General features: G+C 46.7%; 2 protein-coding genes across 3 annotated transcripts; one reads left to right on the forward strand and one right to left on the reverse strand.

Moving 5' to 3' along the window:
- Positions 1-27,859: 27,859 nt before the first annotated feature.
- On the reverse strand, positions 27,860-32,801 carry SPRING1 (SREBF pathway regulator in golgi 1). The gene is made up of 5 exons (XM_042828859.1): positions 32,656-32,801; positions 32,418-32,574; positions 31,120-31,271; positions 30,537-30,650; positions 27,860-30,186 (listed from the first exon to the last, which is right to left on the reverse strand). The coding sequence occupies exons 1-5, from the start codon at positions 32,764-32,766 to the stop codon at positions 30,103-30,105; spliced, it is 618 nt and encodes a 205-aa protein (XP_042684793.1). The 5' UTR covers positions 32,767-32,801; the 3' UTR covers positions 27,860-30,102.
- A 96-nt stretch (positions 32,802-32,897) lies between these two features.
- On the forward strand, positions 32,898-59,467 carry RNFT2 (ring finger protein, transmembrane 2). 2 transcript variants are annotated; one of them, XM_042828725.1, is made up of 10 exons: positions 32,898-32,933; positions 35,250-35,712; positions 38,113-38,591; positions 39,536-39,612; positions 41,089-41,189; positions 43,670-43,823; positions 53,464-53,613; positions 56,993-57,058; positions 58,077-58,178; positions 59,122-59,467. In XM_042828725.1, exons 2-10 carry the CDS (start codon positions 35,630-35,632, stop codon positions 59,278-59,280), a joined length of 1,371 nt encoding a protein of 456 aa, XP_042684659.1. In that variant the 5' UTR covers positions 32,898-32,933; positions 35,250-35,629; the 3' UTR covers positions 59,281-59,467. The 2 variants fall into 2 exon arrangements, with proteins under 2 accessions (XP_042684659.1, XP_042684660.1); XM_042828726.1 differs by having other exon boundaries at positions 59,081-59,296.
- The last annotated feature ends 11,361 nt before the right edge of the window (positions 59,468-70,828 follow it).

A 70,828-nucleotide genomic window follows, 5' to 3' on the forward strand; every position in this document is an offset into this window, starting at 1 on the left:
TTCCAAGTGGTTCTGATAACCATGGCCACATTTTCAAATGCTTACCTCTCAAGAGGAATCATTCAGAAAAACTGTTGGCCATGGAGAGCTCTGCAAGGAGGGTGTGCACTTTCCAACACCTGCATAAGAAAATAGGTCTCCTCCTAATTTTTCAAGAGATGAGAAGTATTCTATACTTCAGAAATGAGTGGTAAAGTGTTGAATGTTGCTGGCGATGAAAGGGCCAGAGAGATCCCAGCTGGGTCTCAGAGTCCCTTTTGAATCTGCAGAACTCAAGTCGGTATTTCTGTTTTGCCCGTAAATGAAGTAAAGCTGATCTGCAGCCACTGAGACAAACCTGGAATCTGAGAGCGCAGGTGAGGAAATGCAAACTGCTAATTCTCAAAAGAAAAGCACCCCCTAGGAAAAGCATGCAGGCATTCACTAAAACAAGAATGGCAGAAGTAGGACCTACAGAGTAAAACTGTCTGCAATGCCAGATGCCCTTCAGCAGAGAATTTCTGGTTCTACCTGATCAAATGGGAGCTGCCTTTTCTCACCTCCCAGCTCTCATGCAGATGTCCCATAGGCTACAAAGCTCTTTAATCACTCTGGAAACCCGGCTCAGGACTCAGAAAAGCTCTTTTCCCGTGACCTGAGTGGGGGTTACGCTGCTCAATAACGGCAGTGGGGGGATGTCCCAGGTGGCAATTCATAATCACAATATGCAAATATCTCAGAATGATGCCGTGAGACTGACTTCAAACTTCTTGACTCCAGCCATTGACCAAATGAAACTGTTTACATTCAGACCGAGTTATTTTTAAAGGCTCCAAGATAAAGGATGAGCAACAAGGCTGCAAACATAGCCAAGAAAACTGAGTAATTTCCCTGAGTAAAAGTTCAGTAACGCCATAGCTGTTGCAGAGAGACAAACTGCAGCCTTGATAAGCAAGGTGCTTACAATGCGGCTCCTATTGCCACGTAGCCCTGGCAATAAGTTCAGGGCAGTTCCGAGTGCCGGGAGGAGTTGCTGCCTCTGCCACTGATGTTAAGTGACCCTGAATAAAGCACTGAGCCTTCCAGCGTCAGCCCATCCGATGGGGATGACATGCATCCCAGCTTTGCTTAAGGAATGAACTCCCTGATGTTTGTAAAATGATTTGAGATCCCTCTGCAGAGGGTGCTGTAAAAAGGCACACTGATTATTGCAGCCATAGATTTGAACCGTGCGGAAGAAAGCTCCTGCAGGAATGCACTGCTAGGAAACTTAATGCAGCTGTTAATCCTGCAAGGCTCTGATTTGCAGAACTCAGTGCAGGAAGTGCAGAGAGTTGGGCTGTGAATAAAAACGACCCTTTACACACACACTGAAGCTTTTCCTACCATAAAACCATAGCGCATCACAAACATTTCCAGTACAAAAGGAGCGTTTTGCTCCCAGATGGCCAGCAGGCCACCCCACCAATCTGACAGGCTCAGAAGTGGGCAAACGAAGCTGTCGTCAAGGAAAAAGCCAGCTTACTGGTGGGCAAGGACCCAGAACTGGAAGTGCAGTGAGGTGGGGATGCCTCAGCAGAGGAGGCACGGGTAATAGCCAGCGGAAAGGACAGAGGCCTCCATTTTCAGAGGCAATAAATCTAATGAAGATCCACAGTGACAATCTGAATCTGCATCCATCTTTCCCTTTTTCCTTCCTGCCCGTGTCATTTCCTTGGGGAAGATTTCAGTTCTTGTTCACCTCTGCTGTGATTCCCTTGAAGTCTCAGCTGTTCCAGGGAAAGTAAATAGGGTTTAAAATTAATTATCAATTAAAATGAGGTTAATCAGCACCAGACTTGTCATCTATTATCCTTGTAAGTGAGACAATCCTGTCCCCCTGCAAAACCCCAACAGGGAACAAGGCCAATAAGACTCAGCAACAAAGCCTGTTCCCTCGTGACCTTTGCTATGTTTAGGAGGAACAGCTAAAATAAGCTCTAACACTCAGCCAGGCCAAACACTGTCGAGAATAACTATATTTAACCCTTTTAATGCACCACGGATGCAATGTATCTGGACAGCAGAATGTGTTTTTTGACCTATACTGCTCATACTGGTTACAAATGTTCAGTGAGGCGGACCATCACCTTAGCATGGAAGCAGTTAACTGCTCCAAAGCCCTTAGCGACTCCATCAGAGTATTTCATGCTCCACATTTTTTGATCCTAATGGGATATGCTGGTTTATACAGTCCTTTATACAGGCTCTTTGTTTCAAATGCCTTCTGCATTTACTGCTGTGATTCTCCCATTCACATAAACAGAACAGTGCAGGCAGCTTGTAGGAAACCAGGGTCTGCAGAACCTACCTGCTACTTTACATTGTTGGGGAAGCAAGAAATCTCACCTCTACACATGCAATGCATGAAATGTAACAGGCATATAGCAGATACAGAGCCTTCCCAAGCTCTGGCCTGTATAGGTGATTTATCTGCCTTAATACCCAAGAAATCTTTTAAGGAACTATTTAATTGTACAGAAATGTCAGTTGCCATACCTGTAATGTGGGAAAGTAGTTAGTGGAGCAAAAACAATTAGTGTCACTAAACAGAAGGTTTATTTATGCATTCTGGGGCTCAGATTTACACCCATTCACCTGAGGATAGGCACGAACACACGGCAGGATGCTTTGTGTTGTCCCAGGGCTCCTTGCGCACCAACCAGGCCTTATAATTTCCACAAGCACCCAAAGCTTTACTTAGAATTGTAATCCTTGAGACAAACACAGAGCGAGAGACTTCCAGAGGCACAAGTGGGTTAAGAAAACTGAGTTGAAATGACAACACGAGTGCTTGGCTCCCCTTCACATGTTAAAATCTCCCAGAATCAGACTTGAACCTTGGACCTTTGCCACAGGATTGGAAGGGAAAACTGATTTCTTAGAATCTGGCTGCAGCCTGCTCTTCCTTGCATCCGAAGCCATAGAACAGACAGATACACGTCCCTTCTCCAGCATCTCTTTGGCCTCTGTTTTCAACTGACGCCTTTTTTTGCTCCCATTATGAAGTAATTCAGCAGTGTGTGTGTGTGTGTGTGTCATGAACCAAACTTCACTCTCCAAATACTTCTTTTTAAAAGAGGAAAACAAACCACAAGAACAATTTGTTCCAATCTGCTTCTGCGAGTTGCTAAGAGGGAAGCTCAGATGTTGCTGCCCTAATGGGCTTTGTGCAAAGGGTTTCCTGCCAAGAACTGCCACAGAGCTCGAGCCTTCTCCTTTCCTAAGGCATGCTATGGGTCTTGAAATAAATGGAGTTGATCTATAGGATCTGGAGGGCAATCATAACAGAGGGTGCAAAAGCAGCAAACTCCAGGACTGGAAAATCATACTGCACAAGGTAGCCCTGGCCTCTTGTCATAAACTATATGGAAGACCAGAGAGGAGCCTAGTGCCAAGGCATGGAGTCAATTAATAGGATGAGAAAGCAACAGGTTCTCTGGAATCCTCCGGTGCAGTACTTCAACCCTGATATACAGATGGCAAAGGCAGCAAAGAAAGGAAATATCCCTCAGCTCTGGGGAGCAGGGGCTGGGAGGCAGATGTGCACTCTGGAAACCCCACTGTGCCTTGGGCTTCTGTCTCCAGTTACTGTCTCAACACAGACATCTGTAAAACAACACTGCCCTCGGCCTCCCCCTTCTCTCCCACTGCATTACATGGAAATATATTATATATATAAACAAACATTTTGTTTTTCTTAATCTTCCACTTAGAGCATTGCACTGCATCCTTTGCCACAGAGCTTGAGATCCTGGGATGCAAGCAGGATATTCCTCATAGAATACTGGGCATCTCTCATAGAATGCTGGGATGGAAAGATGTTCTCACTGGCTTACACACACTCAGTCTCATCACTCTTTCTAAATAGGATAAACCACTGTATTTTTTTTAGTCTAGTCAAACCAATTCCTACACACCTATGTGTGTGTACATGTATACAGATCTATTTCCACCGGTACAACGTGTAAGATCGATGCTAACAACTGATCCTGAGCAGAAGCAGGCTGTAACACTTCAGTATTGGCACACTAGCACTTACAGTACAAATTTTATACACACATCATTCTTTTGCAAAGAAAATTGCACCCTTCTTCCATCCGTTTTAGGTGCAAAAGAAAGCCCAGGGAGCAGGACGGAGCAGAGGGATGCCGTGTGCCTGCCCTACGGCCCCCTGGGACTCACTGCTGGCTGTGGCGAGGTGTGGGATGCCCTCTAGTGATGCTATGCTCATATATTTAAGACGTATTTTCACTTAACAATCAGCTTCTGAAGTCTCTGGGCAGAACAGCAGCTTGTGACTTAAGGAGAGCAAAGCAGATAAACACAGCAACAGTAACAGCAGCCTAAGTCCTGAGGAGGGAGAGGTGCTGGGGCTGCGTCATCTGGCTGCTTTTTGTGTGTGTTTTAGTGGGCAGGAAAGTAAGAGCAGAGAAAGTGTGTAAGGTAAGAAGCTGCAGAGAATATTACAAGGGGTGAGGAAGCAGTAACACGGTGCTTGGTGAGGCACAGGGCCTAACTCCACATCAGCCTTGGGGCAGTGTAATTTCTATTTGTTTACTCTCCTCTAACTGCCATTAGACAGGTGATGATTCACATGCAGTGATTGCTGCCAATCAAAGGACCTTATGTTGAAACCCATTTACGAAATCCAAATTTCTTCCTGGCTTTTACGAATCGCACGATAACACACGCCGAACTCAAAGCCTTCAGTCTGGTAGACCTAGTCAGAATTAGTTATCTGTCTCTATATGCAGCAGAACGTTTTCCTTTTCAAGAGGTTTTACAGCAGCTTCGAAGAGCCAGGACCGAGGGGACGGAGCGTGCCCTTGTACGACTGGATCGGTTCCATGGCAATTATTTGATTCCACCAGAGGTCACCACCAATCTGTGCCCCACGCTCCTGCCAGGACACAGCAGAGCAGCCACTGCCTCCTCCTTGACACCGGGAGAAGCATGGCAGTGCCAGACATGGAACAGGAGACAGAATCCTGAAAGGAGAGCTGCAGCCAAGCGTCCAGCTGCACAGCCTTCAAAATGCATGAAAAACACACAGCACTAGAAAAGCACTGTGCAAGACAGCTATTGAGGTTCATTTACACACAAACTGGGATTCAGCCAGTTCTGAGATACGACGGCCAGAAGAGGTACGAACACGCAGCTCTGCGCTGAAATAAATGCCCGAATCAATCAGAAGCGCTTTTTGTTGCTTTAGCTCAAGGTGTAAGTAGAGAAGTTCCTGGTTGTGGAACCACAGTACAGAAACAAATTAAGCTTTCCTCCACGCAAGATAAGCAGTAAAGATTTCCCACTAATCTATAAGATCTGAAATCCGTCCAGCAAACTCTCTTACCTCATACAAATAATGGCAAATAACTTGGTGGCATTCATCATTTCCTTTTAAAATGCCAAACAAGAGTGCAAGACTAATAGCCCAGCAAAGCTGCTGCTGCTGTCAGCAACTCATTTAATCAATGTAGATGTTAATTCTAATAATGTCCTGGACTCCATTTAATTTCAATTACATAATTGTTCTTCTCTCAGTAAAATTATTTGCAAACCCGAGCAGTGCCCAAGTGCTTTGCTTGTGCTGTTTTCTTCCTCCATCTTGAACCTTTTTCTCTGCTGCTTACGCTTTTGTTTAGCATATAGATTATTTGGCTGGGATCTAAAAAGCTCAAGCACCATCTGCTCTGATGCTGAGGATCTGACGGTACATTTAATGTCGAGTAGCCATTTGCCCCAGATTCTTGGTTAGGATTCTGCCCACGGATAACATTCACAGCACGTTTGTTGCATTGTCACCTTCTCTCCCTCTGACGCTGGTGTATTTCTGTGGCACTACAAAACACTGGAATATTGCTACTCTTGACACATCTTCTATTTTTGTTCTTTCAGGTCTTTCTGTTTCCTACCATTTAATTAGCTTCCTTACTTTAACAGCCCAAACTGTAGCGTCAGCCAGTAAGGGAAACTGTTCTAGACCATATATAATTAGAGAAAATATTTAGCTGGTATCTTAGCTGTTCTGCTGCTTATATGAAAGCAAATAAAACAATGTTCTCCATTATCTGAGGCGTAGCAGGCAATTCCTTTCAGAGACAAGTTGTAGGCTGTTGCTAGAGAAATGATGACTCTTCTGCAAGGGTCACTAGCTCCTTTAGGATTCTTCCACCCTCAATGAAATGGAATTTTAAAACAGAAAAATTCAATCATTTATCTTGCTTGCATCAGTAAAATCATCCGCCAACATAAAAGCACAGACATGCTAAGTGCAAGTTGAATGTGGTCAGAATGGATATAGAGCAAGGAAAGAATAAAATAAGCAAAGACAAATGGGGAACTAGCAAATAATACTTCTAAAATAGCTCCTGTGGTGATTGCTGGGCTTGAAAACTATTCACTAATAGCCAGAATGTATCTCAACTCCATATGATAGAAGCATAGAATGGTTCTATGGTTAGAAGGAACCTTAAGGATCACTGAGCTCCAGCTCTGTGCAATGGGCAGGGTTGCCAACCACCAGCTCAGGCTGCCCAGGATCTTACCCAACCTGGCCTTGAACTGCTCCATGGATGGGGCATCCACAGCCTCTCTGGGCAGTCTGTTCCAGCATCTCACCACCCTGTGGACAAAGAGTTTCTGCTTAACCTCTAATCTAAATCTCCCCTTATAGTTTAGAGCTGTTATCCCTTGTCCTAGTGACCTGCTAGTCAGGCTGCTGGATTTTTGTGGGTTTTTTAAAATATTGATTCAGTAATTACAAGTCCAGTTGTAGCAGAGTAAATGGGTTTCCACACTTGCTGCTTTGTTTCTAAAGCCAGAATGAGATCCCTGTCAAAAACACGTGTTATTGGAACAGTCATTCTAGATTTCACTTGGACTGGACAATTTATAGCTGTTTTAATGTTAATAATTTCTCTGTTTTGCTAAGGACCCATAAAATTCATATGTGATTCCCAACACACATGAGCCTGAAATTCTGTATAATTGCCCTCATGGCAGAGTTCATCCTTCTTACCCAGGAACTGTAACGAACTTATTATGTGAGTTTTATGTCTGAGCTTGTCAGCACTCAATTAATTATGTCTCAGAGAACTGGCTGCTCTGTCCTGACAAAACTGCTACTCTCTGCACTGCTATTCTTATTAAGACAGGGAGCACTTATAGCTTAACATTACAGAGCCAGTAATGCAATGGCACACCAGCTCAGGACGGTCTGCAGCCTTCCAGTAATTTGTGTTTGGCTGAAGCGTATCTTCCCACAAAGCCTTGTAGTTTACATTCATAGCAAGATTTGGGACCCCGAGAACAAATACGAGGCAACTTTCTTTGAATGATGTTACATTTTCAGGGGCTGTAACAGCACAGTTGAATGCATATACTCCATTCTGAAGAATGATCCTGGTTTGTTTCATTTAAACTTTTCAGTTGCACCTACTGTACTCCACCTTTAGCACAGTTTTGTATTATATGTAGAGATTGGATCAACCCATCCAGTGACCCATCCCTTCCAAATGGTTTGCCTTAAGCTAGACACTGTAAAGCACTCAGCTCAGGGCAGGGGTGTGTAAATTATTGAGCACTAAGCATATTTCTTTTTTTTTTTGTATATATATATATATATATATGTTTTGAATATTTAGTAATTTAGCTTCGAATAACATCATGCTGCTGCCACTCTGCCGCTTATGGGCTCCCTATTTTTCCATTTTGACTAGAAACAGACTGATTTTTTGCTCTCTGAGAGCTCTCCCTATAACATCACATTCTTCTGTACCCCTCTCTTCTGAGGAAGCACTGAGATTAGGATGGGTTTGGTTGCCGTGATTTACTGGGGAACAAAAAGGAAGGGGGTATTCCACCAATTCATCACAAACCCTACACATGCCACAGACACACAGAAGCAGATGCAAGAATACAGACTGTCACATAAACACAGAGCAGCACTGAAGCTCTGACTAGAACACACAGCCCGAAAGTGGCACAGAGAAAGCATTTCTGGATAGTTTAATATCTATGCCAGTAAAGCCGTTGGCTGAGTTGGTCTTTTTAGCGCTCTGTGTGCCTTGGAACACACTGTTACTACATGCCATAGTGTATCTTTGAAGGCAGCGAGGCTTTTGGATTGGCACAGTCATAGTGCTGGGTGAACTGTAACACCCTGGAAAATCCCTTCTAAATGCCAGAGTAGGACTTGGAGCTCATCCAAGCATTTGCAGCAGCCACAGCAAAACTGCTTTTGGAACTTAGCCTTCATACTATGCAGACACTTAAGATAGTATAGACACCTTCAGTAAAGCTAGGGGCACTTGAAATCAAACAGCATAGAGCAAGGCAGGATGCTGGATTAACTGCCGTGAGATTCTGTACGAGGAAACAGCGTGCTTGCCTGTTGGGGGAGCAGGAGAGGGAAGGCTGCTCAGCAAGCTCAGCCTTGGTTTCATTAGCAAAACATGGCAGTACGACCTCTTCCCCTGTGGCTGGATAGGGCTTGCTGGAGGAAGGCTTCTGATCCAGGAGAAGTTCCAGCTGTGTGCAGGGAGTAACGATCTGAGTGTCCCAAGTGCTAATTGATAATGGGAGCAGATCTCTATCCGCTCTGTGCTACTTCTGGTGCTGGTGAGAGCCCTCCCTTCTGGCTGCATCAGCTGGCTGCTGCACGCAGAGCTGCGGCAGTGTCAGGCTGCCAGCTGGTAGAAGCTCTTGGACGATCCCCAGCAGCCACTTGAGCAGGAAACCCTACAGCTACGGGTTCGTTTGGGACCTCCCCCAAAATCAGTAAGCCTGTAGCTATGGGTTTCTCCAGCTCCCCAAACCAGATCTGGCTGCCTGTAAGCAGCTCATTTTCTCTTAGGTGAGGAACAGTTATAAAACTTCGAGCCAAGTCCCTCTGTTACGTTTCCAAAATTGGCTTGTTTGCAGAAATTAAACTTAATCCTATTTCGACTATATGTCTGAGTGGTGCAAAGGACTGGTTGACAGGCTGCAGGCACAGCAAACAGGCTCAAGTTTTGTTCAGAGCAGCTACATGCTTCAAAGCAATCTTTGTCCAGGACTGCCTCACCCTTGCTGTTACATGCCATACGCCATTAGCTAACCCAGTGCTTTAAAGCAGCACTCTGTGGTGTGCTTGGGCAACTGCAGCAGCTTTAACCAGTGTCCCACATGTTACTTCTCACAGGTATTTCTCTGTCTCGCTGTTTGAAGAATCATGTCTGTAAGAGCTAAAGTTTGGGCTTACAACAAACAGTGAGCCTGAATTTAGAGGATTACCACTGCTGTGATTATTGCAAGGTGTATTTACATATAAAAACATGGGCTCTGGTTTCAGACTTCTCCTTTATCATCTGATTTCACTTCTATTTCATATTAACTTTGCAAGGAGAGCCAATATTAAAGCATCCTTTATTTTTTCCCTGCTATCTGATTTCTAGTGTAGACGCAACAGTATCTTTAGGTACAAGCCAATCACTTCCCAAGGGTTCATTTTTGTGACCTAGGGTAATCACTGCAGATTGCTTTCTGAGTTATCACAACAGCCTGCATTGCTTCTCTGCTGATGTGTGGGATTTCCATTAGACTGGAAATATTTCAGGGTTTGCTTCTCAGGATCAGGCATGTCCAGCCCAAGGGCCACGTGGATCTCCTCCAATGGTACAGCTCATGTTCATTGCTGGTGAAAATGCAGAGCTAATGGTGGTCTCTATGTTGAAAAGCAGTGTTTTGTAGCCGAGAATTTGCTCTATTAAATAGTGTTACTGAGCTCTTTTTGTCTTTGATAGTTTCCATGGAAATAATTAGGAGGCATTATAGAATCACCAAGACTGGAAAAGACCTCCTAGATCATCTAGTTTCAAAGCAGTGTTCACTGGTGCAGCCCTAGACAGTTTGCAGCCTAGGCAAGCCAGCAGGTTGGACACTCATGGCATAGATCTGAACCCTTTCCGTGCTGATGTAAGTTCGGCTCAGGTCCTGTTACCCTGGGTCTCCTGTTATTTCCAAAGCACCCAAACTGCTTTCAGCCAGAGTGACACAAACCAATGGAAATAAGGAAGAAACAGAGCCTGAAGGGCTTTGCTTAACACTTATTCACAAGCAGATCACTAGCTAGGAAGCCTTCGTGGTTTGTGATGCTGGTACACAAATCATCCTTTCTAAAACAAATACTTTCATCATCCATGACAAAGGAACCTAAGGAAAATGCTACAGAAAAATATAATGAACAGAAGTTACTGTATAAAATGAAATATCTGTGCACACTGGAGGATTTCAACAAACTGCCTACAGAACATCCCACAAGTTTGTTTAATGCAGTGTTTTTCTACAACCCCTGCATCTTTTTGAACCAAATATCTGCTCAGTATTTTCTTCTGCTGAAATCCATTACATATAAAATGCTTAGATCACTTTTTCCTGCACGTAGCACTGGACATGTAGCCAAATGAAATTTCATCTACTATCGCTGTCCCAATGACTCTTTTATCTTTGCATGACATTACAAGCTCCATAGCTTTTATCCACAAATCTTGAAAGCTTATGGTCCAATTTTTCCAGGTCATTAATAAACTTAACACATTAATCTCAACAGCAAACTCAATAACTAATTCCCTTAATACTGCACTTTGTGCAGAAATCATGCCTTTAAACTCCTTTTCCAAATGCTGTAATACAGATGTTTGTATCAAAACAGTGATGACTCCAGACAAGGTGCAAATCTGTATTGAGTCCTCTCCAGTGTCTGTTGAGATTCTGCCTTCAAGAAGTCATCTGAAAATGTCTTTGCAAGAAAATACTGTTCACTGAACTTGAAAAGCCTCCAAGAAGAGGAAAGCCCTGAAATATTGTGGGTTTTTTTTATCTCACAAGGGAGGATTAGCACGAAAATTTCTGTGGGAACTTATGTACATTGATGGTCAATTGTAGCATCCTTACATCAGAGCATTGCATCAGAGCATCCTCACCAGCTGTGCTTAGAAACAAGGTGTTCACGTGACAGCAAAGCTCCCAAGGACTCCTGGTGTCTGCTCAGCATTCACTCTGAAACTTCTCCAGGCCCTCAAGTGGACATCTGCTGGGAGGCCAGAAGCAAAGACCTGGCAGGCTGTAGAAGAGACAGCCAGCTCTTGTTTTCATGCCAATACACAGCCTGTTGACAAAGTCATTTCATGGGGCCTTGGCTTTTGACTGGAAGCAATCACTTGTGTGATAACACAAAGAAAATCCTTGAGAGTTCTCCTCCTTTCACCCCAGGTGGATTTTTATGTTCTGACTAGCATATACAAACATAAGATGATTGATGAGAATTTTTGTCCCCTGCTGCCTATTTCATTCGCTGTACACTTGGGAAGCAGAGAGTAATGTAAGTCAAAAAGCCACCTCTGTGGAGGTGGCTGACTTCCCAAAACCTTCCTCAAAATTCCCCATCCATTCCTGTGCTCCCTCAGCCAGCACATGGAGGCTGTCAGGCAGTTCACGAAGTGGCCGGCACACAACCAGGACATCAGCAAGCTATACCATGGAGCAGCCCAACCCACGGCAGAGGTTGGCCAAGTGCAAACAGTACAGCACTTCTCTTTCTTCTCATGTCCAGGAAAAAAATTCCCACTCTGAAACCTGGTCCCAGGAAGACACAAGTAAATACTCAACTCCTCTAGCCAAAAACTCAATTTAATTCTCTTACATTCCGTCATCCTAAACAGCCGGTGCTGCAGATCAGTATCTAAGGTAGAGGTTTTGCTGATGCACAGTTAACCACCTCAGCAAGGGGACAATGTTAGAACTTATCAAAAAAAAAAAAAAAAAAAAACAACCATGCCACTCTGAGAGATGCGTTCCTGTTTGCTGGCAGCTAACCGCCAGCTGCCCCAGATGGAGCAGATTCATTTGGGTGCATTCCTTCTCTCTGAAAGTCGTCTCCTCACTGTGGCTCCGCAGTCCAAAAGCTCCACTTGTGACTCAGTCTTGCATTAGGAATTACAGCATTTAATGCATCTCATTCTACACTTAAGATTGGTGATAGTGTAAAGACGGGGGCGATACCTGTTGGAAGGTCAAAGAGCCATTAAAGAGCACACGCAATAAAATCGGTCTGTGACAGTCTTGAATTGTACAACTCTAGGGAAAAGCAAGTCGCCAGAAGGGGAACACAGCAAAAAGGGAGCACAGCAAGGCAAGCACACTGCATGGTCCCCTCAGAGGCCTCCCATCTGGAACAGCACGGAGGAGGAGCGGCTCATATTGTTGGCGGCCCATTGCTAGCAGTAGCCTGCCATCTGCTGATCAACACAGCTGTGTTTATAGCCTTCAAGGTAAAGCAGCCATCCATCTTTTCTCACAGCCCTCTCCGATTTCAGCTTATGCTGGTACACGAGAATATGCAACGTGGAGTCTGCTTGTCTCTGCTACAGGCGAGCAGCAGCCCGAGCCAAAACCACAGGATATCAAAGTGCAGCTGACCGTTACATTAAGAAGCTTGGATCCTTGTCAAAAAGCCATTCCCAATGCTCACAGCTTTGAACCACGACTTCAAAAAGAAAATAGAGTGGGGAAAAAAAAAAAAAAAGAAAAAAATTACAACTTGCCCTAAACTAGCTTCCTGCAACCAACAGCAAGTGGCCCTCGATAAAGGGCAGCAGAGTGTTCCATCACCCAGCACAGTTAACCCTTCCTCCTGTGCAGGCATCCCCACATCTGCAGTGTGCAAAGCTCTTCCCTTGCTCAGAGCAAACAATCTTCCTCTTGTTTTTCCCATGCACGAGTACTGCCAGACCACGTGGTAATGCCATTCACTGCATGTACAGCTGTACAACTCCATTATGCAAATGACAATACTGATAATTAAAAGTGTTTATCAAGTAACCACAGAGGAACAGGAGTCTCCTTTACAACCAAGCCACACTCTTCATCACTGTGAGACTGTACAGGTGCATGGGAACTGTTGAATCATGGCCTGAAGCACTGATGGAGCACCTGGGGAAAGGAGCCGGTCAGCCCTGGGAGCACAGGTGAAGGCAGTTCAGCTGTGTGATAGGAAGGGATGGAGCCTGGCTGCACCTCTCTTAGGCCTCATTGAAGGGCTGGCTGCCCCTGGGGAAGGATCTCTTTCTGGTGATCTCTCTTTGGTGGATTTTTCCTGTCAGCCTGGATCTTCAGAGATAGGTGAGCACTTTGCTTTTTTTCCTGTGTTACACCTTTCCTTCCTGCTCGTCCCTTTCTCATGACACCTCCTGGATCACCGTTCCTCCATGTTTTGTCTTTTTCATCGTTACAACCTTTTCTCATTGTTATGATTCTTAGCAGTCATCCAAGACAAAATAATGCCGTATCTAAAAGTATTTCTGGAAGAGACAATCAGCATTCATAGTGATAATATTAGGGGTGTGATAATTACAGAGGTTTGGTCATTAACATCAGGACTGTACTTTAGAAATACAGCTGATATTGTCCTCCTTTCCTAAAGGGGTTCACTTTTGAAAGGTGAGAATTTCAGCCAGAAAAGCAGAAGCGAGTGCCTGGTGCATGTACTGGTCAGCTGCAGGAAAGAATTTTCAAAAGGACATATTGTAATATTTATGCTTTTTCAGACCTCTTCAAAGAGAGAAGAAAATGATAAATCATGTTGGCTTTCGAGTGCCCACCAGCCATGTGAAGTTAGAAAGGAAGGAAGAACAGAATGAAGTCCTAACTGAAACCTGAAGCTGGCTTTCATGTAGGGATGTGAAATTACAGATTTGTCACCCGCAGTGGTTTTCTGTATCTGGATTTCAAGGGCAAACATGTGGAATTTATCCAGGAGGGACAACAAAAATGGGAGTGAGTTCAGAAGCATTAGAAGAAAGAAAGCAAGGCAGGACAACAAGCAGACAAGTCCTGAGAGGGAGGAACAGCTGGGGAGTCTGGTGAACTCTTATCCCACTCCGTAGGGCTCGTGGAGCCTGAGCATGACAGCACTCATTTCTGAGTGTGACTTTACCTTACCCCTCAGGAACCAGCCATCTCTGGAAGGATTATTTTTCTTTATAAAGCTGAGAATAACTCACTCCCGTTTCTTTTATTACATTATGGGTTCTAGCTGGGATTCAACCAGCTGTTTCCTGGGGAATAAAACCTTAGCCTACAGAGCCACTGCCAAGTGCACCAAAGCTGTCAGTGTGAAACCTATTACACGTTCCTTGGGCTGTTAAATGCTGGCATTTCTGAGGCTGATCAAATTGGTTTCCTCAAAAGTGTCAGAATCAGATAACGATTTGCCAAAATCCAGGCAAACTTAGTAATGCTTTCAATGTCCCTGATAAGACTCTTAAAAATAATAATAAATTGTGGTCGATCTTTGTGTGTTGCGAATATTTTGAAATATGAAAGGTAAAGAATTGGGTTTTTTATTGTAACAGTGTTTTTGTATTTCTATCCCACTGCAATAGATACAGTACTTCCTCTAATGACAGTGGGATTTTTTAGTGGCTCAGACCAGCAGCAATATTAGTGTAACAGACAGTGGATAAGCAGCCAGGAACAGATTTAGAGGGGAAATAGGACAAAGGTCCTCTCATCACCAAACAGATGAGATTATTCAACAGCTCCCCGGTCCTGGAGTGATTACAGAGGACCAAAACTCTGTGTAAGAAGTTAGGAAACATACAGAGCGAATGGCAGATGGTTTTTCCCCATTGTATCTCAGGCAACCCTGTGCTGTTGTGTGGCTCCTGATTTCATAGGGGCTCAGAGTTCCACTGGGTAATAAGGAACCTAGGACTCCTCAAATGCAAGTAAGGCAGGGGAAAAAAACAGATTTATTTACATCTGTAAAGATCTTTGACCAGTGCTGACAGTTGTTGTCACCCCTGTTATTTTTCCTCCCCATTAGAAAACACAGTCCTGTGCAAGTAAGGTACTCAGATCTATTGAATAATGGTAGGGTGGGGAGGTGAAGAGAGAGAGAATGTTGCAGCCACTTGCTGCTGCTAAAATGCTACTTGCTGGCAGCTTCATTTGGAGGAAAAATACAATCTCCACTAAAAGTGATTTATCACAATGACACATCTCAATGCAGAACTCGGCAAGAGCCACTTAATGCACACACAGAAATGAGCATAAGAGGCAGTCATGGGGGGTGGTGGAATAGAAAAAGCATGTGTATGGGAACTGCTAAGTCACAGCCTGAACCTCTGATTGATCACCTGAGGTGAGCCTTGAGTCAGCCAGAGGAGCACAGGTGAAGGCAATTCTCCTGTGCTGCTGGAAGGGGTGGAGCCAGGCTGCACCCCTCCTAGACCAATTTAAGAGCTGGCTACCAGTGGGGAAGGATCTCTTCTGGAGATCGCCTCTCTTGGTGTTTTCTGGGTTATGACAGGACGGACTTCCAGTGGATCAGTCAGAATTGGATATTCAAGGTCTGATTTGGATTTCTTGTTCTCCTGATCAACGAAGTCTGTTGATTCAGGAGTCTGGTCATCACTTATTGAAATGTTATGAATTTGGCCTACGGGAAGATGTAGAATTGGCTTCTTCCCTGTTAAAACGCCAAGTTTGTGCTCCAGCTTTTCAATGCGGTCTTTCAAAAGCTGATTTTCAGTTTCTAAAGTATTATTTCTTACATCTGCATGATTTAAGGCACTTAATAATGGCCATGCCACCATGGAGGCAGCCAGTTGCCTTTCTTTAGTAATGAGGACATCCTTGCCAAGTCCTTGAAAATAGTCCGCCATGCGATATGGGGAGATATTGCCCATAACGTGTAAGGGACCCCATTTTTCAATGATTACTGCTAACTCATAATAGGGGGATCCCTCAAATCCTGCGATCTGCCCTGGAATCATTTTCTCTAGAGGAGTCTTGTTCTCCCCCTTGACCCATTTATAGAAATTCCACAGAAAAGACATGATGTTAATTTCAGTATATTCTTCCTGCCTGGCTCGCCAAGTGTATAATCAACAGATATCAAGATGTTATAATCACAATATAATCGTATAATCAATAGATATCAAGATGTTATAATCACAATATAATCAAGAGAATTAGGCAAAGTAGACAACAATCACAAGAAGAGAATAGGTGGAAGAGCTTACCCTTTGGCTGAGCTCACCAGAAAACACCAAGAGAGGTGATCTCCAGAAGAGATCCTTCCCCACTGGTAGCCAGCTCTTAAATAGCTCTAGGAGGGGTGAAGCCAGGCTCCACTCCTTCCAGCAGCACAGGTGAATTGCCTTCACCTGTGCTCCTCTGGCTGACTCATGGCTCGCCTCAGGTGATCAATCAGAGGTTCAGGCCGTGACTCAGCAGTTCCCATACAGCATGCTTTTCTGATCCCTTTGGAATGACAATCCTCTTCTCCACTCCCCACAGAAAGGGCAGCTTTCTTCTCAGCCCAATCCTCTCCCAGGTATGTTATCCATCCATCTGAAAATTCGTTGCAGAAAAGACGACTTATTCTTCTGTTTGCTATGTGGAGCAAGCTTAAGTTCTGCATAACATACAAAATTTAAGGAAAGGTGTTAAATAATCTGTCTTAAAACAAAACTGATTTGTTTTTTCATTTTGTCAAAAAGCCATTTTATTGTAAAAAATAATAGTATATACATAGAAAGTTGTTGATGTGACATCTTCATGTAGGAGAATCCTATCAGTAAGTACTTATGAACTCCTGGTTGACCCAGTGGTTGTTGTGATAACAATAACAGAACTGTGGGATGCCTGTTCTAAAGCACAAACCTTCCTGCCTGTGCAGCAGCCAGCTTTCACAATGAGATCACAAGGAGCCTTGGATGCAGCTTTAAGGGTCCTGGTGGCACGCAGAAGGTGCACATCCACAGCTCTGTGTGCTCCTCCATGCAGCATCTTCTGGTCACAAACATCTGATTATATTGCTCCAACCTCAATGGTGAGATGAGAATCATGGAATCATAGCCTTGGGAAGAGATCTCTGGAGACTGTCTAGTCCAACCCCACTGCTAAAGCAGATCCCTGCTGCAGGTTGAGCAGGAAGACATCCAGGTGGGTCTTGAATATCTCCAGAGGAAGAGATTCTGCCACCTCTGGGATGTTTGTTCCAGAGCTGCATCACTCTCAAAGTTTAGAAGTCTTTCTCATATTCAGATGAACTTTCTGTGTTCCAGTTTGTGCCCGTTGCCCCTTGTCCTGTCACTGGGCATCACCAAAAAGAGCCCTGGCCCCATTCTCTTGGCATCACCCCTGAGATATTAACAGGCATTGATCAGATCCCCTCTCAGCCTTCTCTTCTCCAGGCTGAACAGCCCCATGGCTGAGAGCTCTCTCCTCATCAGGGAGATACTCCATGCCTCTTGTCATCTTTATGGCCCTTCACTGGGCTCTTTCTAGGAGATCCCTGCCTTTTTTTGAATTGAGGAGCCCAAAACTGGACACCATGCTGCAGATGTGGCCTCCCCACTGCAGAGCTGAGGAAAACCTCCCTTGACCTGCTGGCAATGCATTCACTGACACCATTGTCCTTCTTGGCTCCCAGGGCACACTGCTGCCTCGTGGTCACCCTGCTGTCCACCAGGATGCTCAGGTCCTCCTCTGCAAAGCTCCTTTCCAGCAGCTCAGCCCCTAACCTGTACAGATGTACAAGTGTAGGACTCTGCGCTTTCCTTGAACCTCATCAGGTTCTTCTCCACCCAACTCTCAGCCTGTCCAGGTCTGGCTGAAGGCAGCACGGCCTTCTGGTGTGTCAGCCGCTCCTCCCAGCTTTGCACCATCAGCAAATTGGCTCCATCCCTTCATCCAGGTCACTGATGAAGAACGAGTAACTTTTCCTTTTCTCAGCATGTAACACCTGTGCAGCAATTCCCTATGCTACATTTCGGGCTCACCAAAGAGGTGAGATGAAAACATACCCACAGCTGCTTTCCCCTCCGTGAAAGAAGTCCTTAAGACATTTTTCAACACAGGGTGGGAAATGGACAGGTGACAACTCCATTTTTACTGCCAGTGTTATTTAGGAGGACAGAAACCACAACGCACAGGTGTAGCACTTAAAAGCTCAGATTCTGCAAGCAATGATAGTCACTCATACCCAACTGCCTGCTAAGGAAGGGCTCCATTTGCTCACCTGCAGCCCAATCCTTATGACAAGGCTCAGTCCCTGTGCCCCAGTCTAAATCATACAAAGAGAGAGACTTTCATTTGGCATCTGTTGCTATGGGTATTGGTGCATCTTGCTTTTAAATAAGTTCAGGTGTGGCTTAAACGCTAGAAATAAGGGAAGATGGAGAACTTTAGAAAGCCTGAGGACACGTTTCCTTTCAGAGATCAAATTTACTCATGCCATATAGAACAGCATCTCCTTAATAAATAGCTAAATAAATAAACAGATTCCCCTCAATAGGTACAAACTGCTGCTGTTGGTATTGGGATAACCCTGCAGTAATTCCATGGCCTTAAAAGTTCTCAGTTCAAATCCCCAAGAAGAGACAGAATGAACGCAGCTTGCTTCCAGAATTTGTGTCAAGAAAGCTGGGGAAAGAACAGGAATAGCAGCAAATCTATGCAGTGAACACTGTCTCTGTCTACTGAATCAGCAGAGTACCCCAACAGAAAACAACAGAGCCAGCAATGAGCAATCATAGAGCAGCAGTTTGTGGGAATTAAGCAAAATAAAGCACGTGCATTAAACAAGATCAGTGAAGTGTTGGAAGAAGCTGCTATTTGAGTGCTGCGTGTGCTTACTGGGGAAATGCTCTTAATATTGTAATCTACGTTTGTTTCTTTAAATAAATTATAAATAACTGGTCATAAAACAAATACCAATGAAGACCTTAATGGCAGACAACTGGGAATGACTGCAGTTGTGTCTTTTGCTGCCTGCTACACAAAATATATAAAAAAAAAAAAAATGCCCAGCAGATGCAAAACCAAACTAACTAACAAATGATTCAACAGCTCCCTGGCTGGGTTGTGTCTGCCAGATCTCTGCCTGGAGAGGACTTTTATGTCCGTGTAATAAACCCTCAAAATTATAGACTTGCAAAGGAAACAGCTGCTTAACCATTATGGCAATGGCTGCGGTCAGATTGCAGAGATCCCAGCTCCGAGGCTGAGCCTTGTGCAAGGATGGAACTGAAGGAGTGCTGCTGTAGCTGACATCCATACTGCAGGTTGAGGAGCAGCACAAAGCAGCTTATTGGGCTCACTGGCTCACCCAAAATCCACAATGAGACACTGCTGTATGCTCCGAAAGCAGAGTGGAACCATGCGATGCCTGTAGAAATGGTAAAGTAAATAAATAAAAATAAAACAAATCAAGCAGAAATGATCATATTGCAATCATCTCACGTACGACACTCCTCCAATTCCCTTCTGCTCACGTGACCCTGTGGATGGAGGCTGAGATTCCCATCACCACAGCTGCAGCCCTATGTGATGGGGGCACCAAACTCAAACAGGACCCTGGCTCACACAGAAATCATCACTATCACACAAGAAATAAAAATCATCAACTAATTATTCAGCAGCTGACACAGGACAGCGATGTCTAATAGTGTCTGCTCTGTAATTCCATGCTGGCATGACCATTTTTGGCTTAGTGATCTGCAGTGTTAACTGTACAGCACCACCTAACTAGGAGTGCATTCACAGTGCACAGAAAATACTTACGTATAAACTGCTCATTCCAGCTACAGCAGCACTCAGAACATAAAAAGTTGCTCCAATACTTAAATGCACAATAGGATGCTGTTAAATGTCTCATCAGGCAAACGGATTTTTGAGGGAAAGCAGAGGCTGATATGATGCTAAATAATTCCTCTATGGATGGAGTGAAGCACTGCTTGCAAGAGACCAGGACAGCAGTATTTGAAGAAGCAGTTTACAGATCAGAGACAAGTGACAAGGCTGATCTCTGCAGCTGCAATTAGCAATCTCTCCTTCAGTCTCTCCAGCTCAGTTCTAAGAAGGGTCACGTTTTTCTCCTGCTGATGAAGGTTGATTAGCAGTCAGGTGGGAGAGGCTCCGGGGACGGTATGACGCTTTAATTAAATCACTTCTGCCAGCTAAGTGATGACACTTTGATTTATAGCACAGCTCATTCAAGCAGTCACTGGCACTTCCTGGGCACCAAGATGAGGAAAAGCCAAGCTGGGCAGCAGGTGGGAGAAGAGGGAGATGTGCACGTAAAGGGAAAAGAACAATCTGTGCAGCAAACACCTGCAGCTGACAGAGACTATTTTCCAAACAGAGCACTTGCAGGACCAGTAGGAATGGCCATGAAACATGAACTAGACGTTATTTAATTCACCTTTCCTACACAGATCCTGCTTCATTTTGTCTGTGTCCATACCAAAGGCTGGTTTAAGATAGGGTCTTTTAAAAATCTCTCCAACTAAACATACATATTATTTCATAAGGCATATTTCAACCTACTAATTCAAAGAGTTTGCTACCATTGACATGAGTCAGTGCTGTTTCCAGGCACAGCAGCCACAACCTCAGACAGGGAGGTCCAGAATCTCCTCAAGGCGGAGCAGGACAGCAACCTGACCACCAGCAATGGGTACCCGAGTCCTCGTGCTCCATCTCCTGTCAACACTGATGTCCCTTAAACACTGTGTTTCAAGTCCTTCCCTCTGCCAAAGGGCGATCATGTTATTTCACCAACCTTTGTAAAGGGTTACCTTGATCCAACTTTATCTATTTTGCTTAGGAGTTTGACATTTGAAAAGGCTAACTTGGGCAGCCCTCCCAGTTGAGAGCATCTCTGTTGGTGACACGACTGCATCCTCGTCCTTGGGAACTCTCTGCTACAAATCACAAACCTATACAAGGGAGGAAATACTCCTACAGCCTGGAATTCGAAACAGGTCAGAACGTCCCTACGACATTTCACTCCTTCTTCAGATTAAACCACGCTTTGGTATTTCTTGGATCACTTTTCTTATTTCAGAGCCTAAAGCAAGCATCTGAAAGCATTCTAAGGTCTGCCATGCAAGCCAGAGGCATTCTTTAGCAAGACATATCTTTATATTTATAAAAAGAAAGGAGTTTGTCTGCTCTCAGCATTATCTGGAGTGAACAACATCTTTATTTTCTGATAAAAGCTCTTCAAAAGTATGCAAATTTTCTGCAAGAAACATTTTGGTCACCTTAAACTAATCCAGCTTACAATACTTTGATGCATAAGGGAACAATTTACAATTTCCTTTAAAAAAGGAAAACATGAAAGAGGACACATTCAGAGGATGCAGTCCTTTCAGTCAGTGGTAGTACCTTCCCCATTAACCTGTGCTGTGGCCTCAGATAGCTCAGAACCATGTCACTGCAGCTGTTTGTAAGAGGACTTAATGAAAAGAGAATCCTTTTTCTCCAGTCTTTCACTAGAACAGATGAACAAACCAAAACTAAAAGCAAGCAAGGCAACAAGAGGCCAAAAAGCCAAACCACCTCCACCAAAATGTCTTCCCTTGCAGCAACCAGTAGTAGCATGGCTGCTCTTATGGTAAATCTAAATTCTGATCAGAAAAGAGATCTCATGAACCTCTTCACCCAGCACAAGCACCATGCAGTTTGTCACATCTCATTAACTTCTGCTTATCTAGATATGTTTATTCTTTCAGCTTGAAGCCTTGCTCTGTTTTTTTTTGTGAATGACTCCCACCTCTCTCAGTGCTACACCTCATTTATAGGTACTGTAAACACGTGGTAATGACTTCAGCTTTCCTAGCATGCCCCATAGCATCCCCAAGAGCTTTAGAGCTAATTTACCATGGGAGCCAAACAGAAGAAACCTTTCCCAGACACAGCATTGACACTGAACCTTCAGTCATGAAGGAATTGTGTAGCAGAGCAGCGTTTAATCAGTATAGGTTGTCCTCTCTAATGCTGGATAATGTATCTGGATTCTTTTGCATCATCTGCACTTAGTAACAACATACTTCACTTAACGCATGGTAGGTAGTGAGGTGGGGGTGAGAAAAAAGCTGGCTTTACACAGATCCACACGCATCTCCTTTCCATCATTAGAATAAATTTCCAGCGAGGTGAGCAAAGGTTCAGCTGGATGACTCTCATTAATGTTAACTTTATTTCAGTAATGAGGTTAAGGTACAACCACAGGAGCTGATATAATCACAGTGATGAGACAAAAAGTGTGCTGCAGTAAACACGGCTGAAGGAGATGACATTGACAAGAGCGAAGGGTTGCACTGAGGATAGAAGCTCAAGCAACAGCAGCAAAAAATGCAGGAAGGGTAAAGACCTTCCCTTTGGGTACAGGAGTAAAAGCCGACAGCTGGCAGGAGCGACGCTACCGGTGGGAAGGAGGACTGCCACTGGTCAAAGGATGGTCCTTCATGGTGCTCAGCGTGCCAGCACTCAGCTCTGCTAGCTCTTAAAACAAACTGGGGATGAGAGGGGCTGACAGCACTGCACCCTTAACAGCCCTTCTGGAAAGAGGAGGAGGACTGCAGTATTGCATGCTGAGATAAAACAGGAGGTGTGGAAAATCCAAAGCTACTGGTGACAGCCCCAGAAGACAGTCCTATTGCACCAAAAGTCCTTGTGCAATGAGAAGTGTGAGAGCCATAGAGCCACATTGCTCTGTGCTAATAGCATGAGGCTGGACAGAAACTGTCAGTAATTAGCGAACCTGTGGGTGTCCATCTTTCTCTATGCAACACATGAACAAAACAGGCGCAGCTATTTGGGGAAACTGGCAGGAAGGAAAAGTGGGAGAAGGACGATAATCGGGGCACCTCTGCAGACAGAAAATGTCATCACAGCATATACTATAAAACCAGAATACGAGGATTTCTAGTTTTGTTTGAAATAACACACTGCAGTATGAAAACTAGTAGCTATAAAGCCTCTCATCACCCACATCCAAGTACTGCTAGTAGAAAAGGAGGAAGCGTCCGCTCCATCTAATTCTTGCAACCTTCAGTACCTCTGCAAGCAGCCCCATGTAACTTCTCCCACATGCCATGAACAGGTCTTGTTTTGCCCATTTTTTGCCTGAAATCCTGTGATCCAGCACAAGCTGCTCACATGGAACCCATGGTTTTAACCTTATAGCTACTCACGCAGTGTATTTGCAATGACATGCACAAGATGCGCCCTTTTCACTTGATTTTAGTGTCTTCCTGACCCTCTGAAGGCTGGAGCAGAATTGCTCTGGAGCTGCTGAGGCTCGGCACTGAAGCTGCCCTGTACAGCATCATCACTTCCAGCTTTGAGGCAACATGCCCTTGTTTTTGCCATCCCGGTTTGATGCACTGCAATGGCAGACATCCGGCCACGGGAAGGAGGGCCCTGATCAATACATCTGTGTTGAGCAGACCTGAATTAACTACACCTCACTTTCCCTTGACAGAGACACTGCGAGAAGCAGGAATTCTGGAAGCATATTAATTATCTGGTTGTTAGAAGCAACAGAGCATGCAGGCCTCACCCTGCCTGGGCTACCTGCAAAACCAACATCTCTGTTTGATGGAGCGAGTGCCAGCCACTCGCCTTCCCATTCTAACCTTGATGTGGCAGGGCCATGACAACTGCATACAGTGCCACATCACACAATGTTTCACTGAGCCTCACAGATAGATGCCTTGATTTGCTTTAATGGCCTGTTCTGTGGCAGTGTTTCCACTGCAAATCCTGGTTTAAGGACAAAGTATATCAGCTTTTCTATGGAAACTACCCAATGGAAACTACTATGGAAACTTACCTATGGAAACTACCTAAGGAGAAGCCCAAGGAGATCCAAAGCTCTGCATCTGTACCCAGCTTACAGCACTTATGGCATTCCAAACAATTGCAGCAGCTCCCCACTATTCTTTGTGTCGTAGGACTCAGGATTTCCTAACAATTACAGTTCCTTAACAGGTCCTCCATAGCTATTACTTGTATTGCTGCCTGCCCCCAAAAAAGCCAAACCCAAAACCACAAAGGACTTTCTATTTGCTGCACAGAAAAAAATCATGCTCCTACAGGGCGCAGTTGGATTTTTGCTGTATTCACACTGCAGATAACAGGGTTTTCCTTGTTGCCAACTCACAAGTCTCATTTGTTGCAGGAAAGCAGACACACAGAAACCTCAGCTCTCACACAGGAAAGGAAAAATGAGACCCCTACAGTTGTAAAGAGGAACTTGAAGCACTGTGACTTCAGTACTCACCTCCAGACAATAAACAGCCACAGCCTCTCACTTATTTTTAAGCTCATCATGGTGTGAGAAATGGACCTCCCTTGCAACCACGGAACATCTGGGTTTAACGCTGTGCTGGTCTTTGTGCATCATAGAATCATATCACAGAATGATAGAATGGTTGAAAATGATAGCCTGGGTTGAAAAGGACCACAATGATCATCCAGTTCCAACCCCCTGCTATGTGCAGGGTCGCCAACCACCAGACCAGGCTGCCCAGAGCCACATTCAGCCTGGCCTTGAATGCCTCCAGGGAGGCATCACTGATTCATCTCACTTCCAACTGCAAATCTTTCACCAACAGGAATACACGTGATGCAGTTAAAGCCCAGCTTGAACTTACAATTGTCCTATGTATGTATTTCTTTTTGTGGCATTACTCTTCAGCATAGGGCTGGGCTTCCACACAGAGGGAGGGAGGCCCACAGTGCAGCTCATCTGGGTTCATTCTGACATAACTGATGCTGGTGCCATTTTTGAGCCATGTGGTTTAACCACATACAAACCCATACATCAGAGACGTATTTGCTCAATGGGACCCAGATTTGAGTTCTTAGGGGAAGCATGGGAGAAGCAGCAATGCTCCTGCTCTGCTTCCCATCCCACATGACAGCATGGAAGAGCTCCACATTTCTCTACCAGAACTCTGGTTAGGTGTCAAGGTGCCCTTTAACACATACTGCAACCGTGATGCCATGAAATTTTGCATAAATACTCAAAGCAAAGGCAGGCTGAGAAAACTGGGAGCAACAGCTATTGCCTGATCAAAGAGGGGTGAAGAGAAATTGAAAAGGAAGGATCAGAATAGAGATACTCTATTGCCTCAAAAGCAGGGATAGTACTGTAATACCTTTGCTTACTAGGAAAAGGAACATTTCCTCTAGGAGTGAAGATTCCTGTGTTCTGTTTCAACCTTCAGTGAGGTGGACCCAAAGCAAAGCAGGGGGAGGGAAAGAAGATGTAAGGGCCTGCCTGAGGGAAAAAAAATCAAGAGGAACCAGAGCAGAAAAATGAAAGTGAGTTTAGAGTAACAGTGGGACAAAGAGCAGAAAGAGGAGCAGGTGGGAAAGAGAGGAGGAAAGCAGAGGGGTGGGGGGGGGATGGTTCGATGTTCCCGTTCCTTCCATCTTAGAATATGGGAGCCTTGTTTTAACCAAAACACCACAGCAGGCAGTCAGACCAAGGAAGCCTCCAAGTAAGCAAATCTCCTGCTGAGATAAAGCAGCACGTCGGTGTTGATGTCCGTTGGAGCGCTGTTGATTCTCATCTCCGTGAGACCTCCAGTAGCTGGGACTGATGGGCGTGCTGCCCCACCGGTGTCACAAAGCCAATGGATGCACATGCCTACAGCCTCGGATGTCACATTGGCTCCAAGTCAGGTGCTCAGCCTATCTTCATCCACTTCTCCCCATTGTCACTTCCTACACACACGGACGACAGCATTACTGTTTCCAATCCTTAAAGGGAGCTTAAAGCAGGAGAAAAATCAACTTTTTACACAGGTAGGTAGTGATAGGACAAGGGAGAATGGTTTAAAGCTTAAAGAGGGGAGATGTAGATTAGATGTCAGGGAAATGTTCACTGTGGGCAGTGAGGCACTGGCCCAGTCTGCCCACAGAGCTGTGAGTGCTCCATCCTGGAGGTGCCCAAGGCCATGGATGAGGCTCTGGGCAGCCTGAGCTGGTGCCTGCTGCAGTGTTAGGCAGCCCTGCCCTGGCAGCAGCTGGAAACAGGTGCTAGTTGAAGTTCTTTCCAACTCAAGCCATTCTACTCATACCAAAAGGCACATGAGATGCTTCTTGTGAAGCCATGATTAGAAGCAATCCAAACTACCTCAGTGGAGTTGTCTTCTGGCTCCAAGGAACAGATTCTGTGCAGGGCAGGAACAGAACATAAATAGTTGGTGTCTGATCTGCATTCACCTTGATTCCCACTCTGAAGGTGCATTCAGAGAGACAGAGAACACACTGGATAAATGTGAGCTGCATTTTATTGGAAGCTTTGTTAAACTGACAAGAAATCATTTGCCATCCCTGAGTTCAACCATTAACAACAGAGACAGATTAACTGTAATCTCGCCCATGGAAAACTACAGGTGAACCAACTGCTGCCTCCAGTTCTTTTGCAGCTATAATTTGTATTCTATTCTCTTAACTGAAGTACATACTAGAAGAGTTTCTACAAGACAAGCTTCTCAGCTGGAATAGTTTTTTAATTTTCTCTGTTCTGTGACTTTGTGTTACACCATAGGTGTGTATGGGAACTGCTGAGTCCCAGCCTGCAGCACTGATGGAGCACCTGGGGAAAGGAGCCGGTCAGCCCTGGGAGCACAGGTGAAGGCAGTTCAGCTGTGTGATAGGAAGGGATGGAGCCTGGCTGCACCTCTCTTAGGCCTCACTGAAGGGCTGGCTGCCCCTGGGGAAGGATCTCTTTCTGAAGGTTCCTCCATAGTGAAGCTCTCCTCTGTGAACCTGGAATCTTCTGATACAGGTGAGCAACCTTCTTTCCTTCTTTTATAGCACCCTTCTATCATCCTTCTGTTGTTACACCTCTGGTGAAGCCCCTTTTCCCATCATACTGATCTGTCCAATTACTGCAAGGTGAAGCAGCAGGTCACAGCAACAAACGTACCTCAATCTGAAGGCATGCTGAGAATTCTGGACTAAGACCTGTATTTCTAAACTACTAAGAACAATGATCTATTAAGGAAAATCTCTAGTAACCTGATTGCCTCAAAAACAGAAATCATCGTGTAGATAACACACATATTGTCCCAAGTCAGATTTCTTTGAAAATATTAGTTAGAAATGTCTTTTTAATCAGATGTTGATCAAAAAATGAACAGCTGTGTACTCACGTCACTCCCTGCAGGTTCTGAAGTTGGCATTTTTCCCTATTCTGCATGTAGTTGTTTGCCCCAGGTTGAAGAACAACGGAGAGGACTTTAATTAAAGCACCAGTAACTTGCTGTACTCCATTTTTGTTGACCTGCTGAGTTAGAGAATTGTTTTTGTTTCCTCCCCCACCTCTTCTAGACTGGAATAACGAAAGAACAAACACCCCACTAAGGAGTTAAGCTAAAGGAACCAGTCTGTTTGCAGTTTAAGTGACTAGCACAAGACAGAACAAATCCTAAACCTCAAGCTTGTCCAGCAAAATGCCGATGACAGTCAGAAAAGCACTTTTGAAAGCATGTCAGAAGTAAGACTGGTGTTGAGGATTTGCTTTATATTCAGAACTGACAATCCACAAATCCTCGCTTAGTTTGCCTGAAATTCCTCTCAGCGATTAGAGCCCCAGCACTGAAAGGAGCTCAAGTGACAAACTGCAACTGTGAGTGAGATTGCAAGTGTAGAAACCATGACCCCCAACTCATCAGAAGTTTTGTACAGGCCTCAAACCAGAACTCTGGTCCACCATGTGAAGAATTCTTCATCCAGTCCTCCTACCACCACCATCACGGAGCAGCACAGCATGTGGTTTCAAGGCCCAAGACTCAAGTTCAGCTAAAGCAGCTGTAGTGATTACTACTTCACCCTATGCTATAAGTTTCTCTTTCCAAATTGGGATAGCCAAATATCATACCTGTTCCTCATATTGCTGGCATTTCTCACTGGTATTAACATTATTATAAATGACAAATCTAGTTCTGTTGTAGATCAAGGAAAGACACGAGAAGAAGCAGCATTTTGGAACACATACATTTTTAATGATTTAGCACACAGCACTTAACAACCAGGGAAGGAAGATGCACTCTCTGCCCCAGCGAATGGGCAGTGGTTACAACACACTGCTGAACATCCCTCAGAGAGGGAGCAGGAACTCCCACTAAAGCCATCCACATTCAGTTGGTTCTTATGATTTCTCACAGTTACTGCTTCAAGGCAGAGATATCACCAGCAGAATAAATACCAAGCTGGAAAAGAAATCCAGGGTAAGCCATCAGTACCTCGATCTTTGCGCAGCGATGTGACACGTGGGAACACATCCCAGTAGGAATGATATAACAAGACCAACCCCATGGCCTTCACTTATGAAGTGTGGAAGGGAGGTGAAGAATCTGTTTAACACTGAAAAGAGACGCGAGTAACCTCTGCTACCCTCTTAAGACAGCATTTCATATTGCACCTTCACCCTGCATCATGCTTGCTGCAGCGACTTGCCATGGGATGGCAGCAAAGGGGAGTTGTTTCCATCCGGATAAACTGCTCACGCTGCAGCCTTGGGAGAAACAAGACTTTCAAGAAAATCTGCTGACGGAATCAATGTCTCACTTGATGAGTTCTGGGAAAGAACAATGAAAACAATGCAAGTGGATTTTATCAGGTGGTTGGTAACACTACTTGTTTATATCACAGAGAATTTTAATTGGAAACACAGGATATCTTGCTGTAGCATTGTACAGATATCTTTTGCACAAGGACACTCCACCACCGTGCTTGTTTTTTAATAAAGTCTCTGTAGATTCCTCTGTAGATTCTGTAAAGATCTCCTTTAGACTGGGAATAGGAAGCAACAGTTTAAACATGCATATGCAAAGTCAGAATCACTGAAGTGGCCTCGCTGCACAGAGATGGCTGGGGTAAAAACAGGGGAAATGAGGCTTTGCATAGCAAAATACAGCCCAGTTTTGTCTGGTGCTTAGCCTTCACATAGTGACATGTAGGGAAAGAACAGATTTAGTCAGTATCTTACACATTCTCTACCCATCTCCTCTGTGCTGAGCAGCCTCACTTAAGGAGTCAACTGTAGAAAACTGGGAGAACCAACTCAGTTCTACTGCCATTCTGATCAGGCTGAAATTTGGGAGCAGCATGTCAAACAGCAAAGCAAAACACCCTGATGGTTTAACTGAGCTCATGCAACACAGCTGCCCTCAGAGAAGGGCCTGCACCATATTCTAACATTCTAGCACATTTACTTCATGAACAAGGATGTCATTAGGCAAGGATCCTGGAAGAACTCCACCCTTCTGCCTCCTGCACAACCAGAAGTGAAGCACAATTGAATTACTGACTCCTGAACAAATTCAAGCAAATAAATCTTCTTTGTTTCCTGTCAGCAAGTGGACAGGCAAAGAGCTGTTTGCAAGGCTTATGCTCCTCTTCAAGCAAACTGCTGCAGAGAACTAAGGGGAGCACTTACAGACAGTAAAGGTCCCATCACAGGGAGACCTCTGCTCTTCTCTCATGCTAGGGGACTTTGACAGATAACAACTCCATTGGAGTTTCAAATGCTTTAAACTCACTAAGGGGAACATAAGCACTATAGCCATAAAGCCAATACAAATCCTTTAGACTAAGGAGGGAAAAACACCAACCAATTTTAGTAAGGATGTAAAATATCCTTTTTACACGATACAAAGAAACAGGCTGAAAGACATCAACAACCAGTTATGCAAAGCATCAATGCTTCCAGCTGGAAATCCATATAAACTGAATAAATAATTCATAATTACAGATGTAGTGTACACCATGCACATCAGGGTAGCACTCCAGAGAAACAACAGGCACGCTTTACTCCCTACAAGCAAAGGTTCTGTCATTATTACTGCCATTCTGGGAAGTCTCTGGACTGCAGGGACCACTGAGCCTACAGGTACAGCTGCAAAGCTACATCAGACTCTTTTTCTATGATATTTTATAGGCTAGATCCACTCCATGCATCCTAAAAAACAAGCTACTGTAGAAGAACAATTCAAAGAACGCCCCTTCTAGTGCCCCAAAGCAGGTGCACAGTATCAGCTGAAGAAAGCAAGATTCAATTCCACAGAACTCGAGTCTCTTGCTTACTCCGTACACCTCCAGGTTGGCCACTGACAATACTGTAAACCATTTACACTGAGGCTCTTGTAAAGCAGCAGCTGTTGTCTTGCTCTTTTGGATTCCGGTCTCCAGTTCCTTCACCTTGCTGCTCAAATCATGCAGCTTTCACACAGGCAGCAGCTCGGGGGGATATTCTCCATAGCAGTACTTTGCAATTGGATCTCTATAGGTGTTCTCATGCTGCACACTCTGTTGGGAACAGAAGAAGAGACTTAAACAGTTCACACGTACTGTAACAACATACCCCTTCACTGAGGGTTAAAACCCAGAGTACAAGCATGCAAAAACTTCCCAAACTCTTCCACAGAGTACAGTACCTTCCGTAGTCAAATATCACCGTGCTCCCAACGTGTATAAATACAGTTTCTACGTTACAGCATTTTTACATTGAATCATAACTAGTAACAATTCATCCCTATTGCTCTGTTCAGTATTCCATTTGCACAACGCCTCCAATGCACAGCGTTTTGTAAGCACAACAGACCAACGAATCGTAGGACCACGGGTACTTTTCAGATATTACACATCCTGTGCCTTACCTGTGATGAAGTCCTACATTTCGCCAGACACAGCTCAAAACGATCTTCCACTGCCATGAAGAGGTTTTGGAAAGCCATAGCTGCCCGGTTCAAGAAACGTTCCAGAAGATGTTGCTACAGTGGTCAGCAAGAAAATAATAGTGGCAATCAAAAAAAGACCTTATTTCAATAAAGTACTCAAAACCCACCATAACCTACGCAGTTCAAATCTCAGAGGAATACAGCTTCCAAGCAGGGCTGCTTGCTAGCAAGCACCTCAAAGTTAACATCATGACACCCCAGCAGGAGAAAGAGAATCCAGAGGAGCTCTTTTCTCTGCTTGGCCAGCAGAATACAGGGCAGCTCTTGTACTGACTGGCTTTTCTACAGTCGCTTCCCTTCAACTGCTGCAGAGCTCCCACTACTTTCTCTCCAAGAGGGAAAGGATGGATTTTTTTGGTTTATTTTTGTTAAGCTTTTACTTATAGCTTGCCACAGGCTTCTCTCACCCTTCATGGAGCAGGAACCATCCCCTCTCAGGAAAAGGCTCCTGACAAGCAAGAGCTTTTAGCCACAGCTGAGAAGCAAAAGAAAGTCTGTGCACCTTGTTGGGCTGCAGGCAGCAGGACACACAGTACTCATACACACTGCAGCAGCCGTTGGGAAGGCAGCTGTCACAGCTGTACAGCTTGGTGCTGGGCACGTTGACATTACAACAGCCATTGACCAGCAAGTCCTTCCTCTCACAGATGTAGCCTGAAAAAAAAAGAAAAAAAAAAATATAAAAAGAAATGAGAAGACTTGTTCTATGAGAACACGCTCTATGTACGTCCTATGGAAATGCTATAGGAAGAAATGCATTGCTTGACAGATTTGTTTTATTGTGATCCTCCTCAATTTGACTGAAGTCCTACATAGCAATTATTTTAAATGGTACTTGAACATAGAGCTGAGCTGTACAACAGCTCGGTGCTGTCTGCACACTACTATGTACCTCATTAATACAGTATACAGAGCACCATTCCTGATGTGCATAATATTTACGTTATATCTTATTGGCATACTTTATTGCTGTCACTGGAAGGGTAACCATAGTGATTATATTGGAACAAAACTGACAGATGTTCCTTTACCTGGTCTGAATCTGGGTAACTCTCTTTACAGTTCATCTTGAAGAAGGGACTTAGATTCCTGTAAACAAAGTGGCTGTGATGCTCACTGCTTACAGGAGCCCTCAATAGCCTATAACCACAGCATGCATCCTTATGGAAGCTGTACCACCCCTGCTAGACTGTGAAAGGCACCAGTGATTCTAGAGAGCTCGGTGAATCAGCAGAGAGCATTAACTCAGCAGTGCTACATTTAATATTGATGCACAAAAGATGTGCTGTTTTTTATTAGCATTATTTTTATACAGCCTTTCGTTGCTGGCCAACAACAGCCCAGCACTGGAGCAACTTGAGGCACGTGCCATGGCAGGAAAGGCTTCACCCACTGAACACCTGGAGTTAATTTGAGAACCTGCAACAGAAATATCCCAGGGTTTACAAGTGTTAGATGAGCTCGTTAGCTGCGGCTGAGCACTAATTGTGCCAATCAGGTTTCCTTGATTACTCCTGCTAACGCCTGACCACAGGAACGCACTGCAGGGGATGCAAATAGCCCTGCAAGCACCCAGCCTGCGTTCAGCACTGCATGTTTAGGTGCTGCGTGAGGGCAGCTGGCGTTTGTTGGATGCAAGGCAGCCCTGCAAACAGCACACAGCCACACACACACAGGTGCTGCGCCCATCACATTAATATAACCACGGAAACAGCGACAGGCGAGGCCCCATGAGGAGCCCTTGTTACCAGGCGCTGGGAGCACTCAAACAGGCTACAAAGCATTCGGCACCGAGCGTACCCAGCTCGTCCGTGATGAACAGCTTCCCCTGCACGGAATTCCGGCACTGGTTGCTCAGGTGGCTGCCGTTCCCCGAGCTGAACTGCTCCTTCCATAGGATGGGCTGCTCGTGCTCCTGCACCTGAAGGAGGTTCCGGTCTCTCACCGTCCGTTCTTCCTACAAGGAGAGACATCAGCGCAACCAGACAAACCGGCTCTTCCCCACCCCCCCCAACACACGTCCTCCTCCAGCCCCGACCTGCTTGAAGGTGCTGCTGAGGAAATACACGAGGGACAGCCCGAAGACGACGCCGAGGACCCAGCGCTTCCTCAGCAGCCGCCGCCACAGCACGGCTCCGCACGGCACCATGGCGGCTCAGCCCGCCATCTCTATCGCCATCTCCTCCCGCGGCGGCGCCGCTCTCGGGGATCGCGGCCGAGCGCTTCCGCCGGCTGCGGGGCGGGGGGGGGGCGGGACCGCGGATGTGCGTGCAAGGAGGGGGAGCGGCCGGGCTGGGGGCGGTGCGGGGCGGCACGGTGAGTACGGGGCGTCCGGCCGGGGGGGGAGGAAGAGAAAGGAAGGGTTCCACGGTGCGGGGGGGGAGTTGGTGCGTTGGTGGGTGTCTGCGAGCCGGAGCGTCCGTGTGGATGCGTCCTTAGCTGGGCGATTGGTGCGGCTTTGTGCTCCCGGCGCGGCCCAGGAGCTGCTCGTTGTGTGCCGCTGTTCCGTGGCGTAGGATGCGGGAACCTCCGTGAGACCTCCGGCTGCTGCTGGAAGGTGAAAAGTAACCCGGAAAGAGCGGGTGTCAGAGCTGAGCGTCTTTTGGGATGGAAGAATGGAATCATAGCGTCGTTTGAATGGGAAGGGACCCTTCAAGGCCATCTCGTCCTCCCCCCTGCGGTGCTCGTGGACGCCCGCAGCTCCTCAGTGCTCGCAGCCCCGTCCCCTGACCTCGGGTGTCTGCAGGGTTGGGGCAGCACCGCCGCTCCAGGCACCCTGTGCAGTGCCTCACCGCCCATCACACAATCACAGAATGGCCGGGGTTGGAAGGGACCTCAAGAATGATGAATCTCCAACCCTCTGCCACATGCAGGGCCGCCAGTCTTTCCGTTTAATACCAGACCCATGGCATAGCACAGGCCCATAGCATAAAAAACTTTTTCCTTGTATCCTGCTTAAGTCTTCCTCTTTTTGTTTGACACTGTTTCCCCTTGTCCTGTCACAGCAGACCCTAAAGAGTCTGTCCCTACTTTCTCATAGCTCCCCTTTCAGTACTGAAGGCCTCTCGCAGCTCTCCCTGCTCAGCCCCAGCTCTCAGCCCTCCCAGGCTCACAGCCCCAGCTCTCAGCCTGTCCTCATAGCTCAGTGTTCCATCCCTGGGCCCTCCTCTGGCCGTGCTCCAACAGCTCTGTGTCTCTCCTGCACTGATCACTCCCCATCTGGCTGCAGCACTGCAGCTGAGGTCTCACAGCACACAGCAGAGGGGCAGATCCCCTCCCTCGCCCTGCTGATCATGCTGCTCTGTATGCAGCCCAGGATACAGTTGGCTTTCTGAGCTGTGAGAGCACAGTGCTGGCTCAAGCCCAGCTGCCGTCCACCAGTACCCCCAGGTCATTTCTAGCAGGACTGTGCTCCATCCTTAACATCCCTCAGCTTGTCCTGACAGCAGGGGTTGCCACATTCCAGATGCACAAGTCACACTTGGCTTTGCTGAACTTCATGAGGTTCTCCTGGGCCTGCTGCTCAGCCTGCCCAGGTCTCTCTGTTTGGCATCCCATCCCTCAGGCATGTCAACCACACTGCCCAGGATAACATCCAACTACATGGTACCTGACCTTATCCATAGAATAGGTTATATCTCTTGGAGCCTCATGTCTTCAATACCTAACATTTGTGCCACCGTCCCCTTTATAGCTGATGCTAAAAGAAAGTTATTTCCCCATAAAGCTGCATGTCGTTTAAAATGCTGTTCTCACCCTGCTATTGCAATCCGGGAGACTTGTCATGGTTTGGGAAGGAACTGGGGATTCTCCAGGTTTCATTACAAGCAGTGAACCTAGAGTTGCTCAGTGGTGGGAGAGCACTGTATGCGTGGTTGGCCTGGGACCTTGGCCGTTTCATCACATGTCAATTGTTGTTCAGGTTAAAAGGGAACTTAAGGGAGTGTTGGTAATTTAGGTTATCAGAAGGCTTTGATTAGAGTTACATTTCTGGTGCTCCTGACGGCTGCCTGTGTCTTTTCCATAGCATTTGTTGCAAGTTACATTCTTCCTGCTATAGCTGATTGTTTTCTTGTGTGTATTTTATGTATGTGTGTGTATTTCTATGAATACCTAGAAGTGAACAATAGCATATGTATTGAAGATTATAAAATGGGATATGTGGACTGGCTCACTCTTTTACTTCCAGAAATCATAGAATCACAAGGTTGGAAACGACCTGTAATATCATCTGGTCCAACCGTCTCCTCATCACCATTGCCACCACAAGCACTAAAAGCAGTGTCCAAAAGTTGGCATCCCATGTTAAAACCCTGATGTTTTCTGTCCTTTGTGACTCAAATCCCATATTGTCCCAGCTCAGCCTGCTTGGTGGGAAGACTGTGTGTTACTTTCCTTCTCATCCTTTCACAAATTCAACACAGTGTACCTGTGTTGATCTACAGATACGGGGCTGCATGTATCTCAGTTTCCTGTTGCACTCATGGATATTATTTCTGACCATTGCACAGGGTTTGCTGATGGCAATCTGTGGCCTAAAAGGGATGGGCTGCCTATTTAAAAGAACGTCGTCAAGCCTTGATTGTACTTTGTCATTTAAAATGCTTATACATCTTCTTTATTCCCCCTCAGTTTTGCTCTTTATTGCTCTGCAAGTTTCTTCAGAAGAGGAGGAAGGCTGCAGAGAGCACACACTGCTCCACCTCACAGCTGGAGCTGCCCTGCGGGATGTAGGGCCATGTCACCGTACAGCTGCACACCCTGGGGAGCTGCACTGTGCTGCAGAAGGGGGTCTGCCTCATTCCTGCCCAACATGGAGACCTGTTTGCATGTGCTCTCATTTGCCATCTGAAAGCTGTTTCTTCACAAGTGTACTGAGAAACAACTGCGGGCCTCTCTTGCGGAGAAGCAGGTGGTTTACACCAGCCATGTCACCAGCTGAAGAGGTTTCCCAGCTCTCTGGCTCAGTGGATCTCTGTTAGTCACGCTGGAATCGCTGACTGGCAGCGTTGATGTTGAGTGTGCTGTGTTTCAAGGTGTTGAGGAAAATGCAGAGACGGCACAGCAGCAACACTGACAGTGCTCCTCCTGAAAGGTACGTAGCATCACCCAATGGCCTGGGCTGAAAAGGAGCACTGTGCTCATCTAATTTCAGCCCCCTTCTATGTGCAGAGTCGCTAACCATCAGACCAAACTGCCCAGAGCCACATCCAGCCTGGCCTTGAATGCTTCCTCTTCAGTTTTTCCTACCTTTTCCTCTGCAGGTGGCAGTGTTCTGATTTAAATGTGTGGTGCATCTCTTGGTTTTGGAAGACAAAAGCTCAGAAGTGAGACAGACAAATACTTCCTGTGTGTGGGATACAGCCAGGTTTTCTGCTTGGGTTTAGAGACAGATTTACTTTTCTCTTTCAACTGCTGCCAACTGCAATGTTTCACGTTTGGTGATGCACTGTGGTACGCATGCAGACAGCTGGCTCAGGCAGCAGGATGTTTGAGGCTCTGGAAGGGCAACCCACAGCACAGTGCTGCAGGGGTACTGAGCACTACCAATCCAGAAGGGTCAATCTGTATGAGCAGAGCCTTCATTAAGAGTTGGGGTGATTCTTCGTGTCATCCCAGAATCTGCATCTAGCTTCACGTACGTGAAGATTTAGATGCACAGTACTCCTAATTCATTTCTGTAATTATCACATCAACAAGGGAGGGTTTGCCACTCTTCTTGTTCTGGTGTTAAATGTCCCCTTGTGTTTTCCCAGAGCTAGTGTTGACTTTTTTTTTCTCTGAAGAAGAAACTAATCTAATTAATGAGACTAAGATAGAACTAACAAATTGTATTGCTTTGGCTCAGCTGAGATTGCAAATGAAAGATCTGGATCACAAACAGTCGCTGAGTATTTTCTGCTGCTTTTGCAGGTGGAGGTAAATACATGTCAGTGACATAGGCTGAAGGCTTTCTAACCACAATGAAATGCTGTTGCCACTGACACTGTCACTTGGTTGACTCCATCGGGCTCAGCATTTCATCCATGTCTGTTTTTGAATGTATGCCTAGTTAGTTCCTTCCTACTGAAAAGTTGTGTGCCCTGGTAGTGTTGTTGCAAACAATACTTCTGTGTCTATCTGTCCCACCCAATGTGTTTATGTTCCAGAGGTAGGCCCAGATCTGTCGTGTTCTGTCCCTGTCTTGTGTCTGCATCCCTGTGTTGTAACCTAGGTGTGAGATCCAACATCTGGTTAATTTGAACCAAAGAGAAGTGTGCCTTGTCTTGTTGACTTGACTCCTTGCTGCGGAGAGACACTGGGAATGGGGTGTAGCTATAAGAAGCCTTATGAGGAGTTTACTTAGTGGGAAGGTGTGCCCAGAGAGGTTTGGAGCTGTCTCTGGAGTCAGATGAAGGCAGTGCTCTGTGCCCTGTCGGGAACCTGGGGAGGTTTCTGAGCCCATGGGGGAGAGAGTGAAGGCCCTGTGTGTGCTGGCTCAGCTTGTGACCACTGTTTCTGAAGCTGGAAATCTCCAAGGCTTCACACCAAGAGAGATGTGCAACATGCCTTACTTGTGGGCTTTGTCTCTTGCTGTGCTTTATTTATTCTTTAGTCTCCTTTTGCAAGTTAGAGAGCTCTCTGCTGTCTGCAGGGAGTTTACTGCCTGAGGACTCTTTCTGTTGCTTCTATTGTCCCCTTGCATCCAAACTTACCACATGTTCAGTACTGCAGCATTGGGCTCAGGTGAAGAAAGCATATTTTCTTTTGGTGTCAGGGTGAAGACATCTAGAACTTTCTTTTGGAATCTGGCTATAATCTATGCAACAAACTTAGTAACAAATCAGTGCCAGGACCAATTCTGCCCACTGCCTGGTCCATCCATGAGCACATCCGTGTCTGTTTTGCTAAGAACACAAAAATAAAACTTTTTTTTTCCGCAATTCAGGAATATATTTTTGTATTTGTTGGATTAGGGGCACACAGGCAGCTCTCAACACTTGTCTTTTCCAGCTGCCTCTCTCCTTTACACTGCTGTCAGGGACAAGCAGTGACCACCCCTAAATAAAGAAGGAATACCTTGGGGGCAGATCATTTCTTTGAATTAGCATGATTGATTTGTTTCTATGTAATGAGTCCTGTCTTGGTTGAGCTGTGGGAAGGTCTGTTTTTGTTGGTTTTTTTTTTTCTATATTTTCTATAATTTTCTTTAAATCTAAAATTACTATAGATGCTGAATTAGATACTAGATGCCTTATTTGTCTGGTTCCTCCAAAGGGAAAGGGATGGTCTGGGGGCTCTGGCCCTCAGAGGAAGGAACTGGTGCACTGTGAGCAATGCCAGCCCCTGGATCTGCAGCTGTGACTTTCCAGGAGCAAATCACATCTGTTACCTGCAGAACTGCATGTCCTGGCAGTGCACGAAGGCGATGTCAGGATGCTGTTAGGATGGCGCTGCGAGTTCTGCGGCACACATTTGTATTCCATCACTTTTCTCTCATCTCCTCCCTTTACAGAAACCGGAGCCAAACGGTCAGTTCTGAAACCAGCGTGGATGAAAGCGGAGTGTTTGAAAGCCTGAAGGCTGAGACTTCTTCACCACAGCAGCTGTTCTCCGGCCTGGCAGGAATCCCCTCGGGATCCATCGCAGCCACGCCGTTCCAGTCGGGTTTGGTCCTGGGCTCTTCAGCAGGAGGTGGGGAGGTGTTCATTCAGATGCCGGCCCCAAGGGAGGAGGGAGCAGGCCGCACGGAAGGCGCCCCGTTTCACCACCGCCAGCAGCCCCATCATTTCCACCACAGCCATCACCGCGGTGCGTCCCTGCTGCACATGGCGGGAGGGGACCGACACGGGCACGCTGAGGAGGGCAGTGAGGAGCAGGCTGGGACTCCGGCACCGGCGCTTTCGGAGCTGAAAGCGGTGATCGGTTGGCTGCAGAAGGGCCTTCCCTTCATCCTCATCCTCTTGGCTAAAGTCTGTTTCCAGCACAAGCTTGGTAAGTGGCTGTCCTTTTGGGACTGTAAGGGGACTAGAGGGTGGTTAGGAAGTTCTGCCTTGCTGGGATGTCTGATGCATTTATCCCCATGGCAGCGTCTACAGCACAAAGGGGACACATTAAAATGCACGGAATAGCAAGCTCTACTTTTTCACCTGACTTCCAATGCAAGCTGTTTTCATCTGTGTCAGTTCTATCTGCTCCTATCCTGATAAGTGGGAGATCCTTCCCGTTCCTGTTCCCAATCGCTCCTACAGGGGCTGAGGATCAAGCCCAGCAGCATCAGCAGTTAGAACTTGCAGTCGACATCTTCAGAGTTCCCTAAAGAATGTGCCCTAGTTTCTACATTGGAGCTTGAGCATTTCGGCCCTTCAGTGGTCATGTAAAATGCACTCACTGAATCCTTCTCTTCTGTGACATGGTTTGTGTGGCATGTCTGAAGGTCCTTACTGGGTGTAATGTGCTGAGATTATCATCATAGAGAAGCCAATAATGCTTGAGTTTGCTCTGCTTATAACTCAAAACCACCACTGATTTATGTCTGCAAAGTCTTGTTCTTTAAACTTGGTATTCTGTATCCTTTTGATAGTGAGCCCTGTGCTCTAGGAGCTGCCAAACAGCTGCTGTGATATTGTCTTCTAGCTGATTTCTGCATGCCCAGTGCAGCCACAACTTGCAGCACTTCTGTTGTCCAGTTGTTAGCAGAGACTGTACTTGGCTGGCTGGCAAGCACTCATTGTGGTGTCTTTATTTCAGTTCAGCTTGTATTTGAATTTTGTGAGGCCAGACTGACGTTTTTCAGTTGCTTATTTATTTTAATTCCTGGTGCATCCAGAATATTACTCAGTAACTGTTCTTCAGAGCTCAAGGTGCTTGTGTCAGATCGCTTAGGGCTGAAGTTCCTCCTGCATAGCCATATATACTCACAGTGCCTTTCCCTGCAGGGATTGCTGTGTGCATTGGCATGGCCAGCACATTTGCCTATGCCAACTCCACACTCCGAGAGCAGGTTGCTCTAAAGGTAAGCACAGCATCTTGCTTTCTTTTGCTCCCAGGCAACGTTTCTCTTAGCACACAAAATGTCTATGCTGAAAATTCTTTTGCAACATAGGGTTGAATGCTGTTGTATAGATACAGGTCTGTCAGAGTATGTGTCCTGTGCCACAATTCTCACTTCTGCCTACTTCTCCCCACTGATGCTTTTGGGAAAGGAAGTCATAGAAAAGCAAGAGAGGGAAAGTCAGGGAGGTGCAAACCTGCTTCTGGTTCTGCCACTGGCGGGCAGTGCTTCCTCAAGCACTTCTCTGTGCCTCAGTTTCCTAGTGGAAATCAGTGTCATTAAATAGTAATGAGATGTAATTCTCTAGTGTTTAATTGTTCAGATTAAGGATTTGCAGGCGTGGTACTTGTTAATGTCTCTATAATGCTGTCCTGATGTTAAACTTAGAATATAAAGAAACTGGGGGATTTTCTCAGTTTTTACAATCTTCAGTGTCAGCAAAATAGTTCAACAGCACCAAAAGCACAAAACAAGAATTGCTTTTTTGTATGCACAAGCATACACTTATATGTACCAGTAGCAGTGAAATAAAGGTGATAGAGTGCCCAGGGAACAGATAAATTGCACCGTTGTGTAATAGATTGCTGTAGCCTTGCACTTTGCACCTCTGTCTTTCTAGCACTGTGCCCATTAATCCGCCTGCTTTAAATCTCAGCCTAACATCCCTGGCTGTTGAATAGCTACAAATAGCTCTATTCTTAATGCATCTTAATAAAGCTGCTTTTTTTCCCCTTCCCAAGAGTTTTTTTGCTCTCCAAAATAACACTGGGCCAAGACCCAGGACAAGATCTTCTGCCTTCCAGCTTCCATCCGTAATGTTCCTCATGCTTTGAAATGTAAAATTTGTACTTCTTCTGACCTTTAATTATTTCTTCAGTCAAAAATATGTGTTCCAGAGCCTTCATGTATTCAGACAACATTCATGTGCTGCATGAAGCAGTGGGCTGTGCTACCTTTGGTTTAGCTGAGCCTTCTAAGTGACTTTGGGTAGATCTGTAAAACACTCCTTTCACAAAGTGCCATTCCACACAGGTTTAGGCTCAGAACTGCAGTATAATGCATGAAAGTGACTTCCTTTAAACTGTGTCTCAAACTGCATTTTAAATATCAGGAGAATTTAGACGTCCCCAGAGAGATCCCAACTTTGAACACCACGTTCTGCAAACCAGGCTGTCATTTCCACCAGTGTGTTTGCATTAATTTCTCTGAAGTTGCTCTGTTTGCAGAGGTTGGGTGATGAGAGCCGTTTCTGCTTGTGTTCTGAGTGTCTTTACTCAGCAGCCTGTTTGTGAGTCTTAGTCCTGTGTAAATAACTAATTCCTGAATTCTCAATTGTATGCCTGGATCCCCTGGGTTGGTCCTGCATTTTTCAGCAGCCAGGAGCTCAGTGCAGCCCTCAAGGCTTGGAATTTATGTTCTCTGCTTTTTGTTGCTCAGGAGAAGAGATCAGTATTGGTTGTCTTCTGGATCTTGGCTTTTCTCACTGGGAACACCCTGTACTTGCTCTACACATTCAGCTCCCAGCAGCTGTACAACAGGTAGGCAGAATTTACATTGCATCTGATGGAGGCGGGTGATAATTGCCAGGCTGGAAAGGAGGACGCCCACTTCTACTCACTCTTCAGGAAGTGTGGATGCTCACTGTGTTTGCTGTCGTTGTTACACCTTTGTGGTACCTTCCAACACAGGAAAAGAATATGCCTATCACTTTTATCAGAGGACTGTGCCCCTATCAGTAAGTGACATAACCAGGTCTGAATGAGCCAGCTGTGATGATATGCTACAGTTTCTGCTTGAAATACATACACTTGCCACTGAAATACATACACTTCTTAAGCATCAAAGCAGGTTGGATAGTTTTTCATAGCAGAACTTTTCCATTTTGAACGCTGTGACTGAATGTAGGGAGCAGCTGTTGGAAGCAGATAAGAATGGACCAACTGGTTTGACTGGTCCTGTCATATTTTCTTTTTGGTCTGTCCAACTTTTAGTCTGTTACTGGAGATAAGCTGGTCGTGAAGCAGCTGTGTGTTACCTCACTGTGCTCAGCACTTGGAGGCATCTGGGTCTGGTGTGATTAAGATGGGCTCAACTTTCAAATTCTGACTGAAGCACTTCTCAAATACAGAGGAGTTAGTATCCATGGATTTGGTTCAGTACTATCGCTGCAAAGATACTTAAGCAAAGAGAGATTAGTGGAATAAGTAGGAAGAAATGAAGCAATTATCAAACCCAGTCACTTGAGAAAGTAGTTTTGGCTCTTAGTTAACACCGCATGAATTATCTTCCCAATTAGAATATTACTTGTCCCACTGGAAGAAACTTAAATTTCAGAATTAAAATATTTTCTGGAGTATACAATGCCCATAGCATGCGTCAGTTGGGCTATGGCTGGACATCTCTCAGGTGTGTTCTTTCTCTCACTTAGTTCATGGCTTATCAGATTCTTCCCACAAATACTGTCTGTGCAGTGGAGGAGTCCAGGTCTGCAGTCTGCCCACCCCCCTGATTGCTTTTGGAGTTGCTCCTAATGAATTAGGGTTTCATTATTGGAAAGTTGTGTTTGTAAAGAAGAGAGGGAGCTGGGAAGTTATGCATATGTAGGTAAGAATGAGAGGTGGTGAGCTGAGGGATAATCTCCATGCAGTTTATGGGGGACACGAAAGAGGTATGGCAGAAAGGTGTGAAGGTGCTCAGAAGAATCTGATTGCACCTTAGGGAAGCAACGTGGCTTTAGGAAGCAGGTTAAGGTTAAGCTCACGAATAGAAATAGTTTAAAATATGAGACAAGTCTCCTGAAATACAAGGGTTTCAGCAATCTGAGACCATCCTGCACACTGTTTAGGGCATAGTTTATTAAGAGTAAACAGTCTGGGCAATGCTTATTGGAAAACCCCTTCTTGCAAGTGATGTGTTGGTGCACGGGGGGACCTGTGCCCATTCACAAGGCAGGCCTGTGACGTTAGAAATAACTGTTTTGTTTTTTCCTTCTTCCTCATTTATTTTTCAATTCCTGATTTACTTACTCTTTACTCGTTTCTAGTGCATAAACAGTAGTAAAGTCTCTGATTCTGTTTTTGTTTTAGGGTTTAATTTTACCTGTTGTGCTGTGCCAGTGTTGTGAGTATTTTAAATTCATGCTCAGGCTTTTCTTTCTGGGTTGTTTATTTTACCTTTCCTTTCTTTTTATTTTATTATTTTTAAAAATTTTTGCTTTCTACCACGAGGCTTTGGTAGGGAAATACCGTGGAGAGGAATCCTATTTTTTCAGTGTGAGTAGAGTCCAGACCTCATTGCTGCTCATGGCTGCGTGAAGCTGTGCTGTCCTGGACTCCCCTTCTTTAAAGACCAGACGTTCAGCCCAGTCAGTAGCACTAAGCAAAGACCACTGCCTTATGGAGCTTTGGTTCGGGTGAGAGCTGCTAACTGGCAGCCTGTGAGCCTGTGACAGAGCACGGCCCTGCTGGAGCCCTAACCTTTCTGCCACAGTTGTGCTGTGTTCCCTTGTCACCCGCTCGTGACAAGCACAGCTGTACAGACTGCTGCCCCAAAATAGCTCTGCCTGTGGCGAGGCTGCTTCCATGAAGGAAGACACGGTGATCTTAAGTTTGGCTGTGACTTTCCTGTCCAAGGAACCGTACTAAAGAGCGAGGCCTCAAGCGAAAAGCTTTCACAGTCAGGACTGAAGGAGGACTGAAGGCTCTGTTGTTACACCAAAGGCTCTTTTTTAGTGGTCGATTGCAGGTTTTAGTGCTTGAAATCTCAGAAATGGATTCTGTACTTGTTTGGGTCCTGTGTTCTGATAGCAGGCAAACCTGCTGGCCTTGGTAGAAACGGGCAAGAGGCCCAGAGGAACCGTGGGACTAATCTGCATGTCTTATTGCTGTTGCCCTTGAGAACTTCACTGCGGTTCATGGGAGTTTCTCTGCCTTTGGCTGATGATGCGTAGAGCTGGAACCAAGAAGCCTAAACGAGGTTCTCCTCGTTGCTATTTGAACTTTGTTGTCATGCCTTTCAGCCTTATATTTTTGAAGCCCAACATTGAGAGATTGGACTTTTTTGACCTGATGTGGATCGTGGGGATCACAGACTTTGTGCTGAAGTATCTCACCATTGCACTGAAATGCCTGATTGTTGCCCTGCCTAAGATCATCTTAGCTGTCAAGTCGAAGGTAAGAGCCCCTTCCCTTCCGGATCCACGGATGTGTATCTTTGATAACATGAGGTATTTACAACATATGGCCAGAAACACGGGTGGAAGGGCAGGAATCAGGAAACCTCTGATGAAATTTTAGCAGTCACCTGGGCAGTAGGTTTTGGGTTTTGAAAAATCACGGACCTGAGCAAGGCTTTGGTAATGCCAGCAAGTGATTGAAGGCTAGAGAGAGAGGTAAGCATTGCTTGAGGAGTAAATGCTAGCAGTGAGATAACTGCTTTTCTGATGGCTGCTGCTCTGTTTTCTGAGCTGGCTTTGTCAGTAGGTTAATTCTGAGGCACAAATTTCTTATTAACAGGAAGAAATTGCAAACACTCCTCTTCTTTCCACTTTGGGTCAAAAAAATAACTTTGAAATTGAAGCTACTGATGCCACGCAAGATAACGCCTGTTCCTGTCATAGTTGAAGAAATATTTTAAGTAAACAGTTAAAATACTTCAATAAACCACACAAACCGGGCCTAACATTTTAAACCTCCTCACCAAATCTTTTCTGAAGGTATCCTTTCATACATTCGCGTTTGCAGATTTTACTCTTCACAGACCTCTCACTGCATCCTTCCACGTGCAGTGTCTATGTTTCAGTGGCCAAAGGTGGCAATGCACACTGTGGGCATTTGGTGAAGTAACTTTGTGGCAGCTGCTGGTATGGGAGGTGGATGCAGATACCGTCATTAATGGATGAAAGTCCCAGGCAGGGCACTTAGGGGATATCTAAGCCGGGAATAGTTTTGCTTACAAATGACATGGGTGGCAGGGGAGTTGAGCAGTTTGTTCCTGCACAGCAGGGCTGTTTGAGGTGGTTATTAATTTATTTCTGGCAATTGTCCAAGTCCTCTGTGTTGGTTTTTTTGTTGTTTTGGTTTTTTTTTTTTTCCCCCTTCTTCTCCTATTATTATTACTTTATTTGGGGAGATTAATGTGCTGGGTCAGAGCATAATCCAGCTTGGGGAGGGGAGGAAAAAAAATGATGTGAATAGTCTTCCCAAGATAAATGGGAGCATTGGAAAAGGTTCACAGCCTTTGCTTGCTTGTCTGAGAGCTATCCCAAGTACTCATTAATCCTTGTCGGGAGAGAAGAAAGAGAAGGGGGCTTTATTTGCAGCTACAGTGGGAGGCTGGTAAGATCACATCTGTCAAGGGCCTGTAATGATTCAGAGCACAGATGCTTCATTTTTTAATACCTTTTTCTGGATGGCAGTACTTCTCACTTTTTTTTAAAGTCCCTTTTTGTCTTAGGATGTTGCTGATGGTCTCACTGTCCCTTGACATCTGAGACTGTTGTTACCTACTGCTATGGATCTGCATTTGCTTTTTATCCTGCTCCATACACTGCATCCATTAGGCCAAGCAGGGATGAGAGCTGGTGTAACAAATTAACAAAGATCAAACTGGGATGGGAGAGCTCCAAGAGAACCACAGGGTGCCACAGAAACCATCCCTGGTAACCACAGAGCCAAGCTCTTTCCCTGAGCCCTCCCCCAGCTTACCTCCACAAGCCAGCACAATTCTACTCATCGTATTTGTTAAGTGACCTTTTTATTCCCAAATAAGCTTGTTGTGAGTTAAAGCAGTTCTACTGCACTCTGGACATTACCTTAACCAAACTTTACCAAGGTACTTGCCACCTCCTGTCATAATATTTATCAGATATAGAGTTACTGTCTTCCTCCCCAAATGCTTGTGTCAGTGTTTGTGCTGGAAGCCTAGCCTGCCGTTTGTGAACTGGATGGCTGTTCCTTAATCACCACAGATAGCAAGCTGTTGGGGAAATAACTTTGTAGGGTAGAGCTGTAAGGTCGTGGGCTCTTTTTTTTTCCCCAGGAAATATTCACCAAGGGCCTCTCCATGGGTAAAGCTGGCAGCTTCTAGCTCCTTATTATGCAAGTCCTGAAGTGGGGATTACTACACTGTCAGGGACAGAGTTCAGTGCAGCAGCATTTGGGATAGAGGTATTTAATCTTGAATTTCCTTGCATTATCTTCTTGCTGGTGGTAGTAGATGATAAAGCTTGCCAATGGGTGGAATATCAGGGGCTTTGATCATTCCATGGTCAGCTTCTGAGCAAGCTCTTCAGATGTTCCTCGTCTGGGAAGTTCAAAGGCACTTCGAAAGCCAGTTGGCTTTTCGTACTGCTCCTTGAGATTCTAGTCTCCTCTGTTATATTGTTTTCACTGATGCTTGCATTGTTTTTTCTTATGATACATTGCCTCTCAATGTCCTTCTCTTGAATCTCTTACTTCTCCACATCCGTTGTGACTGAAGCAAGATCAGATTGTTCTTCCTCTTACACTCTGAAACCTTTGTATGTCCTCTCAGTCTTCTCTGTAGAAGAAACAATTATTTGAGTCTTTCCTCAGACTCATTCATTCCAGATCTTTGTTTTTCTTATTGCTCTCTGCTGGACTCTCTTTGTTTCTTTACTGAATTGCACCCCATGTTTTACAGACCATTTCTCTATTCTGTCAAATGACTTTGGATTATAGAATCATAGAATCATAGAATCACCAAGGTTGGAAAAGACCTAAAAGATCACCCAGTCCAACCGTTCACCTATTCCCAATAGCTTCTGAATCTTTCTTCCAATGTACTTCTCAGTTTAGCCTCAACTGCACGTTTGACAAAAGCCTACTTGGTTCTATCATTAAAGTCATTAATGAAAGCAGTGAGTAGTATCAAATTCCACTTAGCTCAGATTGCAGCTTTTCATTTGGACAGTGAACATAAAAAACTTTGGCTGGAGCAGTTCTCCCAGTCTCAAGTACATGGTCATGCATTGTGAGTATGGCCCATCACAGGAAGGGCAGCATTTGGTTAAGGTGACATCGATAATCTTGGATCCAGTACAGATTTAGAAGGAAAAAGTAAAAGGGCTTCTCATTGGCAATGGAAATGAGCCATGGAATGAGTTAAGTTGAAAGGGGCCTTAAAGCTCATCCAGTTCCAACCCCCTGCTGTGTGCAGGTCACCAACCAGCAGCCCAGGCTGCCCAGAGCCACATCCAGCCTGGCCTTGAATGCCTGCAGGGATGGGGCATCCACAGCCTCCTTGGGCGACCTGTGCCAGTGCCTCACCACCCTCTGAGTAAAATATTTCTTTCCAGCATCAACCTCAATCTCCCCTCTTTCAATTTAAAGCCATTCCCCCTTGTTCTAGCACTATCAGACCATGCAGAAAGTCAGTCTCCCTCCTGCCTGTAAGCTCCCTTCAAGTACTGCAGCACCTCAGTGAGGTCTCTCCGCAACCTTCTCTTCTCCAAGCTGAACAAGCCCAGCTCCCTCGACCTTTCTTATAGGAGCTCCAGCCCTTTGCTCATCTTTGTGGCCCAATTCTGGACCTGCTGCAACAGCTGAAGGACAACCTGAATTTTCACCGTATTCAGAATGAGATTTACTAAAGCGTGAACTCATAACTGAGAAAAAACAAGTTAGCGTTAAGATGCAGAAAAAGAGGTTTGTCTTTTCAGTGTGAATACAGACAGCAATGAACATTTTGGGCCCAGAAAAGGTTAATGGGAACCAAAACAATACTCACTGCTTGAATGCAAAGCATGAAGGTTGCTGTATCTACCCAGGGTTTTCCAAGCTTGAGTATGTTAGACACAGGATATCTTTGCAGGTATCCCCACCAAAGGAAGAATGGAAATGTAAAAACATCACAGAGTTTCCCAGGTTCCAAACTAGCCTGGAAAAACAGAGATGCCAAGAAAGTCATGGAGAAAGAATAGTGTGTGCATAACAGAAAAAAGCAGCAAAGAAAGGAAAGTAACCCAAATCAGAGTCAGATCTTGTACCTCTGCACTGGGGGTTGGGAGAGAAGGTGGTGAACCTGGTTAAAGATGTCCCTTCACCCCAAGAGCTGTGTTGTACCCTTCAAAGCTCAGTGCAACTTCTAATGGCAGCTGGGCTGGCAATTTCTTTGAAGCTTGGCTCCCACCCTGTATGTTGAAGGCTGTCCATTAAAATAAGCAAATAAGATCATTTGGTTCAATGTAAAATGAATTAAAGTAAATTAAACTGCAGGAGCCATGTGGCCTGCAGCAGCCTGCATTGTTGTGTGCACGTAAATGGCAGCTTTTCATTTTCACTGCTAAGGAATGACAGCTTGAGGGGGGTGGAATTAAAAACAAGGAAATAAATAATAAAAGGACATTTGCCAAAGATTTCTGTTTAGGAAATCCCAGGTGCCTGCAAGTCTCCCATCCCCTCCTCATGGTGCTGTCAGCAATCTAAGCTGATATCCTGGGGAGCGAAGAGCAGCGTGGGGGTGGGGTAGAGAAGGAATAGCAGGACAAAAGAGCTGTGTAAGAACCTGGGATATGCAGGGGAGAAAGGCACATACCAGGGGCACTGTTATCCAGCAGTGAATAAATAAGTCAGAATTTTCACTGCATGCTCTGTACAGGTGCACAGCCCAGTTACAGGAAGATAGGGAAGCCCAGAGCACGTCTAGAAGGCTGGAAATTCATGAGGAAAACAGTAACATTTGTTGAAAGCATAACATGAAATTACTGTTTGAGTAAATACTTGTCTGTTCTGCTTGAAAGATGAATCTAGACTTCGCAAATGAGTTTAAGGCCGGGGTCATACTAGCATTACTCATGTGAGGTTTGTTCTATAGACTGTTCAAGTTGCATCAGTGGCAAATGTATGAACCAGCACTGAGTGAACCTCACTGCATCTCTGGGAATGGCTGCTTGGACATTTTTGGTTGCTTAGTTTTGTGTCTTTAGTTCTGTTTGTTTGTTTGTTTTTTCTTTACGTGCCATCTCAGCAAATTTGGTTGGAAAAAACCTCAGTCTGTGTGACAGCCATTCTTTGCATAACTTTGCGCTCTGACTTTGGACCAAATGCCTTTTTTCGAGTGCAGCCCAAGTTCTCTGGTGTAGGGTGGTTACAGCTCTGTTGTGGAAGCTGATTTAATTTAGGGTAGCCCCAGTGCTGTTCTGTGTAAGAATGGAGCATGCAGATGTGTGTAGTTATCATGTCACCACCTGTTCCTGTCTCTGTGAACAGCCCTGTATAATTAAACAATTGTTGTAAGGCAAATAAGCACAATGGTCAGGTTTCCAGCAATCTGCTTCCATTTTCCATCATAGCTCAGCACCATGAGATACCATGGCTCAGAATTTTGGGACCCAGCCTCTCACTGGTCAGACTGACCTGTCCTCAGTCACACAGAGGACTTGTGTGCAGAATTGTTAAGTTCCTTGAGCACCTAGCTCACCTTGCAGACTGCATTCCTCTAGAACAACCCATCACACAGAACAGGTCCCACTGGATCACGGGGGAGGAGGAGCAGCTTGCTGCTGCCACAGCAATTCCTCTAGGCTGCAGCTCTTCCAGAGGCTTATGTTAAGAGGAAAGAAGCCCCTCTTTCATCCTAGGGCAGAGTACAATGAAACAACTAATTAAGGAGCTGGTATCATTCCTTTCTTCATACTCGTGGAAAAGAATTGTTGCTTGGAATGTTTGGATGCTGTTCATCAAAAGCATGGAGGCATTAAAACAAGTTGCACAAGCACTGGGAGTAGGAACAGAAGCAGTACGGTACAGAAAATCCCCAAATATGGTCTTCCTGTCCCTTGTCTGGTTGGTGCCAGAGTTAATCTCAGTCTCCTCCAGCAGTGCGTCTAAATTGTGGCTAGACAGGCAATGGCCTGTCCTCCTGTTATCCTCTGCTTGAGGATCTTGGATGCTCTGTGGGGAAGCTCACTCAGAAATAGATTCACTCTGCTCAGAGGACACTGCGTTGCTCCTTTAGAGCCACGGGAGGTCTGATGGTTCCGTAAAGACCTCCCTGTGCAGCTGCTTTAAGAGATTTGTTGAAGAAAGAAACTGAAGCATAAGCCTAAGTGCTGAGAAACTGGGACTCTTTCTTCTCCCTAACAGGCTCTGAAAGTCACTGCTGCTAAACTTTAAAGAAAGCAGTGCTCTCAAGCACCTTCCAAGTTTAAGTTCCCAGTTTAAGCTGTCTGAGGTGTGGCTGTCAGAGGTGCTGTACACTAACCATGAAAATCTCCTGGTCCTTCTAGACCCACTTTGGAATTGATTCTCATCAGCCTTGCCTGGATTTTCCCCAGCATCCTCCATGTCACAGTGCTGTTTACTGCTCCTTCCTTAAAGTGTGATTTGAGATCTCAGCAGAGTCTGCTCTCCTTTGATCCAAATTGCCAGCAGGTCTCGAAGTGTTTCTAGCATCTTCCCACCTCAGTATATGTCCTAATGCTGCTGGCAGCGGAACAAGTGAGACTTGGAACTTCCCTTGAGTGCTAATCACAACTTACAGTTGCCTCATTGCAACTTCTCTCACTTCTTTTACATCCCATTTTAATTCCGTGGTGTAAAGCCTCTCTCCGTTTCCTTCTGTGGAAGCACATGCACACTTGTGCAAAGCCTGATGTCAAATGAGAGCCCAAAATCAGTTCTTGGTTAGCGTGTGTAGGAATTAGCGTTGCTTCTGCAGCTGTAACTGCCCCCCTTTGCTATGTGTATATTACAATTAGTTTTTTAATTGCATGATTTCATGTTATTTTTCTGTAAGACATTCATCCATCAGCAGTGTGGGATGCTGTACGCCATGGTGCTTAGATTTATAGTGACAGGTCAAGGGGGAATGGTTTTAAACTGAGACAGGGGAGGTTTGGGCTGGATATGAGGAGGAAGTTTTTCATCAGAGGGTGGTGAGGCACTGGAACAGGTCGCCCAAGGAGGCTGTGATGCCCCATCCCTGCAGGCATTCAAGGCCAGGCTGGATGTGGCTCTGGGCAGCCTGGGCTGCTGGTTGGCGACCTGCACACAGCAGGGGGTTGGAACTGGATGAGCATTGTGCTCCTTTGCAACCCAGGCCATTCTGTGATTCTATGGGTTTCCATGAAATAAGAGAAGTCACCTGAAGGAGAGCAGTGCTTGCCTTACCTGCAGTCATCATTTCAAAGCAGATCCGTATAGGAGCAGTAATTGTACTCACACTTAAGAGAACATACAATTCTTAATATGGATGAAAAATAGCAGAAGTTCAAGATTTCACACAATTCAGCTCAGAAAACTTCAGCCTGGATAGCCAAGAAATAACAGAGCTGAAGAGCAGAAGGCAGAACGGAGCACTGAGTGCACTTACAGATGATGGGCGCTGCCTGCAGCGGCTTCCAGCTATCAGAAGACTGTTTTGCTGCTGAAGTTGTGGCTAACAACCTTGTTTTGTAAGCTTCTGGCTCAGAAGATCACAATTATCCTCAGCATGGCCCTCTGCAGAACCACTTCCATTTCCTTGGCACTTTCCCTAGCTTAGAGAAGGGCTGGTGTTGCACTGGGATGCCTGACGGGCTCTATCTGTAAACGTTTACTGTAGCACTGATTCTCTTCTCAGTGCTGCTCTGCTGCCCTTGTGCTGCTTGCCCCTCCTGTGATCACTGAGCTGCACAGGGCCTCTCCTAAGGGCCGAGAGGTGATGGGAAGAGGCACAGAGCCTCGATTGGAAACCTCCCTGTGCTCTTGTGAGGGTGCTGAGCAGTCCTGGTACATTGCAAGCTGCAGGTTCACATCACAGCAGGGAGGAATTAGTGAAGCTTTGTCAAGGGTACAAGTTTTGTGGCTGGAAAACGTGGAGTTTTGTCACTCGTGGCACATTTGTTTCGGAGGCCTGCAGCCGTTGACCCACCTTCATGTGGTGCTGCGGGCTCAGCCACTTCAGTGTCTCAAAAAGCTTTGAGGGAGAAGAGTTCCAGCTTCGTCCTGATTTCAGCCTTCAGAGGACAGATGCCCCAAAATCCGTCTGATGCAATGGGAAAGCAAGCAGTGACCAGGACCGGCCTGTCCTGCCAGGGAAACGAGGCCGAATGAAGGATGCTGAGCCCAGCAGGAGGACGGAGGAGCCGAGCAGCTGGCAGCCTGCAGCTTGCTGGTAGCTTTCATCAGCGCTGGCTGAGCAGGGGGAGGTGGGGAAACGCCTGCGTGAAGGGGAGGAAGCGGCAGTGCAGTCATGAGCAGGCTGCGACCCTCTGTCACAAAGGCTCCAGAAATAACCGATGATGGTATGGAGGCACGAGGCCCTCAGTGCTCATTTAATAAATTGCTTGCGTTCAGGCCCACGGATTGTCGCCGTTACATTTTTGCTCCGTGATGCCACCTGGGATTAACGGGGGGGTGGGGGAGAAGAAGAAAACAGCCCAGGTCTGTTAGCAACTGCTGGTGTGACCTCACTCCCTGTCCCGGGGGGGATATGAGATCATGAGAATGCCAGAGCTCTCCGAAGGATTCGATTTGCTGGTATGGCCGCCGAGTGATCTCATCCCAGCCCCAGGGAAGGGCGCTGGCTGCTGCTGTCCTGCTGGGCGGTGGGGGTTCATCCCACCCCACATCTCAGCAAACGGCTGCTGACCCGAGCTGACACCAGTGATGACAAAGCTAACAGGGACAGCACAGCAAAATTCCAGGGGAATTTCCCCCTTCTCCCTGTTAGGATTGAATAGAAGCTGGCATTAAAACATTTCTGTGGTCTGGATAATGTTACGCTTTAAGCGTAGTTCTGGGCCCACAGCTTGAAGTGACTTGCTGTGCTGTTGCCACTTCTCCCTCTTAGACCCTGTGGGACAGAAGAGAGATTGCTCCTTATTGAGGCTGGGAGACCCCCACCCCTTTGTCTACCTTAAGGTCCTCAGGAGAGTTTGCCTTGCTGCATTTGTGGCATTCAATCCGATATTGGGATGAAGTTTGCTTCAGCAACTCTTTGTCTGCACCTGCAGGCACAACTCAGCCTTTCCCTTATGGAGATAGGATTGCTTCGCAGAATCACAGAATGTCAGGGGTTGGAAGGGACCCCGAAATATCATCTCATCCGATCCCCCATCCAGAGCAGCAACACACAGATCAGGTCACGCAGGAGTGCCTAGGAATTTGTTGCAGTTATTTTGCTTTTAGCAGACAACATCCATGGGAATCCCATAGTGTTGCGTGGAGACTTCTCTGATTTCTGGTTCTGAATCGGAGAAACAAAGGCATGGGAAAGGGGAAGGAGGAGAGGAAAAATGGGCATGAAAAATGAGTGTAACGTGCCTTGATGGTTCTTCAGAGCCAGTGTAAACATCCCAACACCTGAGTGGTAAGGGAAGGATATTTACACAATTAGATTCTTAGGGATGATCTGCAAAGCCATCATGAAGATGGTGTCACCTTGCATTTAAATCTCTGCACCTTCAGAAGATATGTAACTTGAAAAAGATCTGTCTTGTTTTCCTTTTCTCATTACTGATAGTGTCTACATTTTATATATGTAAACCTGTAAGCCTTAACCCCTCCTGCTAACATGCCATACAGGTATGCAAGAAGATCTACACCCATAACCTGCTCTAAAAGCTTCAGATTCACAAATGTAAAATAACAGCTGGATAAGTGAAAGAGCGAGAGGAACACAGAGAAACACTGCAGTTATCCTTTGTAGGCACCAGGTCAGGTGGCCACAAAGATAACTGCATCTCATGAGTCCTTGTGTGGGGTAGCAAACTGCATAGGTGAACACAAGTCCTATAAGCTTCAAGCTTTGCACCTCTTAAATGTTCTTCTTTGGATTTCTTGATACTGATCACCTTTTTTTTTACAGGGGAAGTTTTATCTGGTTATTGAAGAGCTGAGCCAGTTGTTCCGATCCCTCGTCCCCATCCAGCTATGGTACAAATACATCATGGGAGATGACCCATCCAGCAGTTATTTCCTAGGAGGGATCCTGATCATCCTGTACAGCCTCTGCAAGGTGAGCAGCGCCTCGTTAACAGGCAAGAACAGAGCCAGAAGCACAGCTGGGGGGAGAAATGCACCTCTAGATGTTGCCATCGCTGGGCAGGAGGGGAAGCTGCAGCTTGGCAGCCCTGTGCTTCACTGCCAAAACATTCTGCTTCAGCTCTGTATGGGCATCGGTGAGCTGGAGGGAGATGTGTGACTGCTCGGCAATGTTGCATCAGGCTGATGAAGTCATTGCTGCTCTCTAATAGTCTTTATTCTGTGAAGGCTAGCAGAGAATGACAGCAGAGCTGTGGGGGGCCACTATTGGAAGAGAGCTTTGTTGTCTCCAGGCTTGTAGATTCAGCACCACGAGGGATTGCTGCAGTTAAGCTTTTCTCTCTGTCTTGTGAGAGAGAGCAGCTATTCTGTTACGCATAGCACTGAGTGCAGCAGGCAAATGGAAGGACTTCCAGGTCCTGCCTGGATAAGCAGGCAGTACTCGCCCCATTCTAGGGGCTGGCATCTCTGAGACAAGTCGAGGGTCTCAGTGACAGACAAATGCAACTGATGTTTTCTCAAAAATAACGAGGCATAGAGTCTGCCTGTACAATTGCAGGCGAATAGGTGTGACTTTAGGAAGGCATGTCACAAACCTGAGGTCTAGAAGTAGCTGTAAGTCTCGTTATGTCGGGGCAGGGCAGCAGCTGAAGCAAACAACGGATGCACTGTTATCCATTCCCCTGAGAAGGTGCAAGTAAGTCTGGCTTGCTGCATGTTCTTTTCAGCATGGGAAAAAGGGCCTGCGGGACTGAAGAACTGAGAGAAAAGTCTGAACCTGCAGAGCTGAGAGCTGGTGGGTTGCTGAACCACGTAACTATCCAACGATGGCTCGTAACCCGAGATGAACCTGCAGCTGCAGCTACAGGAGTGGGCCATGCAGCCCCTGCTGCCAGGGCAGGCAGAGGAGGTCGTGGGAATCTGTTGTGTCCAAGACAAAGCAGCATGCTGCCAGAATAAGGGACACACGATGTCCACGTGATGGACGGGGATTCACTGTGTGAATCTCCCCTGGGGAACCCCTTGCAAGGCTTTGTGGCCTTGTGGGGGTCAGGAAGACAGATCACAACAGGGACAGGCTTCAAGTGATCTGTCTGGCATCCCTGCTTGTACAAGAGAAGGGACGACTGCAGAAGGGCAGCTGTCCTGCACTTCTACATGCTATTTCTCTCATCTGGACAAGTCATTGTCCAAGAGCGTTGGGGCCCTCCTGCTCCTGCAGAGCACAGGTGGAGGGACAGGGGCCTGCGTGTCCCATGTCAGCGTGTGGCAGCAGCTCAGCACAGCACGTGTGGCCAGGACAGGAGTAGACCTGTGCCTATTGGAGACTCTGTTTGGAAATGAGAGAGGAGAGCAGGGAGCATGGTCCCAATGCAGGTCATGTAATAGTAGGTACGTGCATCCCATTTACCATCACAAGAGTTGCAGGTCTCCTTCCTTGCCAGAGACGCTGAAAATATACCCAAAGGAGTTCACATTAGCAAAGCCACAAACCACATTAGAAAAACCACAGAAGCCAATTTGGCACTCAGACCTTCTGTACGTCTGGCAAAAGGCCAGGGCTCGGCTGGGGCTGCATCCCCTCTGCCCACACAGAGCAAGTGGGAACTGTTTGGGTGCTCTGAGCAGACCGTGTCAATGGAAACCTCTGATTTTTGTTTGTAAATAAAGGCATTGAGCTCTTACAGTTCTCTGTCCTGAACAGAAGCACCAACTGAGGGTAGGAGCGATGCTAGAGGGAACAGATACCATGTGGTGTGACAGTGCTTTGAGTTCTGTCTCAGGCATGAACTCTTCAAACTAGCAATACTATAGCTGCTCTTCTGTTGACAGAAGTGAGCACTTGTTGGCTGTGAACCCGATTTGCAATCCACCTGCTAGAAGGATGATGGTGCAACATAGGCTTCAGTGCATGGGATGTGAAAGGGACTTGTAGGACACGCATCTTTTGGGGGTACAGGAAACTGGTGGAAAAATAAAGGAGTGGAAACAGTTTGGAAGAACAGGAGACATCGGAGCCAGAGCAAAGCCATTCACATTACAAGCAAAGCAGGCAGAGAAGGCTGTGGGCTGTGCTGTGGGAGGGAGCGGATCCCCATCCTTGTTAGAGGAGAAAAAATCTGTAGTAGTCGGCAGCCTCAAGTGCTAGTTGCTGACTGGAAGCATTACTGGAAGGACCCTGGGAGCTCTTTACATGCTGACTGGAAGCATTATTGGTGCTTTCATTTGATTCCACATCTATTGCTCGATGATCTCATTGGCATTCCCTGCAGTGAGCCCACTTAATCATGCTCAGAAGAAAGCCAAGCCCAGGCATTTTGGTGCCTCCGTGCTGCTACTCTGCTGCCACTCCACACCTTCTGCATCCCTGCCCTCCGAGCTCCTCGCCCAGGTTACAAATGCAGGGGGCCTGTTGTGACATCTGGCCTTTCTCCTGGCTAATGCAGAACGGTTCTCTGCCCAATTATTTCTCCTTATCTAGTTCATAGAGCCCTGCCAGCAGGTAGGGAAGATGGCAAATCAGATTAGGTTTTCAGCTGTTTTCCCTTTTAGTAGTAGTGCTGTGTCTTCTTCACTTGCCAGTGTCTCCTCTCTTGCTGAGCCCTATGTGTGTAGAGAGCTTATCACGCATCCTTTCCCCCACTCCTGTACTTCTTTGCCAAGCTGATAATATCTACATCTTTCAGTCTCTGTTCAGAAGTCATTTTCTGCAGCATTACTTCCTGCCCTTTTCTGATCTGTGGGTGCTGGGAACTCATTCCCTTCCTGGCTTTTAAGGTTTCTTGAGGCAAATGGGAGCAAGCCAGCATCGATCCTGCTTCTCATTCCTCGTTCTTTCTGTTGATGATATTTAATCACTGCACTCCTCTCCAGCTGGACAGGCAATTCCCACTCCTTCCCTCCTAGCACCTGCTGGGCCCTGCAGTCCCAAGCTGTGTGGCAGAGCCTTGCAGCCCTGGAAATCCTCTTTTCCCCACAGGCCATTTCCAACCCTTGCACATTGCCCTCCCTCTCTCTCACAGCTGACTGGGCATTTTCTGGCCTTATTTCTGGGCTTCAGATGGGAAAGGGTCTGCATTAGGGTGGGCGCATTACCCTACAGCAATGCTCTGATCTCTGCTCCTCTTTCTGCCCTGTGAGGTCTTTGAGCTGTATTCCATTGCTGCGCTGCTGGTTCACTTTTACTGCATTCCATAATTTCCATGGAACGTTTTCAGCACTGTTCTTGCTTGGGATCTTTCCTCCCTCCAAGGATTCGTTTGCAGAAACCCTGCCACACAGTTCCTGAGTCTCTGAGTTGTGTACATGCACATGTCCTGAAAAATATCTGCTACCAAATGTCTTTGTTGCAGTCTTTTGACATCTGTGGCCGCGTGGGAAGTGTTCGGAAAGCACTGAAGGTCCTTTGCACCCCCCAGGTAAGTGGTCATCGGTTTCATAAGTGGAGCTTTCTCACTAACGAGTGACAGAGTTGAAGATAGCTCAGTGTTACAGAACCAAATCAGAATTACAGGATCAAAACAGCACGTTGTCCATGGCTGGGTAAGGCAGCGTCCCTCAGTGGGGAGACTGGGAACCCGTTCTGACATCTGCCCTGTCCTGTTTGTGATAGAGAGGCTGCTGGAAGCCTGGACTGCCCAGTCTGAGTGGGAGCCCTGTGTGGGTGAACCCACCAACACAGAGCTTCACAAAGCTGGCAGTGCTTTGAGCTGCAGGGCGTGAGGAAGATGTTAAAGCAGTGGATGCAGTGCCTGATGTGTGTTGCCATTCAAAGGGATGCTGCAGCACACGGAAATTGCCCCCCCCATGTAGTGCTGTACAGTACTGATGTTCAGATCTGCTGTGATTTGTATTTTAAAGTGTTAAAACCAGAGATGTAGAGGAAAGGAATGTAACATAGTGGAAGTTTGTTGGAGTTCACCTTGCTTGTCCTGTGGGTTTGTCCTGGGTTTTTATCCTCAGCATGTTTCCATTCCCCTTATGATAGTGTTACAGTGGGAGAAGCAACATTTACCTTCCAGACCCCAAAAAGAAGTGGGACACCCCAGGTGCTGCTGTTCCCCTTCTGTTGTCTGACCTGCTAATAGTAACGCCTCCCACCATCTAAACACCTCTGCAAATGGTGCTGAATTAATCCATTCAGCTCCCTGTTGAGCTCATTAAATTTCATTATCATTACTCCACAAGTGGAAATGCTAAAAGATGGAGTCGGCTCGAGTGGGAGACAAGGCAGAACACGGGATGCCAGGCTGCCCAGGTTCTGCATGCTGGTTCCCAAACCTCTCCTCCCCACACACAGTGGAGCAGCACCACTTTCCTTCCCGTGTCTTGCAGGAAATGTGAGTGTGAAAAGCACTGCGTGCGTTCTCAGCACAAACCAGATCATCCTCAAACCTTTTGACAGTGTTATTTTTCCCCCCCCATGGTTCCTAACAGACCTACGGGACCCGTGCCACCAGCCAGCAGTGCAGTGAGGCAGGGGACATCTGTGCCATCTGCCAAGCAGAGTTCAGGGAACCTTTGATCCTTATGTGCCAGGTAAGACCCCAGCTTCACACATCGCCTTCCCCTGCTGGCATTTCTGCAGCTAGGGAGAGGCATAGCCAGCCTAGACAATTCTGGCAGCTCTTGCTGGGCACTACTGGGTATAGGATATCCATTGAGTATGTATATATTGGGTATGTGCTGGGTATAGGATGTCCTATTATATATATCCCCTTCTGATAGCCAGTGATTCATGACAGCTGAGCCATACGAACTCCACTCTGTAGGGTCTGATTACAGCTCTTGAGATGGAAAAGATCAGCCCTGCAGTCCCAGGACTCCCTGCTGGCAGTCCAGACCTTGGATCTGGAATGCAGCATGTTTCTATCTGACCCTTGGAGAGGTGGCAAGCCAATAAGCCTACTGAACTGCTGACAAGTTAGCAGGAAATTGGGACTGTGGAAGCTACTGGGAGCTGTGAGCAGAAACAAACAGTGTAAGGGGCAGGAGGAAGAAAGGAGGTTGTCTGAGCTATGCAAAGGGTTGTAAACTAACCCAGTGCATTGGGGGTGGAAACAGGGTAAAGGAGAGTTAGGGTGAAAGCGTGCTTCTATTCTCAGTTATTTCATTAGAGCAAATTTCTTGGGCTTTTTTAATCCTTTCTAGGGATACAAGAGATAGAATAACATAGAATCATATAATCACAGAATTGCTCAGGTTGGAAAAGACCTTAAAGATCAAGTCCAACCACAACAAATATCCTTACCTCTGGGCAAACTGGTGTACTAACGACACTGGGATTTGTTTTTCCTGTCACCCAAGGACTGCTAGTTGGGTTCTCTTTCCCCGTGAACCTAAATGGTTGTTGCTGCACAGCCATACTGTGGGGCATGCACACGTAGGGATGAGCACAGACCTGCTGCCCGTGTTGTGACAGCGCCCTTTTGTCTCTGCAGCACGTGTTTTGTGAAGAATGCCTCTGCCTCTGGTTTGACAGGGAGAAGACCTGTCCCCTTTGCCGTTCTGTCACAGTGGAAACCCTGCGCTGCTGGAAGGATGGCACCACCTCTGCTCACTTCCAGGTGTATTAAAGCCAACGCATATCACCCAACAGAATGACCTGCATGGAGAGAAGGAAGACCAGGACATCTGCTGACCCCATGTCGCTATGTAATCACCTGCTTCTTCTCCCAGCACTCTCTCTCCAACAAGCGGTAGAGCAGCAATTGTTGGTGGCAAAAAAGTCATCCTCCAAGGCACGGGAGATGTGCTTCTGTTGTGGTGACCTCCATGGCTGAGCTACAGCCAAGAATTTTCCTTGAACATACGTGGTTAGAAACTGATTGGTGTGTTTCCTTTTTCCTGCCCTTCTAGTAGGGGTAAACACTGCACGTAGTAGGAGGCTGTACTCCACTCCCCACTGCACGTGTGTGACCTGGTACACTGGAAAAAAGCTGTCCTTCTCTGGCTGTAATGTCCTTGAGTTTGTGACCTCATAGCATTTCACAGTTGCTGTTACCTTTGAGAACAATTCCAAACCACTCTTTAGAACCACGTTCCCAAAGACTCTTTTGGGGCTTGGAGTCGTGTCACGTCCCAGCGGCTGTTTCTGTGACTGATTCACAAACTGTGGTGCTGTGTTGCCATCTTCCTGACGCTTCCAGGAGCTCCGTGCTGGCCGAGCTGAAGCTGATGCTTTCTTTCCTTGGGAATGCTTTTCCTCTTTAGTTTTCATGAGGAGCTTTCTGATTTCCTGGCAGACGGGGAGAGCCGTGGGGGGCAAAGAGAGAGTAAAGTCAGGTTTGGTTTGAATGTCAGGTGCTAACTGGGCCAAGCTCACAAGTGAAGGTGCACCACGCTCCCCAGCACAACCGCAGCACTGTGCCAGGGCACTGCTCACTGCGTTGCACTGCAGCCCACCTGGTCCAAGAGCACTGGGCAGCACAGAGCCCAGGTGGTACTGTTGCATACGGAAGGGCTGGGGCATGGGAGACAGGGCTCCTGCAGAGCCTGGCTGCAGTGAGATTTCCTGTCTGGAGGGTGGGATCGTAGAGGAGCAGCTGCATTGCTCCGAGAGCCAGCCTGCTTCGTATCCAAGCTGGACTGCCCACCTGAGAGGTGCAGGCTTCATTCTAGCAGCTCCGCTTCAGAAAAAGCTCTTTTAGGAGATGCCTTGTGTTGTTAACAGGAAAATTAGCACTCTTGGTGTCTGAGGAAGAGGAGATTCTGCAGTTTCCATCTCTGCTGAGCATGCTGCAGGAGCACTTGCATGTAAATGGAGCTGCTGTTGCTTTGCCAGAGCTTTCTCCTTCGCTGCACAACGTCTGCTTTGTGCTCCTTGCCCACAGAAGGTGTCTCATTAGGCTTTGTGGCATCTTCTCTGCTCATTGCTATGGAAATGGCCGTAAGGTTACAATCCCACTTGAGTGGATAATCAGGAAGAGCTGTACCTGGGGGACATGAGCCTCTGCACGGGCACTGAGTGCCGCCTTCCCTCCTGCTGTGAAACTCCACAGAGAGAAGAATTAAAGCAAACAGCAGCTAATGGTAACAGGATTAAAGCTCGACATTCTGTTGGAAATAATGGTTAAGTATGGCTGGAGGAGAAAGGAGAGGCAGAGCGTGAGCCAGGGAGATAGCCCACATCTGCTGTGAGATACAGGAGGAGGAATAGCCGTACGTTTGGTATCAACACGCTTTGATTCCTATCAGTGGATCCCATGAAAACCGAGGCAAGGAATCCAGTGATTATCTCTGGTGGGAACAGATGGACTGGGATGGGATGCAGAGCTCGGGAAGGAAGCAAGCAAGGCTCTCAGCGCCCCCAAAGTGCCGCTCTGTGCACAGCGCAGCGCGTGCCTGCAAAATGGGAACCACGGGGCATAGGGACGGGGTAACGTCTGTTCCAATGGCAGGACAGGAAACTTCTGTTGGTTTCCATGGGCAAACAGTTGGTTCGTGTGGAAGGAAACCATTTTCTCAAACTTTAGAGCAGAAATAAAAACCGGAGCCTTTTTTTTTTTTTTTTTTTTTTTTTCCATTGAACAGTAGTTTTTCTTTTTTTTAATAAAGTCATTATAAATATGTACAAAGAGTCTCAGCATATGAAATTCCTTTTACAAAAGAGAGAAGCCACATCCAACTACAAACAGGAGACCTTGTGAATCTGTATCAACAGCAAGCGTACGCTTTGCTCTTGCTTTTCTGAGGGTGGAAACTTGCACAGTGCCTCTGCAAGAGTTTACAGCTGAGCCGTGCTAAACCAGACCTGTGCAAGGAGCTCAGTGCATCTCATCTATTTTCTTCTTTAGAAACGTGTCCAGGAGCAGACCGGACACTCATCAAATGTCCCAAGGATTGAAGTTAAGGGGGAGATTTCTGTTGCTAAACTGGAGTGATTGGAAAGGCCATGCTGTGAACATCCCCAGACACAGCGCACAGCGCAGTCCTGTGGCAGCCGTAGCTACTGATGGGAGGAGACCAGCAGTTCCAGGCCCAGATGCCATCAGTGTCTGTCAAACTCACTTTCTGTAAACACTGAAAACCTTGGGAAATTCAAGTACTGAAAGCAGAGCCACGTTTGGGAGCGTGTTGTGATGGAGAATGGCTCTGTGCAGCCAGAATGGGACTCCAGCCAGGAGGACAGGCAGGGGGAGAAGCTGTACTGAACACTGAATGAAGGAAAAGGGCTTGTGTGGTCAGGGCAGGGCAGATTCAGAGGGGAAGGCAGACGCCTCTCCCCCATTCAGACAAGGCTTTTCCTAAAGAAGATCAAGTCCTGTTTGGTTCAGACTCCCCTCAGCCCTCGGACTTTGAGTGCACGTGCCAGTGCTTCCTAATATTTGTAAGGAGACACGAAGCAGCTGAATGCAGTGTACGGAGAGCAGTGAACTCAGAGCATTACACGGGGGCAGGGGACTGAACTGTGCAGCTTAGATTCCAAATCAGATCTGCTCTAAGAATGGTGAGGATACTGCTCAGCCTGAGGTGGAGGCAGAAGAGAACCAGCAGACTGGCAGGTGCTCCATTTGGAGCCATAGGTAGTTTGCTATAGGTAACTCAGCCTCCTGCTGAGATCAGGACAGCTGTCTTAGAACAAAGCATAAGGAAGTTAAGAACACACACCAAGGGAGATGTGTTACGCTGTCTGACCCTCGCCACTGTGCACTGTGTGCAGAAGGGAAGGACCTCCTCTGGGTTGGTGCTTCCTGCTCTGCCCCATGGCAGGACGCTGCTCTCTGCTCTGCCCATGAGGGCTGCGGCCATGGCAGCTTGAGTGCAGGGCTGTGTGCTAACATGGCAGGGACAGGCCTGGCTCCTTGGAGCCTGCGGACGCAGCAACCAGCTGACACCAGATGTTTCCAATCACCTTCAGCAGAAAGAGTGCCGCTCCTGCTTCTGCAGTGCAGTTCAGCCTCGTATAATTTTAGCACGATGTGGAAACAAAACGACTTCGCAGATCAGATTAAGCTGATTTAGCAAGTGTTTCTGATTTAAGAAAATTGCTTGAGTAATGGGCTTAGCTAAATTGGGATAATTTCTGCATGCCAACATGCGCTGAAACAGAAGCAGGATGGGTTTCTCACTCCCCACGGCTGTTAGCTCGCTGATGGCTGATCTGCTCTGCACTGTCACTGGGTGGCATTTGTCCCAGGCACGAGACAGCAGGCACTGCCATCCTGCACGAGAGGTGGAACTCCACTGCCTATTTCCTCACCTACCTACAGTAATTCTAAGAAGGAATCTGGAACCAGTGGGCAGAATTCCTGTAAGCAGAATTCCTGTAAGCAGAATTCCTTCGGCCAAGTGACTTCACCAGGCAGGAAGGGCAGCTGATGAGCGCTGCTGCAGTGCTGTTTTAACTTGAACGATGAAATTCTGCTATGTGACAGGAGCTGCCTTGGTGGAGTACAGCTTTAAAAATTAATAAAGACTTTTCTCACAGCCACATTATGCGGCGTTCTATATAGACTATGATCTCATAACCTCCTCCTCCAGCTTCACACGCGCCGGCTGCTGAAACCCAAGATGAGGGCTTTTTTTTTTTCATTTAGAGAGCACTCCCCAGTCTTCATAGAGGCACAACTGCAGAGCTAATCAAAATCAATGACTTCTTGGCTGCTGTAAAAAAAACCAACAAAGAGAAGAGAAGAGCGAGTGGGAGAGAGAGGAACTGTGCTGGTTTCCTTCCCATCAGTAGCAGCTCTCACAGCCGCTGCGATGTGGCACAAAGGGCACTGGGGGAGCATACAGCATGCTGTCTTGTCCAGTACAAACATCAACCAGGTTGAGAGCAGGTATTTTAAAAAGGATAAAAACACCCCTTTTCAAAAAGCGGAGGCATTCAAGAATAGCAATTATACCAGAAAACATAAGGCTTTGACAAATAGATACCCTCTAGAAAGTAATGCGACTTCTGTACAGTGAGAGCTGGCTATAAAGTGCTGGGAGGCTGTTCTCTGGCAAAGCTTGCTTGACCAGAAACTAAAAGATCAAAGTCTCCAAAAGTTAACCCTTGGTTCACACTGAACACCAAATTCAGAACTACAAAAGTGAAGTCAGTCAGGATGAAAACAGGGCTGGGTTCCATTCCTGCTCTTGCCTACACTTGGGAAGCACCCCGGGTTTGGCCGCCGTCCCACGAGGGTAACAACAGGCACCAGCCTTCAGCCGCTGGGGCTGAGCACTGGGAGCAACCAGGGCAGAGATCCCCTGGGAAATCCACTTTGTTTCTGTTGGTTTGCTTGCGGTTTGGTTGGTTTGCTCTGCAGAAAAGCCTGTCTGTGGTGAGTTCAGACTGAGGAACACGAGGCTGTCACCGACCGAAGGGGCTTTCCAAGGTGTGCCACAGTACACTTAGATAGCAACGCTACGGTAAGAACAGAACTTTCTCCTTCCTTTGCTGTGCTGTAATGTTTCAGGGGAATTGCCATCTGGGAGGAATGCTACAAGTCTCCAGGCTGCAGGCCCGGACAGCCAGCAAGGCAGGGAAACCAACGTGGTGCAAACTGTTTGCACAGGAGAGAGAAGGGAAGAAGTAAAAATGCATATTCCAGGTCAGAAGTTTATTATAAGCATTCAGGTCTCGGGAGCTAGTGATAACTGTTAAGGGTGGGGGGAGATGTGGGAGAGCCCTCTCTCTCGCACTGAGATGTGTAAGCCAGCTCCCCTGGCTTTTTTGCAGAAAACTGTATTTTTTGGGCTGTACCTGACCCAGCAGTCACTAATCCTTTCAGCACTGCTGGAATCAGCTGGGGCTCCTCCTTTTGCTAGAAGAATTCTTACTTAGATCAGTAGGAGGCTGAGCCGGGCAGGGATGTAGGATGCATCAGGCCACAAGTGGCAGAACAGTGTTTGAGTGGTGACTAATCCCTGCGGCTCCGAGGCTGTCCACACTCTATCCAGAACACACTCAGCTACATGATCCCTGCCACCCCTGCACACGGTATGAAGTGGGGCAAGGTTACTCATCAGGAACAATTTGCACAGCCCTCCTGCTGCTTGGGAACTGATTCAGATCAATATTCCCCATGAATACGTGTGCAGGTGCCCAAAACACATCGTGAATATTTGATAAAGGGACAATTTAGATTGCTTAGAAACATTTCTCCTGCAGTGGTGACAAACAGAAAGTTTGACTGGGACAGTGCAGTTTGCTCCCTGATTGTTTGCAGGTTAGGAAGTGTCTTTAAAAGACAAGGAACTTCCTTTGGAAACTGGATCCTTAACATCCCTGGATGCCTTTGGAAGCCCCCCCTGCCACATGAAGGTCAATTTTGTGCTGCAAATATCTGAAGCTGGGAAAAATGTTTCTAAAAAATGTGCGTAAGAATTACTGTCAACAAGTCTCTTGCTGAGCCTAGATGTAACTCTTTTCCCTGGATCACAGGAGTTGAGACTACTTACGCCCCCGTCCAGGAGGTTCTGCAGTAGCAGGCTTTGACGTGGACGCAGCTGTGGCAGGAGCTGCTGTGTCCTTGCCACCTCAGTGAACGCTGCTTCCCAAGCTCAGAACCGTGCAAAGAAAAAGAGCTGCCCCAAAGAAAATTACTCCTGTAAAGTTCTGAGCTAGATGGTTTGTTTTGCCTTAGTTTATGGAGAGGCTGATAGAAAGAAAAAAAAAAAAAATAGCACCTTCTCAACAAGTAGTATTTTTTGCTCTCTTGTGTATAAATATCAATAACCAAAATAGATTTCTCCTTGTCCCATGTTTCAGAACATCCTCTTGGGGAAACCGTAGCACCACAGAGAGGCAATCTAGCCCCAGACAAATAGTAAATGTAGCACCAGAGAAACAAAAACCATAAGAAAAGCTCATCTCACCTGGTGCTATAGCGCTTAATATATACACACACAAACTGCCTGCTGTCCGAGCTGTTAAGCACCTCTTCCCCCACCGCCACGCTTACAACATGCCCACCTTGCAGCAGATCTTATTTAACTCCAGATGTGTATCTGTTCTTCCTAGCTTGCTGCATCAAAAGGGACACTTATGCCACCACAGACAAGGTGCAGAGGAGACAACGCTCACGTTACAGCAGGGACATCACTAATCTTTTGACCAGACTGCAGGAGCACAAATGCTCATACCACCATCATCTACAAGGAATGTTGCTTACGTTCTCAACAAGGCATGCACGTTTTAACGTATGCATACAGGAGGGTTTACATTCTTCTATATATAAGCATGTATGTGTCTCTGTTTTGCGGCTGGGCCCTTGAACAGCTCCTTCAGTGCAAATCCTTCTTCACGTTGCCCAAAGCACTTCCAACATCTTCCACTTCTTTCTTTATCTCCACTCTTCACAGCTGCTGCTCAGGCTCTGGATTCCCTGTAGGGAGAGGGGAAACAATTTTCTCCAAGGGCACAGGGTTTTCTCCAGCCTAAGAAAGCAAAAGAATCGTGTTTGGTTTTAATTATATTGATGCATTGCTTACAATAAAAGCTTCCTTAAAATTTATGCTTGAACCCTCCTGCTAAATTTACCGACTGGAAGAGGTATATAATTTATGGGGAAGACGGTTTTGTGGTTCAACACAAGAGGAGATGCTGTTATCCCTGTGCTGTGCAGGGCTTGTGCTGTGCTCCCACTTTGTGAGGCCTCCTTTGGACGCTCCATCTTCTCTTACACCGTGCCAACAAAACTGAACTTTCAGGGAAGCCGTGCATTTTGCTACAGGTTGGCAGTGGGGTGCACTGTGCATCACGAGAGACTGGCAGAACTCACTCACTCCTGGTTCTGCCACTGATTAGATTTGTGGCCTCGGGCAAACCACCTCCTTCAGCTGCTGCTGGAAAATGAGGGCAGTAATAACTTATTTGCCTCACAGGTGGGCTGCGAGCCTTAATTAATAAAGTGCTCAGAGGAAGGCACCCATCTAAGTGCAAATTAGCAGGAGAGGTGCCCAAAGGGCCTCTGCTCTGACATTGCCATTTCCCGCACCGATACCCAGGTCTGTCGGTGCCAGCCTTCAGTGGGGCCCGTCCCAACATTCAGGCTGCAGATCCCACAGCAAGCAGCGATCTCACAGCAACCTCAGTGCAGAAATCTCTGCCGGCCTTCAAGATGAGGTGATTTCACCCGGGCGGGAGGAGGGAGGGGGAGCAGCTGACTCTGCAACCACATCGGCTATGAAGTCAGAGTGTAATTAGGACTGCAAACAGCGTTGGGGAGCATTCGAATCGCATTACTCCGGTGTAAACCCGGACTCGCTTCCCTGCCTCCTGTGGTTCTGCTCCGCTTGTGCTGCTGCCAAGGTTACAACGGTCCAGCAGCACCGGCCCTGGGATTACCTGAGGTGGGCAGGAGGGTGGAAGGCGCTGCCCGCAACCCCAGTCGGCCTCGTGCCATTGCTGCCTGCTGCTCCGTCCCACCATCCAATGCGCAGGATGCAGCAAGCACAGCCTCCCCCTCTCTGTTTATGGCTTTTGCTTTCTAGTTTCGAGGAATCCAAAGCAACAGCACAAACAGCTCGAAGGACTGAAGCCAGAATGAATCATGGAGACGTGAAGCACGTTTTACCTGTCCTGCTGTGATCGCTGCTACCAGCGGGCCGCACTGCTCCTACAGCTTCCCTCCCTCCACGCACACGGGCACACACACAGTGAAGCGCCCCGCTGCCTCCCGCCTCTCGGAACGTCCCAAGGAGGGGATTCCCAGCTGCTACACTTCTCACACACACACTGACTGTGTAACACATCATGTCCACTGATGGGAAGGCACGGCACAGCCGGATCGGCTGGAGGGTCCTGAGCCCTGTGGTTGCAAGCCAGCAACGTCAGTGCTTACACACACAGAGGTATGCACTGAGTTACCTTTGAGTAAAGCCTTCAGGATCTCATTCGACAATTTCTTCCAAGCAAAACCACTCCGTTTGCATTTACTGTCCCTCCTGGAGCAGCACTCCCAAACACCAACCCTGATCCCTTGCCCTACTCTGCCCTACCCGGCCCAATACACATCCTCTGCGGTGCCATTATATTTTACAGACTGCCTCTCTGTGTCAATTCACATACAGAAAATCTTTAAAGACCCGTAAAAGTTGATAAATCCTACAACATCCTGAACTCCGGGTGATCAATCTGCTGTGGGGCAGGCAGGGAGCTCGGCTCGATGTCCACACGTCTCAGGAGCTCAGTTTTGAGAGATTAAATGACTCTCTGGTTTTGCATCAGCCTCGTGTTGGCCTTCGTGTTGCAGAAAGGTGAATTTCATAGAAAGAATAAAAGAGAGTCCCAGAATCCTGGCCTTCAGCCCATCCGCCTATAAAACAACTCTGAATACCCTGGGCTGTGTGAAAGCCATTTCTGGGTGCACGCTGGCTGCAGCGCCAGAATCTGACTCATTAATGGAATATACTGGGAGCCAAATTCTGATCTCACTTACAGCATTGTAAATCCAGGGCAACCCATTTGACTTCAGTGGAGTTACTCCAAATTTCCCACAATAGGCACTCAGCAGATAGATCAGATTTGGTACTTTGGGTCTGAAAAAGGCTCAGAAAAGCCAAACTGCATCCTGCTTGCAATAGTGGGGTGGATGGTAAGTTGACAGGAGTGCCAGTGCAGTCCCTCTGCAGTGCTGCTGAAAATGTGTTTATTTGATGTGCCTCTCCTGTAACGTCAACATTTTCTGGCAGGATTGTCCACTGTTACCAATTTCCTTTTTCATTAAGAAGGAAGGAATTATAACTGACTTCCTTTAAGCCAAATGCAGTGTCTAGTGAAAACATGGGCTGAAAATGTGATAAAGCAAAAAAAAATCATTTTGCTTTGAACTTCTCCAGGTGAGCCGACTTTCCCTTTGGTGACACATCCCTCCTCTTCTGGAGTGGGGAGATGCAGGACCCACTCAGAACTGCCTCTGTGCTCATTTTCTATGTTAAGCAGTCAGGCCGAGAGACAACAGATCACATTGGCTGATATTTGCAAAGCTATCTCAGCCAGCCCTGGCACGACCCGTTGCTTTTATAGACCCAGACATCCACACTTCCTGATCGCTTGGAACTCTCCCACCTTAAATCCTGCAGTTCTCTTGCAGGACTGCTAAGCTGCTGTTCAGCTGAAAAAGGAAAGCTGCGTGGGACAGGCGTGGGCTGACCCAGGTGTGAGGTCCCTGCTCTGGTCTCAGCACTTCTTCAGCTCACCTTTATTCAGCAACACCAGGACAAGGTTGGGCACCACCTGTGCAAAGCCCTGGGAAAAGCTGAGCCCATGCCTCTCTAGCAGTTGGCAGAAGCAGCTCTGCTCACAGCTAACGCAGCAGCATGTAACTTCTGGTCTAAATGGATTACAATTCACCTGGCGCGCGTTCCACTCCTAATAAACAAAATAACTGTTATTAATACATTTAAAGAAAAAATGGTATCTGAGGGCTCAAAGAGCTTAAGGTAGGAACAAAACAAGGCACTCCTGCTTCCTCCCTCACGCAGCAGAAGGTTAATGAGAAAACAAGGACTAGGCAAGAGCCCCGTCAAATTCCCAAGCAGCCTGCATCCATGTGCACTCACACTTCATTAGCATCTCTGTGGGAGACAGAAGGGTACCTTGCAAGGCAAAAAAAAAACTATTAGGAGGGGGTGGAGGGGTAAGATGGAAAAAGAGTGGATCCACAGGAGAGGAAATGGGAAGGATGATGTGTATGGGAGAGCTCACTGTAGGAAGAGTGGGTAAAGAAGTGCGCAGGGGCTCAAACCTCCCCAAACAGGGCCAGCCCACCTTGCCACCCTTGCCTGAGGAAAGATGCATTTCTGAACAGCAGCTTATTTCTGACAGCTCTGCTGCCTGTTCATCGTGGAAGTTAATGCTGTTTCCCTTGCACACCTTGACACTGGGGCTGGGGGTTGGCAGGGTCGGTGTGTGGGGTGCAGCCAGCAGCAAGAGCAGGCTCCTGCCTTTCAGGAGGGGATTGAGAGCCTCCGTGCCACAGCCCTGCAGACATGTGTCCTCCTGCAGAGCCGCAGTGCTGCTGAGCCCCTCAGCCCACCCGTGTCAGCAGCACTGCCTCTGGGCCTTTGTCTTCTCTGCACTCCTGCACCGCTCTGTGTGACATCTCCAGAAATCTTATCAACCCCATTTTAACACAGATAATTAACTGCATTGAGACTTTGGACAGAGTGGCTCTGCATGAACCTAGCAGCAAACAGCAGGGGAACTGCTGGCAGCACGGCGGGCACAGCACCAGGCTGCTGGAGCTGGCAGGGACGAGCAGGGTTCGATTTTAATACACTGCCACTTCTGAACTAATAGAGCGAAATACAAGTGACATTGTATGCCAAACTGGCACTGACAACTACACTTCATGCCCTGGCTGGATATTTCAAGGTGATGTCAGATTATAGATTATCAAACTGCCATTTACAAAGCCTTCATCTCCACATCCCAAGCACGGTTACAGAGACAAAACATCGGTCACATGCAGAGGGCCCCATCCTCCCTCCTCCGCCATCACCTGCGGCTGGGAGCAGAAGTTCCCTGGCACAGGGGGCTCTGTCCTGAGCTGCACAGCCACATCCAGCCCTGAGGAACAGCTTCCAGCCCTGCTCCCAACCCTAAGGGACGGCTCCCAAGACCATACAAGTTGCTCTCATCTTAGGAGCTGTACTATGCAAGACCACGAGTGCTCAGAGCCCAGGCTTCCCATCCTGTTAGAGGATGAAGTTATCGGCACTCGGGAGCGTCTCTGAGGATGGCAGAAAGATACCTGTGGTGTTCACACCTAACCCAACTGCACTCTGCTACCACTTGGCTCTGAGACATTTCAATCAGCTGATCTCATCGTGTGAGCAAAGTGCTACTCAAGAAGAACAAACAAATTAGTGGCAGAAATAGCACAGGAACTGAGAGGTAGAGGACGCGTTTATCACTCTGGAGTTGCAGTGCAGCTCAGCCATACGATGCCAGCAGTCAGGGCTGCACCATGCACAGGGCCATACAGAGACCCTCTTACTGCCCCACACCTGGCTGCTCTGTCCTCCTCGAGCACGATGTGCTGAGGGTAGCACTTCACTTTTCTGCTGCGTCTTCCTCAAAGCCACATTAAGCACCTGGGCTCTGCTGGGCCTGGTGTGCACACAGCCAGTAGGGGTGAGGGCTGTGCAGGGCCGACAACAGAAGAGATCAGGAGAAAAATCCACATAGCCAACGGCATGCAAACCTGCACAGAAACCTGAAATCCAACAGCCTTGGGCTCCTTCCCACCCAC

Source organism: Centrocercus urophasianus, unplaced genomic scaffold (genome assembly GCF_019232065.1).
Source record: "Centrocercus urophasianus isolate 14NV4802_14NV808 unplaced genomic scaffold, USGS_Curo_1.0 seq_30, whole genome shotgun sequence".
NCBI lineage: Eukaryota > Metazoa > Chordata > Aves > Galliformes > Phasianidae > Centrocercus > Centrocercus urophasianus.

Excerpts from the sequence above, each read along its gene's own strand:
- SPRING1 (XM_042828859.1), bottom strand. The coding sequence starts at position 32,766 with ATGGTGCCGTGCGGAGCCGTGCTGTGGCGGCGGCTGCTGAGGAAGCGC. Across the intron at positions 32,575-32,655 it reads TCAGCAGCACCTTCAAGCAG|GAAGAACGGACGGTGAGAGA; the intron begins GTCGGGGCTGGA and ends CTCTCCTTGTAG. Across the intron at positions 30,187-30,536 it reads AATGTAGGACTTCATCACAG|AGTGTGCAGCATGAGAACAC; the intron begins GTAAGGCACAGG and ends TGTTCCCAACAG.
- RNFT2 (XM_042828725.1), top strand. The coding sequence starts at position 35,630 with ATGTTGAGTGTGCTGTGTTTCAAGGTGTTGAGGAAAATGCAGAGACGG. Across the intron at positions 57,059-58,076 it reads AGGTCCTTTGCACCCCCCAG|ACCTACGGGACCCGTGCCAC; the intron begins GTAAGTGGTCAT and ends GGTTCCTAACAG. Across the intron at positions 58,179-59,121 it reads CTTTGATCCTTATGTGCCAG|GGAGAAGACCTGTCCCCTTT; the intron begins GTAAGACCCCAG and ends CTGGTTTGACAG.